The sequence below is a fragment of the Peromyscus leucopus genome, chromosome 19 (genome assembly GCF_004664715.2).
Source record: "Peromyscus leucopus breed LL Stock chromosome 19, UCI_PerLeu_2.1, whole genome shotgun sequence".
NCBI lineage: Eukaryota > Metazoa > Chordata > Mammalia > Rodentia > Cricetidae > Peromyscus > Peromyscus leucopus.
Window position 1 is genome coordinate 50308509 of NC_051079.1, and position 71439 is coordinate 50379947.

Consider the following 71439-nt stretch of genomic DNA (forward strand, 5'->3'; position numbering starts at 1 on the left):
TTAGGGAGGCAGAGGGATTTACAGGAGACAAATAGAAACAGCACAGGCTTTGGCTTGTATGTACACTGTGGAGTCCCTGGAACGCTGGGACGGCACGATGTTAGCTTAAGCCACATGTGTTCCCGGGCCGTGCCAGCAGTGGCTGATCTTAATGGCTCTCCTGCACCTGACTTTCTTAGGCTGGAGAGGATCTGGGATCCCAAAGCCCATGAACTCACTCACACGTCAGCTGCAAGAGCTTTCAATGTCCCTGTGAGTATAGAAAGGATTCAAAACCCACTTGTCTAGTAGGGAAAATAAGAACAATAGTGATGATGGGTATGGAACTTGCTTTCACTGTGGTGCCTGGAGGCATGATTTGTAAAATTGACAGAAACGTCACAAAGATAGGCACTTAGCCTGTTTACCTAGGGCTTGGCAAACTACCCCAACGCTCAGAGGCTTAAGACAGATGTTTGATGATCGCATGACAGTGTGGACCAGGAGTTCAGATGCAGCACGTCAAAAGAGAGCTATCAGCTAAATGTATGGGGCCTCAGCTGGTATGGCTGAGGGCTGAGTTTTGAGGAGATGGGTGGTTGCCAGATCTCTCTGATGGGCTAACTTCAGCCTTCAGGACCAAAGTTCTGGGAGCATGTATTTTCTGTTTCCGATGGGAAGTGGGACCTGCCCGCGCCCCAGTGTGAGGTTCCCAGTGTGAGGTTCCTGGGTACCACCATCACTTCATCCAGGCTCTGCTGGTCAGTCAGCAACCCTCCTGCCTTCAACCATAGCACATACAGTTTCTGTTTCTCAATGGGAGGCGGTTCAGAGGCAAAGCTGAAGCAGCTGACGGTTGCTGTGACGAAGTACCAGAGATGGTAAAATTATAAAGAGGAAAGGTTTACTTCTGTTCACAGTCTTGGAAGTTTTGGTCCTTGTAAAGCGGCACTTCCGGGGCGGGGAGAGGGGGGAGACCTGGCTAAGGGAACAACTTACTTTATGGTGGCTGAGGAACTAAAAACAAGTGGTAAGGACCCCAAGATTCACTCCAAGAGCATGTTCTTAGTGATGAACTTTTTGCTGCCAGGCCTCACCTCCTAATAGCATCTAATTCCTCCCCACGGCACTACCCTGAGGACCAAGCCTTCACCATCACATGGGCCTTTGGGGGACCCTTCTGGGTCCCAACTTCTGATCTTAACCCACTATGCCATCAATTTTAGTCTTGCTATTTTGTAAAAAAGGAAATGGAGAAATCAAGTAGTGTGTATTTTTGTGGGAATTCGTTCTGCCAATGGCTTTGGGGGTACAAACCCTTGGGCGTGGCTTTCTGTCTGCATACATGACCCCTTAAACTCCTAAAGAGTGGAGGGAGTCCAGTGGTGTGCTCTCTCTTGCATGGTGAAGACCAGATCAGGTGGCGTGAAGCAGCGTGTGATCAGTCCCCAGCTTTCCAAGGACTCTGCAATTGGATTTAACCTATCCTGTATTTGTGAGTGTATTTTCCCATTTCATATCTTAATACATCCGATACCCCTTAAACAGACTCTTATGGATTTCCCTTACAGTGTATATTGTAAGAAACTCAGGTGAGGATTGGGAAGATGACTGACTGAAGGTCTTTTTTCGGTATATAGCCCGCTCTCGTGAAATCTGCATGTTTGGCTTATGAAGAGCCATGGAGAGCATTTCTGTCTGTTCCGATGGAACCTAGAACAAGGCACAGCGATTCACTTTGGTGTCTTCTTCCAGTAATAATAACGGAAGAGTGTGGTCTAGCCAGTGTCCATCTGACACAGCCAGCATTTCTCTTCAGTCAGAGAGGTTGTTCAAGGTAAGAGAAAGGCAGAAATAGAGTAAAAACTCAATCAGCATGCGAATAAATGCAAAGTACCTGGCTCCTGGGCAGGTTTCTTCCCCCAGAGGACCGGAAAGTATTTACATTATGAAATAAGCTGGAGTCCAATGGGAAGCCCTTGTTATTATTAGATTTCCTCTCGAGAAGGATTTATAAACGAAAACACAACTTGCTATTTTAGTGGTTTGTTTTTCAGGGAAGAAAAACCCTTTGCATAAGCAAATGCGAAAGGAAAAACATCCATTTCGAGCGCTTTCCAGGCTGAAGCTACCTTTCATCTTCGGAGCGTTGGGGCTGGAGAGGAGAAGGCTCTTTGCTTTGCCTTTTCTTTCCCTCTGTTCTCCAGATCTGGGAAGTCTCTTTCATTTACCAGGGACGCTAAATCTTTTCCTTGCCCCAGATTGTATGCAGTTCTGAAGGCACAGCCTCCTCCGCTGTTAAGCTGTAGGCTGAGAGCGCCACCCAGAGGGCCGGGCTGGAGGGGGCGCAAGCTTTTAGGCAGTGGTGATCCGCGGCCCTACTAAGTGCTTCTGCTGTTTTGCCGTCTCACCATGTGCCCGCTAGCACACCGCCCCGGGCGTCCTTAACCCTTCTTGTCTCTCTTGCCGCCCGTGTCCTACGGCTGTGTTCTGTCTCCTCCTCCGCTCCCCAGGATCTCCAGGAGGAAGAATGTCATGGCGGTGCATTCTAGGAGACTTCCAAACACCAGACTCACACGAGTTAGAGCCATCTCGACAAAGGAGGACTTGAGCGGCTTTCCTAGCAATGAGCCCGTGTGTGTGACCTCTCAAGAGGGCTCGGCCTCCCTCCCACTCCAGACTCGCACACAGGCTGATGTTCTTGCTCATGGTCTAGAGAACTCAAGGGCTCAGGCCATTGCTGCCTTCAGTCTTTCCTAAGCTGTTCCCTGCCCAGTGAGGAAAACGGCCACACCTTCACAGGCTCCATCACATCTCCATGCCTGCTTCGTCTTCCCTGAAGCATTCTGTATACACGGACTTTCCTATTTGAAGGCACCTCCAACCAAATCATTTTCAAGCAAGAAGCCCACCCCTGCCCCTTGGAGAGAACCAGGTGAGTATTTGGGCCTGTGGTGTTTGTAACTATGTCCCAGAGCGGTACAGCTGCAGGCCTGAGCAGCTGCACACATCTGCAGAGTGGATGTCTCAGGAATGGGCTGTATAAACCCAGCTCATGGCTCTGTTCCCAACAGATTCAAAGATGCATTCTTGAAGCGGTTTTAATTTGGAAGATAAATGTTACTTTTGAAGTATCATTTATATGAGGTGGGAATAATCATTTATTTCACCTTTGTGTAACTGACAAATGGATAAATATAATCGTGTGACTATGTAGTCCCATGCGGGGGGAATCAAAGGATTATGATTAATCACCCAATAAAATATTCAGGAGGACTTCATGGAGCCAAGTCAGAAAACCTGTTTGGCCTAGCAAAGTAGCTCCCTGTCTTCTCAAAAGTGCTATCCTAGAGGAGATTGTCTGTGTTCCTTAAAGTGCATGCGAGACAGAGCTGTGTAACTGCGCACTCTCAGGGCTCCTGCGCTTTCCAGCTTTCCAGTCAAGACTGAGACTGATCGTTTTTGTAAGAATTCCCAGTAACATATTCGCAATGTCCCGGAACCTAGATGTCATCCAAAGCAGCCACGACCACTTTTGCTGTGGAGGCTTAAGACGTGTGCACCTGGCGCCACCGTGTGTTCACTAGCAGGAAAATGCAAAGGAGGACAGCGGGGACGGGGCTGGGCTCTTGGAATAGCCGGGCCTCTCAGTGGCATCTGCTTATGACGTCAATTGGGGTGCATCTTCAGCCACTTGAGGTCATGAATAATAAACTCCCAATCCTAGTTTTTTTTAATTACTTCGAAGATCGACTCTTGGCCCGATGAAAATAAGCAGTAGGTTGTATGTGAGGTGTAGTAAGCCAATCAGTGACGGATTATTTTAAAGCCCATTATAATGCGCCAGGTATAGATTTCGGAGTCAGGTGCTTGTTGAGCTCACGAATCAGCTGTGTGACCTGCAGCACACTGCGCAGCTTCTTATCCTTCCTCTCTGTCAAAAGAGGCAACAGCATTGCTACTGATGCACCTGGCAGTGCTTCTTGGCAAATGGCTTGCCATCCAGCGTCCGTGTCATGTCCCCCACCCCCACCCCAGCATGTCGGCCTCAGCATGGGTTTTAACTGGTGCCTCTATCAGGAGTCTTCAGGGTCAGCTAAGCTCACGGTGCTGCTTCCACACCCCGTGGAACTGGCTGCATTGGGGGTGGCTCCATTTGCTCACACAGATCTGACCCTCTTTACTGAGGGAAGAGGACAAACAGGAGTCTGTAGTCCAAAGTCTTTCTCACGGCCCACAGCCTTTCCCACGTACCCTGTTTCTCACTTGCCCCGTTTTTTAAGTTCATAGTGGACAGGAGGCAAGGGGGGAGGAAAGGGGTCCGGGGCTCAGGCAGAACCTTCCACGGTATGCCTCTAGTCACCAACTTCCTCCAGCTCGTCCCCCACTTTCTCCCAGGACCTCCCCACACAGCACCATCTTCTCGGGAAGGGCCATTTCATATTCAAGCTATAACATTTTGTCCCAACCCCTCAAAGCTTATGTGGGCATTTCACAATGCAAAATGTCTTCAGTTCATTTCTAAGAACCTCTCCCCCAAGTCCCAACAGTTTCAATATTGTTTGAAAGTCCAAGTTCAAAGTCTCCTGCAATTCTTAGCTATGCGTCCGTATAAATTTCAGGACCAAACAAGCGCACCCAAGTGTACCCTTCGGCACACAGGTTAGAGAGGCACAGGGAAACAACGGGGAAGGGATTGAAAAGCCCAGCAGGGCAGACAGGAATTCTGTAGCTTCATGTGCAGTACCTGGAGTCTATGGAGTTGCACGTATTGCAATGAATTTACGATGGGTTTAAGCAGTACCCTTTCCCCAGCCCATCCCCCACCCAGGCCTTGATGCTTGGATTTTTTTTCAGTGCTTAGGGATTTTCTCAACAGACATCCCAGGGCCTTCCTATCCGCCCACATCCTGGGGCCTGTAATCGGTTTTATCCTCATAGACCCACACAGCATGCTGTCCCAGGCTGCCTGCAGGGCATTGCCAGCCTTCTTCAGAAATCTGAGTAGCAGCCCCCATGACCCCAAAACTCTGCCCAAGCCGATGGAGTCAAGGAACTACCGCCTGAATTTCCTGAATCTGTGAGCTACAACAAATTCCCCTGCTCTTAACATTTTTCCGGTAGGTATTTTGGCCACAGTTAGACAAAAGTAATTAATATTTAACCCGAGCATTGAACCAGGAGCTGTTACGTAATTTCCCTGAGAAAATAGATTCTGCACAACAAATAACAAATTTACACAAAAAGGTTTGGAGCTAATCTTATTATCATTTGGAAGTTTCTTCCGATTGGAATGAGAAGTTAGGAAATTGTTCTCAGCTTTTGTTGAAATAAAACAAATACCATCCATTGTGATTTATTATTTTTATAAGTAGTAATTAATAAGTTAATGAGGCGTCAATAGTGACATTGATTAAAAAATAATCCCTGAATCTCAGAGAGGTTAATGGGGAGAATTCCTTCTTGTAGACCTACTCGTCCAATGCCTGCTCCACCACTCCAGCTCTGGACTCCACTGCTCATCCACACCTGGTCCCTTTGGTCACAGCACATGGACTGATGGTCATTCCAGCCTTCAGTGCCCGTGAACTTTGTGTCATTTTCTCACCCTATTCTCACACACTCTGTTGAGACCTTCATCAAGGTCAACACTTCTCCCTCCCTTCAGTCACCACATGGCCTGTCACCGCCATCTGTCTCTTCCCTGCTCTTTTCCTTGAAGGAATTTTCCAAACAGTAGCTTGATTCTCCCACAGCAATCCCTGCCTTATTATTCTAGGAAGGAAAGCGGGGAAAGAAGGTGGAATATTCACATCATTCCTCTAGTGTCTTCGGGCCACCTCCTGCTCTCTTCAATGTGAATAGGAGTTATTATGTAGTCAATAAAGCTTCTCTAATAAGGCAGTATCTTTTGGAATAAGTAACACAAAGGCTGTCATGGCTATCTTTCTCTTTTTCACTCCGTATCTGCTGATACTGAAATATGAATGTTGCGAATATTTTGCCCCTCGTAGGTCACAGACTTCATGAGGGCCGACAACACACACCTTGCTTAATAATTGTGTCTCAGGAGCACAAGATTAATGCAGAGTTGAGCAGAGTTGAGGCATAGTAAGTAATAACTTAAAAATGTGCAAAGGGGCTGGAGAGATAGGTCAGTATCTGTAACTCCAGCTCCAGGAGGTCTGATGCCCTCTCTGGGCCTCCATGGGCATCACATGTACATGATGAGCAGGCAAAACACCCATACACATGAAATAACAAAATAAAAAAAAATTTAATTAAAAAGAACGAATAAGAGAGAGTTAAAAGGAAGCTATAGATCGCTCAGAAAATCCTTGGGTTCTTCCAGTGATTTTATATAGTAAGGCTTTTGTCTTAATTCATGCTTTTCTGGTTACAACAAAATACCCGTGGACCACATAAATTATAAAGAATACAAATTAGCTCCACTCATGTTTTCAGATATTGGGATCCAAGATCATAAGGCCAGCATCTGGTGAGGGCTTTCTGCTGCACCATAACAGGGCAGAGGGTATCAGGTGGAGAGACAGCGCCTGTGTGTTCGTTAGCCTGGGCTTTTGTCTCCTTATAAAACCATGAAGGGCATGATAAGCACCCTACTATCATGATTGCATTTGACCTAGTCACCCTCCCTTAACTCTCCCCCATTTCATTAACATTAATTTGGGGGCACATTCTAAGAGTATGTGTCAGTCGGCTTTCTATGACTGTATCAAACGACAGTCAGATGCTACACTTTCAAAGAGGTTAGAGGGTTCAGTGCACAGTCAGGTAGCTCCTGTGCCTTTGGGCCTGTGGCATCAAACTGTGGCAGGAGTGCATGGTGGGGAAGCCCATTCAATTGACAGCCTGGAATGAAAAGGGAAGAGAATATGGGTTCCCACTCTTTTCCTTGAGACTGCCCTTCCATAATTGCCAGCCTCTCACTACACCCCACCACCGAAAGGCTCTACCTCCTCTTGACATCATTGCTCTGAAGATCAAGCCATCAGCACACAGGCCTTGGTGACACTGACGATCCAAGCCACCAGCGACAGTCCTTTTGGAATTATTCATCCTGGAACTGCAGTGAGTCAGAAGCCAGGGACAAAATATTGTGCAGCATTTCTGTCTTCTGACCTCTAGGTTGGCAAGATGTGGCAGAAGCAACAGTCGCTTCGTCCCAGCGCCTGGGCCTGACGGAACCTTTAGTTAAGGCTTTCGCCCTCTGGAGATGCCGTCCTCATATAGCTGTCACCATGACAACATACCCGATGTAAACAATGTCAAAGAGGGTGGGGTTTATTTGGGCTCACAGTTTCATGGGCAGATGTTGGAGCTGTTTATTCTGGGTCTATGGTGAGGGATGACGTGGTGACAGAAGCGTGTGAAGTAGGAGACTGTTAACTTCTTGGTTCAGGAAGCAGAGAAGGAGCGTGTCAAGACATAGTCTCCCCGTGACCCACTTTTCTCTAGCTGGACCCCATCTCTTCAGGTTTCCAAACCCTTCCGTGTAATGTCACTATCCATGGACTGATTCTTAATACATGAGGTTTTGTGGGAGATATTTCTTCACAAACCATATATCCATATATATGTATGTGTGCAGGTATATGCACATGTATATGTATATAACCAAACCACACACAAGGCTAGACAGGCAAACAGAGATGGTATCTCATTTGTGTGTGGTTAAGGCTAGAAAATAAAATGCAGAGGGCATCTCATATGTAGGTAGCAAGGCTACGTAATCGAATGCAGAGGTGTCCCACATGTAGGGGGTACTACAGACTAAAAAGGAAATAGGAACAGCAGAGAAGAGGCTTGTCTTAGTTACTGTTCTATTGCTGTAAAGAGACACCACGATCAAGGAAACTTATAGAGGGAAGCATTTAATGCGGGGCTTGCTCACAGTTTCAGAGGGTTAGTCTGTGGTGATGTTGTGTTCCCCAAAATATTGTGTACCCTAGTAAACTTCTCTGGGGTCAAAGGACAGAACAGCCACTAGATATAGAGGCCAGAAAATGGTGGCACACACACCTTTAATCCTAGCATTCCAGAGGCAGAGATCCATTCGGATCTCTGTGAGTTCAAAGCCACACTGGAAACAGCCAGGCGTGGTGACTCACGCCTTTAATCCCAGGAAGTGATGGCAGAAAGCAGAAAGGTGTATAAGTCGTGAGGACCAGGAACTAGAGCTGGTTAAGCTTTTAGGCTTTTGAGCAGCAGTTCAGCTGAGATTCATTCTGATAGGCTATCCAATCTGAGGAAACAGGATCAGCTGAGGAATTAGCAAGGTGAGGTAGCTGTGGCTTGTTCTGCTTCTCTGATCTTTCAGCGTTCACCCCAATACCTGGCTCCAGGTTTGTTTTTTGTTAATAAGACCTTTTAAGATCTGTGCTACATTAGTCCATGATCATCATGGTGGGGAGCATGACACCAGGCAGGCAGGTATAGCCCTGAAGAAATAGCTGAGAGCTACATCTTGATCTGAAGAGAGAGGGGGGGAGGAGAGAGGAAGGGAGGGGGAGAGGGAGAGGAGAGGAGAGGGAGAGGGAGAGGGAGAGGAGGGAGAGGGAGGGAGAGGGAGAGAGAGGAGAGAGAGGGAGAGAGAGAGAGAGAGAGAGAGAGAGAGAGAGAGAGAGAGAGAGTCTAGACCTGACCTGGGCTTTTGAAACCTCAATGCCCACCCCCATTGACATGCTTCCTTCAACAAAGCCACACCTCCTGATCCTTCCCAAACACTTTCACTGAGGACTAAGCATTCAAACATGAACCCATGAGGGCCATTCTCATGAATTCACAAGGCCCTAGGCCAGTTTAGCATTGCTGCCAGAAAAATTTTTTTTCAATATGTGCTGGTTGATAGGTAGATAGAGCAGTGAGGCTATTCAGAGAAGCTCTTCCGATTATTATTATTATTATTATTATTATTATTATTATTATTATTATTTAAAGAGGAAGTAAGAGTTGGTAGTCAAGCACAGGGAGTATGTTAGAGTTTGAGGAGAAAAGTGTGAATTTTCCCAAGTGAGTGGGGTAAGTCATTTGACTGGGGGGGAATGTAGCATCTTTGCTCGGTGGCTCTCCAAGGTCTGCTCAGGTTTACAGTCATTGGAGTGAGTAATGCTAGCCTGCTGGTTTGTTTCCTCTGGCCGTGTGCACTTTTGTAAGAGCAGATCTACAAGAGGTGGGAAGAACGATGGAGGGAAGAGTCTGAGAGTATGTGTGGACGAGTGACCACATGAAGGAGCATAGAATTTAGGCTACAAAAAGATGGAAAGAGTGAGAAAAGGCAGAAGACAAGGAAATAGGAAGACTCTGTCGAAGACCAGAAGAGAGCAACACTAGGAGGTAAGAGAGAAGATGCCAGAAGGTAGGAAAGTGGGTTGCTAAAATTCTCACCATAAAGAACATACAGTTATTGAGGTCACAGACACTATCGTGGAAATGGTTGTGTGCTCATTAGTATGGTGGTATTGTGTTCCCCCAAATATTGTGTACCCTAATAAACTTATCTGGGGTCAGAGACAGAACAGCCACTAGATACAAAGGCTAGATAATGGTGGCACTCACACTTTTAATCCTAGCATTTCAGAGGTAGAAATCCCTCTGGATCTCTGTGAGTTCAAGGCCACATTGGAAACGGCCAGGCATGGGACACATACCTTTAATCCCAGAAAGCGAGCCTTTAATCCCAGAGAGTGATGGTAGAAAGGAAACATATATAAGGCGTGAAGACCAGAAACAAGAAGCACTTTGCTGGTTAAGCTTTTAGATGGTTAAGCTTCAGGCTTTCGAGCAGCAGTTCAGCTGAGAGCCATTGGGATGAGGACACAGAAGCATCCAGTCTGAGGAAATAAGACCAGCTGAGAAGTTGGCCAGGTGAGGTCAGCTGTGACTTGTTCTGTCTCTCTGATCTTCCAGAATTCACCCCAATACCTGGTCCAGGTTTGATTTTATTAATAAGAACTTTTTAAGATTCATGCTACACATTAGCTCTCTGTTATTATTTCAAACACCCCAGATCATTCATTTATGTGGAAGAATTATGTTTTCTTCACAGTTTCAGTCCATGATGGCTTCGCCCCTTGCTTTTTGGCTTATGAAGCAAGACAGTACAACCTGGTTGGAGCAAAGAGGCTCGTCCCATGGTGGCCAGGGAGAAGAAGATGGAAGAGGGGTTGGGCTCCTTATATACCTTTCAAGGATATAAAAGGCCTGCAGTGGCTTATTTTACTTCCACCATGTCTCCCCTTCTAAAGGTTTCCACTAGACCTAGAGGTTGGGGAGCAAACCTTCAATGAGTGCCCCTTCAGACGACACTTGTTCCAACTGTCTTAGTGGCTGAGCTGAAAGTAAGAAAAGATCACTACAGATGAAAAACTAGGAGGCTGCCTAGGTATTGCGAGAACCAACGATGTGATTCCCAAACTACCATTGATGAGCAACGAAAACGCTGAATTAGTCATCACCTCTACCAGGTCATTGCAAGGGCTCCTCACCATCGGTTTGAAATCTATTTTATTTTATTTTATTTTTATTTAATTTAATTAATTTATTTATTTTTTGATTTTTCGAGACAGGGTTTCTCTGTGTAGCTTTGCGCCTTTCCTGGAACTCACTTGGTAGCCCAGGCTGGCCTCGAACTCACAAACATCGCCTGCCTCTGCCTCCCGAGTGCTGGATTAAAGGCGTGCGCCACCACCGCCCGGCTTGAAATCTAAGAAGCATTATTTGACAGTAACCAAGCTTACAATCTGCTTTCATTATTGACTGATATGTGACTAGAACTAGTATTCAAAAGCTGTTAACAGGTGGCATACTTAATCCACTAAGAAGTGGATGTAGGAGGAAACATAGTAAGACCCTGTCTTATTAAAAAAAAAAAAAAGAAAGAAAGAAAGAGAATCATAAAAGATGAATGATGAGCAAATACTGTCCTAGATGTAGCCGAGAGAAACTAATAAATTGCCAAATAGGCAAAAGGAATCTACAGCATTTTCACAGCGTAAAGAAGCCGACCTCCAGAGAGAGTAGAGTGCTTTTTTTTTTGTTTGTTTTTCAGGACCAGTCAAGATCAGTGCTCCACATACATTAGTTGCTCCTTAAATATTTGTCGAGTGCAGTAACAAACGCTCTACTGAACGCACTCTTTTTAGATACCAGAACTACACCCGAGTTAAAGCTCCTTCAGGGCCAGTTTTGCAACACTGCGCTTGCGCGCTCTGTCCCCGCCCCCCAACTCCGCCCTGATGCCGGGCCAGCTTCGCCATAGGAAATTTGAGCTCTCCGCTTCCCGTAGGCGCCCTTCCCGGCTTCCTCCGCGGCGTTCCCACGCCGACGCTCCCGGGGTTTGCGGGCTTCGGGCGGCTTCGCTCTTCGCGTCAGCCAGCGAGCACGGCAATGGCAGCCCAGAAGATAAACGAGGGGCTGGAGCATCTGGCGAAGGCGGAGAAGTAGTACGTGGAGTCGCCGCTGGGCTAGTGACCCGCCGGGCGGAGCGGGAGGGAGGGAAGGCCAGGATGCTGCTGGCCGCGCCCCGGGGCGGCGCCGTCCCTTGTGGGTCAATCCCCTGCAGTCGGCAGTGCGGGCCTGCTTACGCCTGGGCCTCTGCAGCAGGTGCCCGCGTCACGGCCGCGTCTGCCCCACGCCGGGTCCCCAGGGGTTGCGGCCGCTCTTGGTAGAGTAGTTCGTTGCGGGCTGAGGAGTGGGCTCCTTGTTTCCTCTCCATGACAGCCAGACGTGAGCCCGTAGATGAAGTCGTCCGGTGGAGAGCCACTGCTGGCAAAGAGACCCTGGTGCCACGCGGGGGTGTAGACTAGTTCTGGGAACTCTCACCCTTAGACGTCCTATTCCCTGGGGGACAAGGTCTCTGCTTCCTTAGTCCTGTGGGTGTGCCACCACCATCTGGTTCCGGGCGCAGAAGGCACCCAGCTGTAGGACTGGAAACTGCGAATTCTCTTTCATCCTTTTGACACCGACATGACCCTCTCCCCCGCTTCCGTGAATTGCAACATACACATTTAATGATTACCGACTATAAGAAATTTCTTAGTACACTGTTAGGTGCATCATAAACTAGGATCTTAACAACTTTCCAAATTGAAGTCCCTCAGTTTACAAAAGAGGAACCGAGGCTGCCAGAAACTTTCTGGAGTCCTGTCCAAGACTGCTCGGCTAAACAGAACAGGGCCAGTTTTACTCAGTGGAAATCCACAAGCTTTTTCTTGTATACCGCATGGCCTCCAGACAGTGGCTAGGAAGGCGGCTGTCGGTTCAGAGGGTGATCTCAAGAATCCGTTTTGCTGGTGGGAACAAACACGAAAGAACAGAAGATGTGCTCTCAGCCATAATAAAGTTGCATTATGTGAACTTCAGGGAGGAGAGATTGACCGCCTGAGTTAAACGAACAGTAGGAGCCAGGATTGGCATCCTTTCTGTAATAGCTTTAACTAGTCCTCATTGGCAGCTGTGTATGGAGCTGAGAGATTGGCTCCTAGGTGTCCCTGCTGGGAGAAGAATGGTGGGAGAGGCCTTCAGTCAAGATGGAGTCATAGATGAGGGGGCATGCTTGTGGCCGCCGTGGGGATGTACTGGATTCAGGTGTGAAGGATGTTTGAGGTTGCTCTGGGAAGAAAAGCCAGAGGGTGGCAGGGAAAATGGGGCAGGAGTGTAGGAGAGGCAGTCGGGATTCTACTCTATTTTCTGATGGCAATATCTCTCATAATCACTTTGCCTTAGGACAGTTTCTTACTGACTCTTAGGACAAAAACAGTTAAGGTTTGTAACAGGTTAGACAAAATCAAGCTGACATTAGCAGGGCCTTCCTTGCTCCTACCTGGTGGTGCTCAGCTGCCTGGGGTTGATGCTGCAGTTTTTAAAGTCTCCCCAGCACACTGAACGATGATGTCTTGTTTTGGGTGAGACTTCCGTAAGCACGTTAATGCAGGGTGTGATGGCTGCTTTCGTGAAGGGGCAAAGAGTTGGAATTCTGCTTTGCTGCTCACTTCCTCAGTTTTATAGAGTTAGGCATTACGTGTAGTTGAAGGATTTTATTTTTCTGGGAGATGAAATTCTTCACAAACTTGAACATCTGTGTACACAGTTAAGTCTTGTTACAGTGTGTATGTGTATGTTAAATGTCAAGTCTACTAAATACATTTTTTTCAGAGAAAAGACTTCAGAGTTAGACTCTGGGTAGTTGGTACCTGGGTCCTAGGTACTTCTGTGTACCTGCGAAGGATGTACTTCTCAGGGCGTGTCTCTCAGTAGTCTCTGCATTCATATGAAGCAGTGCTATATGTAAGCAGGCTTTCACTAATTGAGCTGAAAGTTAGAGTGTAAGATAGTGTTCAGCAATTCTTACGCACACCTAAGTTTGATACCCACTGGATTCGCTTAAACTGTGAGTTTGAAATTGTTTTTAAAATAAAAACAAAATGCCACTTTAAAAAAAAAAAAGGCAGGAAAGATAAACACTGAGCACTGGGTACCCTTTGCTTTGCCTCCTGGGCCTGTGTCAGTTGTCAGTTCTGGAAAACCACTTCTCTGTTGTCTTAATACTCTCCCTTCCCCCTGCTGTGTGGCGGCTGACTCTCCACCTTAGGTTTGCTCTCCTGTGTTCCCTCTGAATGTTGTTCCATAGTCTCCGATGCAGGATCTCTCGTATCAGAGGATCTGCTCTCTGCGTCTGAACTCCTTGGAGGCTGCTAATCACAGAGGCTCTCTCCGAGCTGGCTCCTGCTTTAGCTGTACTCTCCCTGGTAGCCTCTCAGCTGCAAAGGACAGCGTACTTCAGGTTCTCAAGCCTGTTAAAGCACACATTGTGGCACCCACCCAGACAGTTTCTGGCTGTGTGGATCTGGGGTGGGTAGTGTGGACGCTGCTGGTCTGGGGACCATGCATGTTCTGTTCGGATGGTATGTAGGCATTTCAGGAGGAGGAAAACTGCATTTGTGATGGGGCGGGGATGGAGGAAGAGGTGAGGGTGCAATTATTGTGAATAAGTCTAGACAGAGTTGAGAAGGCGGGGACCTGTGTCTGATGGTAGGTACCTTTTTAAATAAGAAATGTCTCTCTTTCATTCTAGCCTGAAAACTGGTTTTTTAAAATGGAAGCCAGACTATGACAGTGCCGCTTCTGAATATGGAAAAGCAGGTATTTGTGACTGGAGTCCTGATGCCGTTGTGTGTATTGTTAACATAATCTGATAACTTTGTCTTAGTGTAATAATTCAGTGCTTCATGTTAGACTTTACTAGTTAAAACAGAAAAGCAAAACGGGACAACTGCACAGGCCTCTGCGTGTGTGGTGAGTGCTGAGCAGACCGTGGTCCATGTTCTTGACAGCGGACATGGGTAGTGAGCATTGCTTCTGTGGGCACAGCTCCATTCATGGGTATCCATATGTGTTGCTTAGTCCCATCGTAGACTTCCTGCTGATGAATAAAGGGTTTTCTTTAATTTAGTTTTTTAAACTAGTCTCATTGGAGGAGACCTGCAAATCTTGTGTTTTCCCACATTAATGTTATGAGCTTCATTTTGAGAAACACATGTTCATGAAGGGTTAAGCTGTATGCTCATTTCAGTAAATTCACCTGTATATAAGTATAAAGTATCTAAAATATGCAACAGGGAATTTGGTACAAGTTTAGTGTTAATTAAAGGATGATATGAAAGCTCTGAATGCCTGCTCTCATTTTGGTATAAAGTAATAAAACCTAATTTTGAAGCTGGTGAGATGACTCAAAGTGAAGGTGCTTCCTGCCAAGCCTGATGACCTGAGTTTGGATCATCATGGCAGATGGAGGGATCTGACTCCCACACGTTGTCTCTGACCCCCTCTGCATGCCTAATACAAATTTGAAACCACCACAGATTTGAAGTTCCTCGAGCATATTTTTGTCTGTGACTATGTTAGTGAGCCTGACTTTGAAATGACCATTATTACGTAGAGGGTTTATTTTCTATTCAAAAGGAAAACAACAGTCTTTAGCCCTGTATTTAAGTATTGTGTAAGCTTTGTTTCTTGCATTATGCAAATTGCTTATATTTTATATTTAAAGATAAATTTGTTCAAAACTGAACTTTATATATGGATTTTGGAGGACATTTTATAGTCTTTCTTTAAACCAGAGATACATTTCTGAAGTTCCCTCTATGCAAAAATTTAGCAGCTTTGCTTTATATCTCCGGGACCATGTACTGCTTCCAGAAGTAAATATTCTGAATCAGGTTTCCTATTAAAGAGCCCTTTGTTTGCTTTCCGTAGGAATGTATGCAGAATATAGCCATGTGGTGGAATTTTTAAAGAACAAAATAGGGACAAGCAGGAATAGGAGTAGTTGCAGTATTTTGTTTGTTTTCAACACTTGGTTAAAGAGTTCTCTGAGAGTGTGATTTTAAGAAATAATAGTTGAGGACACTATCTACAAGGGAGGCTGAGGCAGGAGGATCTGCTCAAGTCAAAGGTCAGTCTCCGCTGCGAGGTTGTTTCCAGCCGGTGGGGTACATGTATGGAGACCCTGGCTCAGAATGACAAAACAAAGCAGACACCACTTTTCTTAAGTCAGTATGCTTTTTACTTTTTCATGACCCACCCTCGGTGAGTATCTGAAGATTGTAATGTTGTCTTTCAGGGCCATCTGACTGTCTCACCCTCGGGAGCCCCCCTGTAAAGCAGCTGCAGTGTAGGTCAGCTCTTCCAGCAGTGTAGATAACTACAGAGATCATCTCTGTGTCGATTGAGCTGTGGTTGTCAGTCACGTAGTGAGCTGGTGGGGAGAAGCTGGGAGTGAGGCCCTCTCTCGGGCGGAGCATCTGGGAGTGAGGCCCTCTCTCGGGCGGAGCATCTGGGAGTGTGCTAGAAGGAGCTCTTGGTAGTCAGTGGAAGCCTCACCAATGTGTTGCTAAAAATCAACAATTAAAACCATAATAGCTTCTAAAAGTGTACTCAGAAAGATTGTAACTTGCTTTAGATAAAAGTAATATTTCACCCTTTTATGAAACTCCCTATTTGAAATCAGTGTATTTTGTAATATCTCACATACAATCCAGATTTGGGTAATGATTCATTTGAGGGCTGTTAATGATGGAAATAGAAATCTTACTTTTTTTTTTCCTTTTTGTTTTCCTGTTTCAGCTGTTGCTTTTAAAAACGCCAAACAATTTGAGCAAGCAAAAGATGCCTGCCTACGGGAAGCTGTTGCCCATGAAAATAACAGGGCGTATCTTTTTTAGCTTTAAAAAAAAAATGGAAGAACTAGATTTTTGAAACACCTTTTTCCTTTAGCGTTTGAAGTAAAATGCTTTTCAGTTAGAAAAGGATGAACAGTGTGTCTGCTTTAAAGCCCATGGGAACACTCTGTGAGTGGCCCTGAGTGCATGTTGGTGCAAGCAGCCATGCTTGCCTGTTATTTCCTCCCGCTCCTGGCTTTGTTGACAGGAATTTGACTTGAGATGAAGGGAGGGAGGTTTCTAAGCCTGTGCTGAAAAAGAAAACATAGCTATTGAAAATGCATAGACTGCTTTGGGAAAAAAAATTAAATAGTCTTCCCTAGGTATTTGAAGATTTATAAGCATTCTAGGACAAAATGTTCTTGGTGTATCTCAAAGGCTATCATGTATAATTGTCCATTTTATCTGACATGCAAAACGTAGTCTTACTATTCTTGCACTTCACCCTGTTCATGTATAGTAGTTTAAGTCCTTTGCAGAGTTTTGTGAGTGTTTCGGGTGTAAAAATCTGCAGCAGCACTGGGCAATCACTGCTTCACTCATAGGATTTGTCTTTTAAACCAGATGGACAGTGACTTATTAACTGTCTTTGGAAAGTAGATCTCTGGGGACCATTGATTTCTTCTTTTTTCCTTAATTTTGACATCATTATATCCATTCAGTCTTTTTCATGCTGCCAAGTAAGTAATTTTTCACCTTTTTTATGTGTTTGCAGATGTTTAAAAAGTTGATGTTTTGCTCTAGCCCGAGAACTTTTTCTCAAGCTCTGTGTTTTCAAATACTTATATTAATTTAATTAAAATAATTATTTTCATTTGTTTTAGTCATTAGCCGAACTTTAAAGGCCAAGTGTCTCCTAATTATAAGAAAGGTTTTAAATTAAATACTGCATAATATTTTGCTTGTGAAGATACAAGTGACTTGGAATTCTTCCTTTATTTATTGGTTGCTAAGTGCCTATGGAAGAGGTGTGAGCTTTCTCCTTTTGTGGAGCATATGTATTTATTTTAAAACTTAGAATTAGGGTTGTCTTTTAGCCTTTCTGAGACTGACTTAATTTTGCTGAATAAAATCAACTCAGTGTTTGATGCTCCTAAGATATCATTGCTCTAAAAAGTAAATGAATAAAAGAAAAAGCATGAAACTCCAGTGTGGCAGTGAGGGCCTCAAGTGACATGCTGTGTGTGAGCTCCTTTCTGTTGGTCAGTTCTGACTACCACCATCACAGGTTTCTTGCTCTTCGTTGAGGTCTCATCAGAGAAATTGTATTCTCTTTGCAGAGCTTATGAGCAAGCTGGGATGATGTTGAAGGTTAGTATTACTGGATCAAAACAGCTGTGGAGGTAAAGTGAATTAGCAAGCTGTCAAGGTAGAGTGAATGACGAAATTGACAAGTTTCTTCACTGTAAGGCAAGAGGGGATGAGGGTTGTGTGAGTGGAAGCAAAGGCTATGATAAGATGTCTTGCCCAGGGTAGCTCTAATTGGACCTGTAGTGAGCATCCTGTGGCAGTTAGGATAGAGTATTGAAAGTACCAAGTGAAAGGAGATGTATTGGAGGGAACAGAGAAGAGCAAGGCTCTAGGCACCGGAACACCATGGAGGGTGCTGATGAAGAGGTTTCCCTGCATCTGAGTGCTAGAGGGTGTCTGGATGTAGTACAGTTTTACAGGGATGTTTGTCTGTTTCGTTAAATTACTTGTAGGTTATGGAAAGGAAAATTAGCTTTATAATTTTTTTGGTTTTTATAAATGTCAGACTGGAATCAAGAACATTCCAAACTAGCTATTGCTTGTTTACCTTATTCCTTTTGAATGGAATAATGGAATATTTTGACCAATATGCCACATTTATGCTTCTTAATGGCAGGTTAGGGGTTACTATCCTGTTTCAGTTGTAGTGAGATGGTGTGTGTGTGTGTGTGTGTGTGTGTGTGTGTGTGTGTGTGTGTGTAAAAGCCAGAGCTCAACCTTGGATGTCTTCAGCCACCCACCTTGTTTTTTGAGTAAGGGTCTCTGGCCTGGTGCTTGCTGATTAGGCTAGACTGACTGACCAGTAATCCTGTCCTGCACCTGTCTCCACCTCCCCAGAGCTGAGATTACAAGCACATCTCATATGTTGGGCTTTTTGTTCTTGATTTTTAGACCTAGATCTTTAATGGTACCTACTCTGTACTGCTGTATTTGTCAAAAAATAATGTGTGTGGGTAAAACAATTGAATTTCTAATTGTTAAAACTCCATTTGTTAAATTGAGACATTTTCTGTCCCATGCTGCATGCTTTTCCTGAAGGAGATGCAGAAACTGCCTGAGGCCGTCCAGCTGATCGAGAAAGCCAGCATGATGTACCTGGAGAATGGCACCCCTGATACAGCAGCTATGGCCTTGGAGCGAGCTGGAAAGTGGGTACACACAACTGTTGTGGGATGCCTAGCCTTGCAGAGGACTTCTTTGTCTTGCTAAAGTCCTTTAAGAAACAAGTTTCTTATTCTCATAAGTTGTATTATCTGTCTAATTCAGGCTCATAGAAAATATAGATCCAGAGAAGGCTGTACAGTTGTATCAGCAGACAGCCAGTGTGTTTGAGGTAAGTTAGGATTATATTTGTTTCTTTAATTACTCATAATGTTTTCATTCATAATATATAGGAAAAGAAAAATGCAGTGGATGCTTTTTAAGGTTTTTCTATGTCCACAGCCCAACTCTATTCCTTTTTTCTTCTAGAGGTTAGTGAATGGGCTAGCAGCTTTGGTGCTGCCATCCATGGCCATTGCTTTATGCAGTTGTTATTGAAGGGTAAGAAGAGCTCCACACTAACTCTGCCGACACTCCCTTTTCTTTGATTCCTCCAGAACGAGGAACGCCTCCGGCAGGCAGTTGAACTGCTAGGGAAGGCCTCCAGACTGCTGGTACGAGGACGGAGGTAAGGCTGTCAAAACCGTGTGCCTGTGCGTCATGTGTTTGCAGTCTACATTTGGGGCTGTACATAACCTTGGGTGTAGCTTGTTTGTCTACACCTGGACAGACAGTGAAAAATGATCATCTTCTAAAGAGTGGGCACATGGAATTAAAACCCGTTTTTCTATCATGATTCCAAAATGTATGGTGCTTTTGTTGCCTAACAGTAATTAGTGGAATGAAGGAAGAGTTCTCTAGATCGGCCATTGCACTACTTTAGTTTCTCTCTTGGAATAAGTGACCAGAGTATCCTAATTACCCATGAAAATCAACAGCTTTTGATACTTGAGTTATGTCATTCAATGGGATATTTAGTGTTTTCCATTTTAGATATAGTTCTTTAAATTTTTTTTCATATTTTGATTATTGTCCCCTCTACCAACTCCTCCCTGAACCTCTCCATCTGCTTAACCACCCAACTTTATATTCTTTCTCTCATTCTTCTTTTCAAACCAAACCAATACAAAAACAAAAATAAAAATAAACAAGCCAAAGACCAATAACACAGAAACACTAAAACAAAATTACTCCTGAGCACAGAGCCTGCTCTGGAGTGTAGTTGATACACCCATTGACACTCCTGTGGTAACAACTGATTGTGCTTTTGCCAGTGGGTATCTGTTCAGATAGCTCTTGGTTAGGGGTAGGACCCCATATCCACTTCCCCCTCTCAGTGCTGGCACCCGGTCTGGCTGGCCCTTTGTAGGTCTGATGTGTGCTGCCACAGTTCTGTGAGCTTGTGTGTGTATCAGTTCTATTGTGTCTGGATGACAACTGTTTCCTTGGAGTCTTCCATTACCTCTGGCTCTTAACAGTCTTTCTTCCTCTTCTTCCGCATAAATCTGAGAGCCTGGAGGATTTGATGAAGACTGTTCTAAAGTCTCTCACGCTGTACTTTGTTCAGTTTGGGTCTTTGTGTTAAATCCCTATCTATTGCAGGAAGCTTCTCTGATATGGGTTGAGCTGATCTATAGTTATGACAATATGTCGCTAGGGGTCATTTTATTACTATGTTCCATTAGTAGGAGAATAGTATTAGGTTGTCCTCTAGGTCCATGACTTATCTAGTCTCTTGGCCACTTTAGCCATGTCAGATATGGGTGCCATATCATGGAGTGGGCCTTAAATCCAATAAAGTGGTTGGTTACTCCCATAAATTGTGCTCCTATTGTACCAGTATATCTTGCAGGCAGGTCACTGTGTTAGGTTGCAGGATTTATACTGGAGTGGTATTGACATTACCTTTTCCCTTTGGTACCATGCAGAGTACTTTCCAGCACCATGAACACCATCAGTAGGGTTGAAGCTTCTAATTAGGCACCAGTTTGGCTTTTCTACATTCAGTGACATGCTTTCTTCAACAGTAGGGCCTTACTTACATAACGTTGTAGAAAGCAGCAACCAATAGCTTTGACAATAGCCTGTGATTTGGAGGGGTTTCCATGAGCCTTTGGCCAGTGACTCAGCAAGATGTCACCTATTGCTGACACTGGAGGTTTTACTTGAGGCATTGTCTCCCCTATTTTATGGCAACTCCAGAGTAGTAGTAGGTTTCCATATGGTTTTTCCAACGGCCTTTAGTGTTAGTGGTTCCTCCCCATATGACTTCCTTTCCCCTTCTGTCTCCTTCCCCATTCCTCACTGTTTAATCTTCCTATTCTAGTTTCCCTTCCACAGCTCTGTATTCTGCTTTTCCTTCCTTGGGAGATCCTCTCCTCCCCCAGAGTCCCTTGCTAGGTACCTAACCCCAGGGTTAACCAGATTATAACATTCATATCAAAACTTAAACTCTAACATCCACATATAAGAGAAAGCATACAATATTTGTCTTTTGAGCTCTGGGTTTTCTCACTCAGGATGATTTTTTTTTTCTGGCTCCACCCATTTACCTGTAAATTTCATAATTTTAATTTTTCTTAACTGCTGAATAATATTCAGTTGTATAAATACACCGTATTTTCGTTATCCATTCATCAGTTGCTGGACATATAGGTTATCCATTTTCTGGTTATAGAGCAGTAGTGAACATGGATGAGCAGGTATCTCTGTAGTAGGATGCTGAGTTTTTTTGGGTGTGTGTCCAAGAATGGTATAGCGGATCTTTGATGAGAATCAACCTGAGTTAGATTGATTCTCACCTTCCTGAGGAGCCTCCACACTGATTTCCACAGGGTTGTATCAGTTTGTATTCCCACCAGAAGTAAATAAATGTTCCCCTTTTCTCACATCCTCTCCAGATGTACTGCCATTTGCTTTAGCTATTTTGACCAGACAAAAGGAAATCTTAAAGTAGTTTCAATTTGCATTTCCCTGATGGCTAGGAGTTATGGGTCCACTTCAGTTGCTTATATCATCTTGACTTAACTTTAGTTAGATCGTTTGTATCAAGATAGTCATCCATTTCTTTGAGGTTTTACAGTTTGGTGTAATAGATTTTTAAAGTATGTCCTCGTGATTATCTGAATTTCCTTAGTTTCTGTTGTAACGTTGCCCTTTTCATGTCTAATTTTGTTCATTTCATCTTCAGTCTCTTTTAGTTAATTTGGCTAATGTTTTGTCAATCTTGTTGATTTTTCTCAAAGAACCAACTTTTCCTTTCATTGATCCTTTTTATTGGTATTTTTGTTGTTGTTTCTGTTTCATTGATTTCAGCCCTGAGGTTTATTGTTTCTTCCTATCTACTCGTGGGTATGATTTCTTCTTGTTTTTCTAAAGTTGTCAGGTGTGCCATTAAGTTACTAATATGAGATGTAGTCTTTTCATGTAGGTATTTATTACTATGAACTTGCCTCTTAGAACTGCCTTCATTATGGCCTATAGGTTTGGATATGTTCTGTTTTCATTTTCATTCAGTCCTTAAAAGTTTTTAATTTTCTTCTTGATTTCGGTCTTGACCCAGAGTTTCATGAGATTATGTACTGTCAGCTGTTTCTGTTGTTACTGATAATCAACTTTAATCTATGGTGGTCAGATGGGTAGGATATTGCTTCAGTTTTCTTGTATCTGTTGAGATTTGCTTTGTGTCTTAGCATAATGTCAATTTTGGGGAAAATTCCATGAGCTGCTGAGGAGAAAGTAGATTCTTTAGAGTTTGGGTGGAATGTTCTGTAGATGTCTGTTAGGTCCATTTGATTTATGCCATTATTAGCTACATGTTTCTCTTTTTAGTTTTTGTGTAGATGATCTGTCTGTTGATGAGAGCTGGGTATTGAACTCACTCACCATCACTGTGTGAGAGTTAACGTGGTTTTTAGCTCTAGTAGTATTTCATTTATGAACTTGGTGCCCATATGTTCAGTGCATAAATGTTTAGAATTGTAATATCCTCTTGGATTTCTCCTTTGATAATTATGTAATGTCTTTATCTCTTCTCTTTAGTTTTGGTTTGAAGTCTTTTTTTGTCAGATACTAAAATGGCTACACCTGTTTGATTCTTTGGTCCATTTGTTTGGAATAACCCATCCTTTAATTCCAAGGTGATATCTATTTTTGATGATGAGGTCTGTTTCTTGGATGCCACAGAAAGATGAATCCTCATTTTGTAATCCAGTCTGCTAGTCTGTGTCTTTTTATGGAGGAATTAAGACCATTAAGGTCGAGACTTATTAATGAACAGAGTTTATTGATTCCTGTTATTTTTTTTTTGTGTGGAGTGCACCCCCCCCCCTTTGACTTTGATTTACTGTTGATGTCCTGGAATTATTTATTCCTTGTGTCCTCTTGGGTGTAGTTAACCTCTTCAGGCTGAAGTTTTCCTTCTGGTCTCTTCTGTAGAGCTGGATTGGTAGATAGAAATTTCTTACATTTTATCTTACTGTGGAATGTTGTTCTTTTTCTACATGACTGATAGTTTCACTGGCATCTCTCAGAGCTTGTAGAACACCTACCTGTCCTGGCCCTTTTGGCTTTCAGAGTCATCAGAGTCCCCATTGAAGAGTCAGATGTTCTTCTAATAGGTCTGCCTTTATATGGGGCTTGGTCTTTTTCCATTTGCAGCTTTCCTTGTTTTTTTTTCCCCCTATACATTTAGTGTTTTAACTATGTGTCATGGAGAATTTCTTTTCTGATCTTGTCTGTTGGTATTCTGTATGCTCCTAATAGGCACCTCCTTATTTAGGTTAGGGAAATTTTCTATGATTTTGTTGAAAATATTTTTTGTGCTTTTTTTTTTTTACCTAAATTTCTTCTTCTATCCCTATTATTTGTGAGTTTGGTCTTTTCATAGTGTCCCCAATTTCCTGGATGTTTTGTGACTGGATATTTTTAGGTTAGCATTTCTTTGATTGAGGTACCCATTGCTTCTACCTTGTCTTCAAGACTTTCTCTCTTCTGTCTTATATTTGTTGATGAGACTGACCTCTTGTTTGACATCCTAAGTTTATCATTTCCAGTTTTATTTCAGTTTGGATTTTCTTTAGTGATTCTATTTCTTTGTTTAATTCTAACTTTGATATCTTGAAATGTTTTCATTATTTTTTGTGTATTTGTGGTCTTCATTAAGGCATTTATTCATGTCCTTCCTTAGATCCTTGAACATACTTTTAACTGCTATTTTGAAGTCCTTGTCTTACGCATCAGCTAAATTGCTTTTCGCAGGGCCTATTGCAATATGGTTGCTGGCTTCTGGGGGAGCATCACTTCTTGGCTGGTCATGTGTGGGTTTTTGTGCTGGAATTGGAGTTAAGATGTTAGAAGTGTTTCTTCTTTGTTGGGTTAGTGATCCATTCTTTGGTTGCTGTTATCTACCCTGGGTTGACAGGTGTTACAGAGGAATGGAGATGGGCTAGAAGCAAAGTCTGAGGGGCCGTGGGAAAGAGTTAGGGGGACCTCAGGTCTGCAACAAGAGGTGGAGTCCCAAGGGAATGGAGGGAAGGGGTAGGAGGGGCTCCTGCGGAGGACGAAGATTGAGTCTACAGGCTGGACTGGAGGATGCAAAGGACAGTGAGTTCCAGCCTGGTGCTGCCACTGGAGGTCCCTGGTAGAGAGTGACACAGAAGAATGGACATGGGCTAGGAGGAGAGCAGGATTTTTTTAGACATAGATCCAAGGCACAGATAGTTCGATACAGAAAAGCTAGACTCAGTCACTTCTCAGCCTTTTGGCTAAGATCAAGTGTAGAAAAGCTAGACTCGTACCAAATTTTTCCTTAGTTTTTAATTTACCTTAATTTATGCCTAGTAAATAAGTTTTATTATTGATAAAGTCTATTTACCAAGTTCTCATTTAATAATATTGAAGACTTTTTAAAGAAATTTATATTTAATTAAAATATAATTACATCATTTCCCCGTTCCCTCCTCCCTCCAACCCCTTCCATATCGTCATCTCAGTTCCCTCTCAAATTCCTGGCCTCTTTTTCTTTAATTGTCATTGTTCTACACACACACACACACACACACACACATACAAATAAATACACTCTGCTGAGTTTAGTGTTCCTACGTGTTTTAGAGCTGACCAGTTGGTATTGGGTAAGCATTTAGGGGACTCATCTTGGAGGAAGAAATTCTTCCTCCCACAGTGGACCTGAATTGCCTGTAGCTCTTTGTCTAGGGGCCTTTGAGGTTTCCCCTTACACACAAGCCTGTCAACTGTTGTTGTCATTGTTAAGGTCTTGTTTAGGCAGCCCAGTTTTGTTGTTGTTGTTTTAAACTCAAGGCCAGTATTATTAGAGTTTAAAAGAAAAAAATCCTAGGGTAGGCTAGCTTTAAATCTCAGCAGCTGCCTAGAAAGAGAACAAAAAGCCTTGCTGTTTGAGTTACTGTCGTGGCAAGAGAAGGGGCTTTAGAGAAAGAAGAAGAAAGCCCAATGTATCAGAAATGTGGGTTCTGGCCTGCATCTGGAAGAGACAGAAAGAAGGTAAAGGAAGAGTTGCACTACACAGCTGTTTATAGGGGCTGCTCTGGGGGTGGGAGTTCTGAGAAAGGGAAGTCCAGCACCCCACTGAAGGAATGATCACCCACTTGTCTGTTAGCATGGCTTACAGGAGACACATCTCTTAGTTTAAACTTGCCCACCTCTGCGGTGACAGTAAAGGCCAGAGGTGTAGTTTTTCAGGAAATTCAGGACTGAATCTGTCAGTCGGTTTCCAGGACAATTAGGTTTTCCTTCACGACTACATATTATAAAATATATTCAAACATGTTTAGAGGTGGAGAATGACTCAATATAAGATTAGCTGTTCTTATTTAGGTGCACTATTGTGTTTGTAAGATGGGAAAAGCTTCCAGTAGTGGGATTTCTATAGAAATGAAATATCCGGTTCCTATACTTACAGAATGTTCTGCAATTATATTTTCTACAGATCTGTGCTGAACTCATGTTCACAATTATGAGAGATATGAGCACACGGGAGGCCTCCTTTCCTTACTTTTTCTGTTTGTATGGCAGACTACCACAGCCCCAGCTCTTTAAAGTAGTACTCACGTAATCTCACAGATTCTGTGGCCACCTCTACTGGGGTCTCAGCAGGCTGAAATCAAGGTGTGGGAGGGGCTGCAGGCTCATCTGAGGTTTGAGTTCTCTGGCAGTCTCCCTAGCTGTTGGCAGAGCTAGGGACTCTTACAGCTGTGTGACACAGATCCCTGTTTATTTGCTGCCCATCAGCCAAAGGCACTGTCAGCATTACAAGGTCCCTTCAGTCCCTAGAATACTCCTAGAAGTGGCTCCCAACAGGATACTTGCAGCTGATTCTGGCCACACCCTTTAGGGTGTCTGATGAGATTGGCACCTGCAGGTAGCCAGTCACCTGACAAGTAGCCAGTCACAAGAATGATAGCCGGTCCTCCTCAGAGGAACCCATATGGGAGGTTCCTACAAGGGGCGAGAATCTCCAGTGTTTGTCCTGGAATTTTACTGTCTTATCTGATGCATAAATGATCTTCTAAAAGCCAATCTTCTAAAATGTCAACTTTACCTTTGGAAATTTTGAATAAAACACCAGTGATTTTTATTTATAAGGTACTAAGTTGCCAGGACATAGCCCACAGAAATTTACTAATACACATATGTAATAGAGATAGAACTGTAAAACACACTACTGTGGGTGTGGGTGTGGGTGTGGGTGTGTGTGAAAGTATTTTTGAAGGTAACATGCAGAGAAATGGGGTACACTGTGTAATATTGCTGTATTTTTAACGGGTCACAGGACCGCCCTTCCTCTGTGTCTAACCTTTGCCCTTTTCCACCATTGGCTTATATCAGCTCCCAGAGCTAAGCCCAGACCTCAAACTGTTCATGGGGATGAGAGAGATGGGCAAAGATTCCACATTCATGCAGTCATGAGTTAGGTGTCAGCAGAGCAGTCTTGGATTCAGAGAATAATAAAATGGTGCAGGGAAATGATGATCCGGTTAGGGTTTGATAGAAGGAAAATGATGGGGCATGGAGTGTTTGGGGGAAGTGTTTGGCATCCCTTCCTTTTCACTCCACCATTGGCTGGCACAGGAATGAGTGTAAGAGAGGATGGAAAGTATGGGTGTTGAGATCAACGCTGCAGAAAGGCTGGTTTAGCTTGCTAGGATCCTGAGAAGCAGTGGAGAGGGTGAGGACACAGGCAGAGTAAGGGAGTGGTCAGGGCACCTTGACGTTCCTTCACGTGGACAGAAGGAAGCCTGGGTGATGCAGACTGGTTGTCTAGTGGGTTTTTCCGAGCTACTTATTGAGGTAGTTAGGAACGCATTAATGGGTGGTTTTTACCAAACTTAAAAACGTCTGTATGCTAACCCTTCACTTCCTTTGTGTTGCCTTGATGCCTCGGAGGGAGTCAGACTTTTGAGAGAGAAGTCTGATGAGCAGAGCCAGTGGGAACACTGCTGTGGGGCAGCTAGCAAAACCCTGTCCTCCAAAGTCTGTGATAAGGGCAGTGTAGCAGAGGCCTCTGCGGAGGGCTCACACCTGCCCTGTTTGATGTTCCTTTCTTTTGTCTCTAGGTTCGATGAGGCTGCACTCTCTATTCAGAAGGAAAAAAACATTTATAAGGAAATTGAGAATTACCCAACTTGTTATAAGGTATTGAATATGTCTGGTTTGGCTCTACTTTAATTTTACACATTGGTATGAATACTTAAGCTAACATTCTGTGGATATTTGTCTGTTTCTATAAAATAGTAATTTATGGTCTTGTGCTTCTGACCATGACAGAGAAAGCCCTCCTAACCTACCTTTCTTACAATAGCAATATCAACAAAATAAAAAAAGCATTTACATCAAACTCTGGACAGTACATAAAAATGGATGGCCTGTAGAGGGCACTGAGTGCTTGGAGAAGCCACTACCTCAGGAGAGGGCATCCCTGGGAATTTCTGTTTTCTCTTGTCCCTTGCCCTTAGAGATGCCCCTAGTCATGTCACTAGGCAGGAGAGACTGTAACAAAACCTCTAAAGAGACCTCCTCCCTGAAACTGGAGGCACTAGGGAGAACTGCCCCCCCCCTCCACACACACACACACCTTGGATTAGGTTGAGCTCCAGTGGTCATGGAGTTGCAGCTGATGTGGCTGGCGCCAATGGATCCCTAGTCTCTGGCTGGAAGAATAGACAAGGGGAGCCAAGAGAGTAGGGACAGATCCCAGAGAGCAGAGTGTGGGAGGAGGGAATCCCTGTGTGTGTGTGTGTGTGTGTGTGTGTGTGTGTGTGTGTGTGTGTGTGCGCGCGCGCGCGCGCGCGCGCCTAGGGCAGACCCAGAGTAGAAGTGACTGCTGTGCAAATTGAGATGGGACTCAAACCACCAAGTCGCATCCTGCCCATGAAGTTCTGATACATGGGACAGACCCGGAGATCGCAAAACGGATTCAAACAGGTCAGAACCGCCACCCACCAGAAGGAGTCCATAGTCTGCAGCCAGAACCCAGGGTGGTAGAGTGTGGTTAAAACATCACACTCTTCCTGAGAACTATAGCACCATACGCCGTGTGACATTGACAGAAATCTAGGGAATAGTCCTGAATTACCCATCAGACAAAAGCCGGAACAAAGACAATCTATATTAGCATTTAGTGTCCTAGATGTTAGAATTACCACTTCAAGTGAGAATACCTCCAAGCAGTTATTGTAACTGTTGTATAACAAAGGGGAACACAGAAATGAATGGAAAAGAATTCTTTAAGAGAGAAAAAATAAGTGAGCCATTTGAAAAATTTGAGACATGGTACTGAAATGAATTACTAGATGAGCTTAATGTTATAGTGAAGACAACGTAATAGTTATTTGTCAGAGCAACAAAATGCTTTGACAAAAGTCACTTCAGGTATAGAATCTCTCTCTCTCTCTCTTTCTCTCTCTCTCTTTCTCTTTCACAAACACACACACATCCCTGCAGTCAGCAGGCCTTCTTATCTCAGTAATCCTTATCGAGATAATCCGTCACACATGCTAAGGTAGGAGGATTGTGAGTTTGAGGCCAGCCTGGACTGCACAGATAGGTCCTGTCTCAAGAATCAAACACCACCACCAAAAAGAAGTTAAACAGCTGGGCGGTGGTGGCACACATCTTTAATCCCAGCACTCTGTGAGTTTGAGGCCAGCCTGGGCTACAGAGTGAGTTCCAGGATAGGTGCAAAGCTACACAGAGAAACCCTGTCTCGAAAAACAAAAAAAAAAAAAAAAAAAAAAAAGTTAAAAACCAAAAGGTAAAACACTCTATGAAGAGCTCTTCTCCCGGTAAGATGTTACTGGGGTGTCCCGTCTTTGATCTTTTAAGTGGTGCCATTGTTTCTGGTATCTAGAGTTTTTTCTTTTCTCTAGTATCTTTTCCTAGTATCTAAAAATTTCAATTGTGGACTTGTAGAGTTACAGGTTTTCTCTGTTTTTTTCCTTTTTCAACATTAATTGAATATAGATATTTGAAAGACATTCTGTAAACTTGCACTGGCTACATTCTTATGCTGTGTGGTAAAAAGGTTGTCCTGGGGCCATTAGTGCCAGTGTCAGCTGCTGCTTCTTGTTAGAACAGACAGGCTCAGACCTGCTCCCCCTTTAGACTCCCCAACCCATGTGCTCTGTACACCGTTTGATTCTGACTTAGTATTCCAGGCTCTTTCCTCCCAGGTGTCCTGTGGATGTTATTGTAGAGTCATGTGTGAACTGGTGCTCTGAAAGTTAAGTTCTTGTTTTAAGTACTCCAAGAAGGTGACTATGAAAATAAGGATGAGTGTGCATCCTTGCCTTCCCTCTCGTTTCAGAAAACAATTGCTCAGGTCCTGGTTCATCTACACAGAAATGATTATGTGGCTGCAGAGAGGTGTGTCAGGGAGAGCTACAGGTAAAGTTTGTTTGTTTTCACGGACCAGTGTTGACATTCCTTTTCTTGAATTAACATCACTATTTAGACAAGTTTTGTTTTTATCCGTGAAAGGTTTCCAGATCTTCCAAGAGCTAAGACTGCCGTTGCAGGGTTCTTTTGTTTTGTTGAGTTGTGTGTGTGTGTGTGTGTGTGCTGAGCAAACCCTTACTACAGAGCTCGGCTCCAGCTCGGCTCCCACTCTGAGTCTATCACTCAGCTGTTAGAGGGCCAGTTTTACAAGTTGCCTTTTTGCTTATGTTGTTCTCTGAATGATTTTAGTTACTTTATTATCTTTGCCTTTTAAATGACAGCAAGGACGAAAGGAGAATGACTGTATGATGTTGCAAATCAGATTGAGGCATTTTCTTGTTGAATGAGTGTTGGTAACTTATTACTGTGGGAGTGTCTTGTGCACTATAGGGTTCCTTGGTCACCACCTGCTGGTTGCCAATAGCACCCCAACACCTGCAGCAATCAGAATGGCTGCAGATCTTCTCCTGCCTTTGCTGGGGACAGTTATCTCTGGTGCAGGCGTCTTAAGGAAGAGCTCATGTGTGGTTTGTGCTTCCCATAGCATACCAGGGTTTAATGGCAGTGAGGACTGCGCTGCCCTTGAACAGCTCCTGGAAGGATATGACCAGCAAGACCAAGATCAAGTGTCTGAGGTCTGCAACTCACCCCTTTTCAAGTACATGGACAATGACGTAAGTGGGCCTTTGGTTAACTTTCTGCCTCTGCAAGTGGTTTCCCCCTGCAGACTTGTGGGTTTTCTACCTCTATACCTGCATTTTTCACGTCGAACTGCTCATAAAGGAACCAGCCAATCCATTTGAACTTTACTGCATTTGGGTAATGTATGTACCCTATGCAGTCGTGACTGCTTACTTGCTTCTTAGCTGTACTGTCGTGTGCGTATTATAAACTCAGCCTCATTTCTCACTGCCTCTGCTGCCCTGGCTCTTGCTTTATCTAATTGCTGTTAGGCTTCCTACCTGCAAGAGGCCTGGCATGTGGAGCTGTTGTAATTGTGCAAGCTTATGGGCATCCCATGTCTGTGAGGGCTATGTGAAACAGGCCATTAACAATCATCTTCAAGCCTTACCTATAAAGTGGAAGACTTCAGTTTGTGTCCTAGACTGTTGTGAAGAATCCAGTGCTCTTCCTGTGAGAAATAGCCTCAACTTGAGTGAGCCACAGCTGTGAATCACTCTTTCTCAGTCCTCCTCCTGTATATTATCTAATTGCTAATTTTAGAGTCCTGTCACACTGTCACATTAATTTAAGATCTTGAATTTTCTTATAGTGGTAGAGGTAGAGAAATAGTTTTTTTTTATTCTAGGTAAATTCTTACACACACTTTTTTTTTTCTTTTTGAGACAAGGTCTCACGACTATATAGTAGTACTACCTCACCTTGAATTTACAGCCTTCCTGCCTCAGCCTCCTAAGTGCTGGAAGTACAAGTGTGCATCATTCCACCAGGCTTCTTATATGCTTTTGAAAACGTGTGTGTCATAATAATGTATATATGATATCTTCCCCAATACTGTCCACCTTGTTTTGGGACAGTCTGAATCTGCAGCTCCTTGATTTGGTTAGCTGGCTGGCCAGCAAGCCCGGGATCCTCCTGGCTCTGCCTCCCCAGTGCTAGCTAGGTTATAGGCTTTTGTCACTGCAGTTGTGTTTTGTGTGGATGCTGGGCATGGCCCGAGTCCCTTTGGTTACATGGCAGGCACTCTACCAACTTAGCCGTCTCCCCACCTCCAGGCCAGTGTTTCAAGTGAGGGTTCTGGGCGTCAAACTCAGGTCTTCAGGCTTGACAAGCAAGACCTTGACTAATAGTTCTCTTCCCAGTTCCGAGTTTGTATTTTTTTTTTAAAATTTGTCCCTAGTTTATACTCTCATTTACTGAGTAGGTTTTTTTCTTCATAACTACTAGAAGTATTATTGAGTGTGTTCATATTATCTCCAGTTCCCAAGTTAGGTACACAGTTGATACATCTACAACTGTCAGCAGGTCGCATCGTGGTCTGATGCCAGGGCATTTCTCCCCAAGTGCTAGTTCATGAGGGTGGATGGTTAGGTTCTGGTCTTTTAAACTTGTGTTTATTACTCTGTGCTGCATGTATGAAGTGTGTATGGGCACAGGTGCCACGGCACACATGTGGAGGTCAGGACAGCTTTGCCAAGTTGCTTTTCCTTCTATCCCGTGGGTTCTGGGGATTGAATTTAGGTTGTTAAGCTTGTGTGGCAAACACTTCTCCCCACTGAGCTGACCTCATACACACATTCTTCTTCTCTCTAAAAGATTTATTTTTATTTTTGTGTGTATGAGCGTTTACCTGCATGTATCACACCACATGTGTGCCTGGTGCCTGCAGAAGTCAGAAGAGTGTTGGCTCTCCCAGAGCTGGAGTTAAAGATGTTTGTGAGTCAATGTGAGAGCTTGGGAACCGAACTCAGGTCCTCTGTGAAAGCAGCAAGTCCTTCTGACTACTGAGCCATCTCCATTCCCATACCCACCCTCACCCCTGCTCCCATCCTTTTAACAGTTAACTGATGCTAAGACACTGTGGATGAGGATTCTAGTTTCCCCGCTTTAATAACATGTCTTATTGTTGACAGTATGCTAAGCTGGGCCTAAGCTTAGTGGTCCCAGGAGGGGGAATCAAGAAGAAATCTCCAGCCACACCCCAGGCCAAGCCGGATGGAGCTGCCAGCACAGCGGCTGAGGAGGAGGAAGACGAGTACTCAGGAGGCCTATGCTAGTACCCGGTCTGCAGAGATGAGAAGACGGGAAATCCTGACAAGCCATGTTCATGGGATTAAGACTCATCTGCGGGCATCTCTGCTTCACAGAGATTATGATGTTGAGTGTTAAAATATGTGAAGTTTAGTTTGCCATTTCACCAACTCAGCCATTGGATCTACTACCTGAGAGCATTGTTCTGTCCATTTTAAGAGCGAAACTGAGCAGAGAATACAGTCATATTTTAATAATTCATTTTCAAATGTATAGACAAATTCTAGACATATCATAAGCAAGGCAGGAAGTAGACGTACTCTTTTCTCTTGGGTTCTTGTAATTTATTGTTAAATAATTTTCATTGCATTTTATTTAATGTTACTTCTAAATGTGACTTTTTTTTTTTTTTTGGTGAAAATAATTATTTCAAAACTGGTCTGGTTCTTCCCACCATCTTTCCGTGTTGTCACATGGTACCCATGCATGTTCTGGAGAAGGTTCTCAAAAGCATCTGCAATGCCCAGAAGAGAGGCAGACAGCAGGTCCTCAGCAGCGGGTACTCCAGAGTTGTCATCCAGTCTGTGTCATCCACTGTGGTGATGGTGCATGGTTACACCTTACACATAACTACGCCTCACACGGCTGATGAGATCATTGATGATCACAGAGCTGGGAACATAGTTGTCGCCCTCACAGGCGGGTTAACCAGTTGTGGGGTATCAGCCCCAGGTCAGATGCACTTCTTAAAGACCTAGAAATGGCACAGTTACCTTCCCATCCTGTCAGTTTGGGTGCCTTGTACCAACAGCCTCAGCTGGCATCGTGGACCATGAAGAAGCAGGACAAAAACATGGAGGGAAAAACCTGGGATTCTCTTTCTAGGGATCTAAAACATATGTAGAAAAAAATGCTTCAGTGGAGGGAGGGCCTGTCTCAATTTGAAAAGGAAATTTATCCATCACCATATTAGATACATTTAAATTATTGAGTCTTTTCAGAGACAAGCTTGGGACAAAAGCTTTAAAATATTTAACTCAATATGTGACTACAAAATGTAAAAGGTAACATCATCATCAGCCCTCCCAGAGTATTGGTGTTTTTTTTTTTTCTTAACAATAAAAAAGATGGCTGTGTTGAAGCATACTTGGCTCTTTACCAAAAATGGGACTAATTAAGACCATTTACATATGTCCAGAATGACAAGTAATGTTCCTGTCAATGTAGTATGTATGCATTTCTTACTTCCAAAATAATTTTAATTTGGAGTTCAATAATTTAATGTGAGTTGTGCAAAAAGTAAAAAGCCAAAAGGGGAAAAAATGCTTTTGAAAGACATACGTTAGGACTGGGTTACTAATCTTTTTATACCTCAAAGACTTTCCATGGTTATTTCCTAGTAGTTTTGAAGCATTCCTCTTTTTGCCCTGTATGATTAGGCCCATCTCATAATTTGTGTGAACTGAAGCGATTGTAAACAGCAGCAGTGTGCACTAGGCAGCAGACCTGACTGGAATAATTCCTGTCACCATGCTCCATCGCTGTCTCTTTATAACCTACCTTATTTGAATATAGTATGCTTAGTTTTGCTAGATTTCCAAAATCTAGGAAAAGCATCTTTATGCTGCTCGTCCTCATGGGAGATCGTAAACAGACTAGCATCCTCTTCCAGGTGTGCTTGAGTGGGTGGGTGTCACTGTACAGGCCCTGCACAGATTACAGGTCTGATGCAAAACACTAGTAAAAGTTTTTTATTTCCTCCTTAGTTACCTGCATAGTTGTTTGGCTTACCAGGTCATTATCTTTAATTGTATTGAGATGATGAATAAAGCTGTTATTTTTATTTAAAGAGAAAATTGGTATTTCAAAGATGGCATCAATGTTGTATTTACTTTAGATCTGACCAGAAACATTAGTGCTTATTGGAGCAAATTTACACTTTTTAAAAATAGATTTGGCAGTACTCAAAAGTTACTTTAGACTATTGTATGGCCCATGTTATTCAATAAAACCTTGAAGGAGGTCAGTTTTACTCATATACACCGTAAACAAACAAACAAACAAAATCATGAGTGCATTGTGGATCATCATTGCAGTTCAGTTTTAAAACAATAGGGGTTTACACAGTTGTACACCTCCTGCCCTTAATTAAGAACAGGTGTGCAGGACTTTGAGCTCATTTTTATGTCAGTTCTTCTGCATGGAGTCTCAGAAGGAGCATTTGTTCCACATGTACACATTTTATTTTTCTACCCGCATTAAGTCTTTGTTCTTAGACACGGAAAACTTAGTGTTTACAACAAGAAGAATTGTTTTCCAGAACTCTAGCACCCTCCCTATGAAAGTGGAAGTCTGCATGAATATGCTAGAATCATCTAGTGTTTAGTTATTATATAGTAAGTGAAGTCAGTCTTCAGAACACATTTAATATATTGAATTTGTAAATATGCAGAGTATGGTATTTGTGTATGGAATCTGTGCATTATCATATTTTTCCAGCTTTTTGGTAAGTAAAATATTAATATGTTGTTAATGGAAATTAGATGATTGCTAATTGAAGGAAGATAATTATGAAAATAAAACCTAAGACTATATGAATGTTTTTAGTTTTATTTGCTTGTTCATTCTCTTCAAAGATACATTTTCTTAATTACTTACATTATTTTAGTTATCTTTTAGAAGAACAACAGTATTTTATGTCTTCAATTGGTTTTTGCTCTTTAGGAGCTTTGTGGGAGTTACTGTATATTAGTTGAGCCTTTAAAAATACTGGTCCTTTATCTCCTAGCATATTGCTATAAGGGCTGCTGCCTGGGGAGGTTGAAGGCTATTAAATATATCATCCAAAAGAAGAGTTCACCACAGGGTCAGATGAGGTGAATGGGAAGGGTTTTGCAGTTAGACTTAATTAGAATGCAAGTTTCTAATCAAGTTCCACCTACAATCAATGAGACACTTGCTATTCAGTATTGTCCCCAGCTCTGAGTGGAAATTGGTAATATAATTTGATATTTCAGTTTAGGACAAGTTGTAGTAAAAAGAACTAATCCCGAGAGATTCTTGAACTCTGCTTTTGTGTTTCTCAGGATTCATTGAAGTGTTCAAGTTGCTCTTTGGTCACTAAAGCATTTGTAGTCCCATGAAGTGGCTGAAAGATAATGGATGGTCATTGTTCTTATGTGGCTAGTACCAGTAAGAGGCACAAACTGACTGTGATTTGATGATTTAAAGACGTACTGACTTGAAAGAAAAAAAAAATGAGGCAAATATTGATTTTAAAAATGGGAAGCAGTCCTCCCAAAACACACGCACGCGTGAATTTGAGTGTGTAACTGGCAGAACTTTCAGATTGAAAGAACTTAGATGGATTCTTATATTCCAGATGTTAGAATTGGAGAGTTACATATACAGATTTAATTAAATTATAAAGTTTAAGGTTTAGGCCTTTCATATTGTATCCCCAAATATCAGTGGATCTAAGGTGTAGTCTTAAAACTCAAGTTTCAAATTAGTAAACACCTAACTAACCTGTGACATTAACACCTCCACCTCACATGTAGGAAATTTGAGATGCCAGATTTTCAAAACCTGAGCTTAAATTCTCAAGGATAGATCATCAAAATGATTACAAAGTCCATTCCCGACACTAGAAAGCAATATTAGCATTGAACTTGACCTGCTTTATCAACATGAGATGCATATTTTTGTACCTATTTAGGTTTAAGTCATTACATTTAGCCAGATACGAAGAATGCACACTCTTGTGAGTTTTAGAGTGCTGCTGGGCAGGCAACAGTCAGAGATGAGGGTGTGGCACCTCCTGTGGGAGCCGCTGCATGCTGACTGCACATCCTCATGGGAACACATGACCTTTGGTCACTTGTACTTTCGGGCCACATGTCGACAGGGAATACCAAACCCCAGGGGGTCCAGAAAGGAAGCTGATTTAATTCCCTTCAGAAGTGAGGTGGATTAGAATGAATAGACCTCAAGGCCATGGGAGGGAGAACATTAAAAATAATTCAATAAATGGTAAGCCAAATATGATGGGACCTTAACGGGAAGGAGAAGCTTCCATTTAAAACCTGGAGGGGAGCTTCTTTAAGAGAAAAGACAGGGAGAGAGAGAATGACTTGAGAGGGATGGCAGAGGGGTGGGAAGGCCCGAGGAGCCTCTTCAGAGAGCAGCCCTGAGAGTCCCTCCCCAAGAAGATCCCCCTGAGGAACCTCTGGATCAATCCTCAGAACCAAGGGAAGATTTGACTGTTATAAAACCTTTGAGAGATGGCAGGGAGCTTCCTGTCACATACGTGGTTTAGTTCTACTTAGCATATATAACATGGTGGACTGATGTGCTGTTTAGGGACTGCTCTAAGACCACAGCATAGACAACTGCTTAATTCTCGGAGAGCTATGGGAAAGATATGGCTCGATCTCCAGGCTGCGGTATTCAGCCTTTTAAAAGTGAGCGCTGTCTTTTTAGAGTTAGACCCCAGTTCTAACAGACTTCAGTTTCACAGTGCATTGGGCCATGGCGTATTAATACCTTTTCCCTTAGGTTTTTGGTTTATATTTTCTATAATCAATGCTGTGTAGTTAAATTTGGAAGAACAAGGTTCTGTACAGAACAGATGGCAATTCCTCAATACATAGTTTGAAATAGCTTTATTGCCTAGCTGGTTTCTGCATCTTTTCATACCTAATGAATTTTAGTACATAATTTAGTAGTCATTGGTAAACTCAATCCAGTAGGCACTGTGTTGATCTACTTATAGAACAATTGCCCCACCATGTGATAGTCACATTTTATCACATTTTATGAAGGCAGGCTTCATTAAAAAAAAAAATACACCATCAGGAGGGGACCATGTTATTCTGCAGTAATAATTCCCAACTCCGGTTTAATGTGATCAAGATTCTTATTCATGCCATGTGTCTACCACAGGTCATCTGGGAGTTCTGCTCTTGAGGCAGGGCAAGTGAACACTGAGTCATAGAGCCAAAGAAATGGGAACCTTAAATACATCTTGTACCAGCAGCAAGTTGTTTCAGAAGTGAGACACCTGTGGTTATTTGTGTGTGAATGCCCCCCATAGGCTCATACATTTGAATACTTGGTCTTCAGTTGGTGGCTCTTTAGGGAGGAGTAGGAGGTGTGGCATTGCTGGAGGAAGTATGTCACCTGGGGCAGGCCATCTCGAGTTAGCGCTCTCTGCTTCCTGTTTGTGGATCAGGATATGAACTCTCAGCTGTTCTTGCTCCCATGCCTTTGCTCCACCATCATGGACTCTAGCCCTCTGAAACTGTCAGCTCAAGTAAACGCTTCCTTTTATAAGTAGTCGTGGTGCCTTATCAAAGCAATAGAAAAGAAACCAAGATGCACCTGAATTGCATCCTTCATCTGATCAGGAAGGGCCAGTGGTCAACTGGCTGTGAGCATAGAAGAGAGCCAATATAGTAAGGACTACACAATCTACCAGGGTCTTGAAGCATGTGTGATCAATTAGAGTTGATCTTTCCTAACCCTCATGGAATTTTACTGCAACAGAGTGATTCTACACGTCCTCATGTTTACTCCTGACAGTCATTCTTTTATCCCCATTTTAGGTGACTAGACAGATCCAGGGGAATTGATATTCTGAATGTTTCAGTGATAATGTAGCGGTATGGTGTTAGAACATGGGCCTGCCCCTTTAAGACAGCGGTCTGTCTGAAGATTCAGATCCCGCAGTCTGAAGAGATCAGGCCACTCCTCTCTGAAGCTCACCTTTGGTGAGAGTAGGAAGCTGTTCCATGGATTCTGCAGCTCCTAACTTATGGCCTTAACCTTACCTGGCTCTTCCATGCTCTTCCATACAACATTTGCTTGTATGCTATGTTGAACTAAAATCATGTAATCATGTGATATAAAACCTATAACCCTGAAAGATTATAATAGTCAAGTACACCCTTTGAGGATTTCTCTGAAGGTCATAGTGGTATTTTTTCTTTTTCCTTTTTTTAAAGGAGTCTGTCTCCCCGCCCTCCCCCATTGTCACATTTAATGCAGTTCCTCTCCAGGTTTTAAGGGAAGCCTTCCCGTCCCTTTAAGGCCTCGTTTATGTTTGTAGATTTTCCTCTTTTCTATCTAATGCATCCCCTCTTAACTTGAGGCCTGATCCTGGTTTCAAGGCCACCTTTTCCTAATAAATCTCATTTCCTGATGTCAGCTTTTACATCTCCAAACCTGCCACTCTGATTTTCTAACAAAGCATGGGACCTGAAGGTTAAAAGTTTCCTGGGCCAGCCTGGTCTATATAGTGAGTTCCAGGCCAGCCAAGGCTATATAGTGAGACACTGCTTTAAACAATAAACAAAATTTCCTGGGAGAGTCCACGCTGAGAGAGATCACATAGCCATGTTGTGTGATATTTTGATCACATTCTGACAGTAACATTTGCTTTGAGTCAGAGGGCAGAGCTAGCCACTAACTGACCAAAATTAACCATAGAGGTCTTGAAGGACTGAGGACAGATAGGAGACAGGAAGTAGTAAAGCAGGGCTGAGAGAGAGGACCTCAAGCCTTTTGGACTGAGGAACGGAAGAGAGAGGAGGTCACTGGTAGCTTCTCCGCTGCTTCTCTGATCATTCAGGTGCTTATCCCGATATCTGACTCCCAATTTTTTATTGATCAAGAATAATTAGATAAATGCTTTACAGCCACACGGGCAGTGGAGTGTCTGGGAAGAAAGCTTTCGAATAACAGTGATTCCTAGCTAAACACACATTTCCTGGCTTTTATTTCAGTTATGCCCACCTCTCGTCCCTGCTCTGACTGCTTCCTTATTTAAGTGTCAGGCTCATGTGAGCGCCCTGAAGAGAGCCTGAAGGTCACTGGACCCTTTTATCTTCCTCTTCCCAGTGCTTACCTTCAGGAAATATCTTTAATGTTTTCCCATCACTTGTCTCTTTACTCAATGAACTGCAATGGTCAGCTGAGCCTTTGGAACTCCTGGAGCCAGGAATTTACCAAGAACTCTGGTAACACGGAAGTTTCTACAAGGTGACATCGCCAATGCCATCTTCTTGTTCGCTATCATCTATGTGAAATAAAGAGGTTCATGAGAACCACTTGGAGTTGGAGCTTTCGGTTTCATTCTTAAAGAGGAATGTGAACAGTCAGTCGTTAAGAGCAGCACAACCCATGAGTGTGGGTACCCTTCCCTCAGGGGCTGTGCCTCAGTCCTTCCCTTTCCTGGACTGCTGTCTGCATTTTTGGATGCTCTGGTTCCTTGGATGCAGGCATCTGCCTGCCTTAGACCACAGCTGGCACAATGGTAACAGTCCACCAACTTGTTCCTTTCTTTCTGGAAAGTAAACTTCCTTTCAGTGGGTGGTGGGGTCCCTGAAGTCATGTTTCAACTGTGTGTCCCCGACCCTGTAGGTCACACCCACGGTTGTATCATCCCTATAGGCTTCTGGTTATCTGAGAATTAGGTTCTCCACCCTGAAGAAGCATGGGATGTGCTCAGACTATTCTGCTTGAGCCTGAGTGGAGAGTGGGACAGAGCTTCAGGAAGTCCACAGCAGTCTCACTAGTCACTGGCAGGTGGCCTTAAGGTTACCTCCCTGTCACAGGGGTTCTCTAAACTGCCCTTAAACCATCAACCCATTCCCCTGCATTCTCTGTGTGATTGCTCTGCTCTTAGGCACATGCTAGTATCTCTGCCACCCACCCCTAGTCACCCCGAGTCATTTATTCATAAGCAGCACCTGTGTGTGTGGCTTCTTTGAGTTTTTCAGGTCTTTGCATCACATGTTACTTTGGCAGGCCACTGGTTTTCAAGAGATGGCACCCACAGATATCCTCAGAAAGGGCTTTCTTCCACCTAGTAGAAGGCAGGTTGCTCACTCGGTTCTTCCTCTGCTGTCTTACGACCTCGACTCAGAACTATGTAATGTATCTCCCTGCCTCCTCCTACTGGCTGGAGTTTGTGCCCAGGAGGCCTTGCCTTGAAGCAGGCAGCTCATGATTTTATCACCTGAGAATGACTTTGGAATGGGATAAACACCTTGATTTGTTGTTTATTTCCAGATCCCTTTGGGGGGCGGGTGTAATACATAATTTAGGCTTTTGAAGGAAAATAGACCTTTTGTGCTCTAGGATCAGAAAACTTCAAACCACAAGATGGAGCTGCTGAGCAAATATTATCAGGATCACTTTCACCTGGAAAGATTCCAAACCAACCATGATGAAACCTAAGGACAAACCAAGAGGGGCGCATGCTTTTTGGATGCTCACTTGTAACCTCTTCCTCACATGTTGCCGCTGCTGTCTGTGGGAGGACAGTCACTAAAGCCAACCAGAAGTTTTGAAGATCTTAACAATTGACATCCATGAAGACCCTATTTCGATACAGGGCTGCTTTCTGAGGTTCCATATCCTGGGGGTGTTGTCTGGACGTGGACTATGAGTCAGAAAGCCACCCTGTGCAGGAGGTTCATATGGGTGGCTTCTGGGCAGGAAACACCTGAGAGGGACTGAGGAGGCAGAGGAGAGGGGGCGCCTTTGAGCACGGGGCAGTGAAGCATATTAGCGCACTTGAAATGATTTGAATTTTCTACGCCACGGACATCACAGGTGACAACGTAAGGTTTATTATGAGCTTTGTGCACCATCCCATGAGAGAGCATCGTGGCATAGTTACTCCAGCGCTGTTGACTTTAAATATGTTTATTATTGCCCACAGGGTAAGGAAACGCTAATGTCCTGAAATCTTGCATCTCACATTGAGAGAAACATGATAACTATTGCCTCAGATTTTATAAACATATTTTTTAACCAGCAATGAGATGTTATTCGTAAGAAAAGGACTTTAAATGACCAAAAACTAAATTTGGGCCAAAGACTGAGGTATAGATTGTCTTTTTAATACACATTGAAAAATCAATTTAGTTTTTAAAATACGGAACACTTTATGAGCTTGTGTGACATCCTTGCACAGGACTGTGCTAAACTCTGCCTTGTTCTCATTTTAATACAGGAGCCGTAGAAAGAAGTGTAAGTGTGTACTCTGTCTCTAGAAAAGTGTCAACTCGCTGTCTTCTTATGAAAAGATCAAAGAGTATAAAACGTATGCCATTGTAATGAAGTAAGTCAATTTAAAGTCTTTTCTCTGGATTTTATAACTTTTTATAGTATTTACCAGCATTTTTAAATGTCCAAATGTGGTTTCTTTTCTCCTGACTGAAATAATATGCTTCATATCTAATTTGTATTCTTGCTTTCCTAGTTTTCATAAAGAAGGATATTATTCAACTTGTATGAGCTTCGGGTCCTCCAGAAACAAGACCTGTGCTGGTCTCTGGACCTGTAGCTTTCCACCCTGCATAGAGGTCCGGAAAGACCTGCTGGGTGTAAATGTGGGAGCTCAGGAGGTCTACTAGAGGCCAGGGCAGGAAGAGCCAGGCTTCCCTGGGAACCTAGGGCCTGGCAAGGATCTAGAGCAGAGCTGTATGTGGAAACATCAAGGCCACCTGAAGCTCCCAGCATACACCTGCACTGGAGCCAAACCATGGACCTTGGTCTTGTGTGCACCTGGTTTCTGTGTGTGAAGTAGGAAAGAAAAGCAGGCATGACCTACCATCCCAAATGAGACTTTAAAAAACCCAGATGCATATGTCAAACACCTGCAGTTTCAAGAGATGGGGTCAGGCAGTGGCTTCCCAGAACATGGAAAGAACAGTTCTGTGAGGACTGGGGCCTCCAGGGAAGATCAGGGCAACTGTCCCTTACACACTTGTACCTCCAGGACAAGAATGGATCTGTGGCACCTTTTGGGACCATTTGTCCATATTGGTTCACCAGGAGAGAAAAGCCAGCACGTGGCTGCAAAACTAGGCAAAGACCAACAGGATTCTGAGCGTTGTTCCCTGCCTGGGCTCCTAGCCTATGCAGGCCCAGAGGTCAGTGTAACACCCCCTCCCCATCTTGGTTTAGTGGAGAACTGGGTGTGGCAAGTTGGGTGGGGCTGCATCCCTCAGGAGCCACCGACGCTCTGCCATGGACTTTGCAGTAAGGTCAAGAACAAGGAGACTCTGAGGGTGGAGGACAAGTGCATAGGTTCCCTATACCTGCAGTTCACTCTCTGTCCCCACATTCCATGTCCTTGCCCAAGCCAGGTGGCCTGCGCATATTCCCTCTGGAAGATGCTCCTCAGCACCCAGGGCTATGGGGACCCCTGGGCACTTGGCCTTTTCTCTCCCTAGGATGCAGTGCTACTATAGTAAGATACAAGCTGAGGCTCTGGATCTGCCTCATACCCAGCCATCTGCCGTACGAGAGGAGTCAATGAACGAGTTATCTCCAGCCCCGCCTGCATCTGCTTGGCTAGTGTCTTAATCATGCAGGCTGTCTGACCCGCCTCCAGCAGGACCAGGGCCATATAGACAACACTCGGGCTTGTGGGTCCTGTGCAGAGAGACACTTAGAGCCCTTATTGCCCCCCCCCCCCCGCATGCTCAGGGGCCTAGAAAATGTTCTTCTCAGGCCAGAAAGCTTGATGGCTTGGTAGATCCCAATCATGTTTAACCTTGGCACACGAGGCTACTGCTGCTGCAAAAGCTTTTATAGGAGCGTGTGGAGGAAGGCAGGGAAAGGATGAGTGATGTCATTATCTTATCATCTCAAAAAATAAAAGAACTAATTTTTTTTTTTAAAAAAAAGCAAATCCAAAAAAGTAGTGCTAGGGGAAAAAAATAAAGGAAGGAAGAAAGAACTTTTGGAGCTGGGAGGATGGTCTGGCGGGTCATTGGGTAAGTGCATGTGTGCAGGCGCGAGGACCTAAGTTCAGATTCTAGCACTTGCATTTAGAAGAAGATATGGGCATGGCCACCTGCATATGCCTGTACCCCCAGTGTTATCAGAAGCAGAGACAGGAGGGTCACTGAGGATGCTGGCCACCAGCCTAGGTCCAGGCTCAACGCTGTCTCATCAGAATAAGAAGAGAAGAATAGACCAGGACACAGACACCTAACATTCCCTTTTGGCCTCTATATGTATAAGCATGTGCACCTGCACACACACCATCACACACACACACACACATACACATACACACACACACACCCCAAAACATAAGCATTTCCATCCTCACTAGAAGAATACAGATCTATGCAATGGTGACCCCCTTCCCTCATTTCCCTGCCATAGCTACTATTTACCAATATACAAGGATATTGAGGGAGGCAAGATGAGCAAGTCTAATTCTGAACATCTGCATCACCAGGTTTATATATAATTAAACTTTGAGTTTATCCCAGACATCAATCTCCTCTGCTTTCCAGGATGGCAAACCTATCAGCAAGGGCTTACAGGGGTGGCTGTGAAAGATGCTGGGGGTTAGAGTCCCCCTGAAGCCAGGTATGAGGTTCTCCCCATCTCTGCTTCGGCCAGTGGTACCCATGAGGAAGTGCAGTTTCAGGACCTTCTGTTCCTTCAGCCACTTCCCATATTTCAGCCAGTACACGGATAGGTGGCGTGAAGTCTGCACCTGAGGAACTCATGATCTGGTGGAGGCTGAGTTCGAACTTGTGGAAACAGCTCCTCCTCGGCACTCTCTTGCTTTGAGATATAAATGACACCACATGTCCAAGCCAGCATGACCTCAGGATCTAAACCTTAGGACTTTCTTCAACTATTCTTGCACCCTACCGTTATTTCTGTTCCTTTCAAAACTGTCAAAACAGCTCTGGGTTCTCCATTACGACAGCTGGCTTCTGTGGTCCGTCATTGCCTTGCCTTTGGGTACTTACATCTTCACAGATTCCTCTCAGTGAATATGGCAGACCCATGGACCCCATAGGAGACCTCTGAAGGAACCTGCCTGTCTGCTGGGGCAAGGTGACCAGCCTTAGTTCCTAGGGTTCGTGAGCCACCACTTGGCCAAGACACTTACGTATCTTCTTGGGGATAATGTTCTGAGGGAGAGCAGCCGCTGGCTCCGCCACAGCCCGTGCTTGCTGTGTGAACGAGTGAGGCCTGCATCTGCAATGGGGTCTTCAGGCCTGAAGCTCCAGAGAGTCCATCAGAAACTCCGAACCAGGACCACCCACCAAGCTGACCAAGCTAAGTTCTTGAACCACGAGCACGGGGAGAATCGATGGTGTCTTAAGATCCCTCCCTCTGGAGTGATTTGCTCCATCGAATCCTGTAACTAGCACATGTTTTGTGGAACAAATCTACTCCAAAGGGTGTCTGATTTTGGTCCCTAAAATAGCATCACTTTGGGACTCGGGCTTCTCACAAATTACCCAGTAAAAACAATTCGCTCGGCTCCTACTCTACCCACTCCCTACTTTGAGGCACAGGCTCAGAGGGTCAGAAGCAAGGTCATTGTCCCATCCCCTGAGTAGACTATAGGCACTTCCTTTCACAGACTCCAATTACCCATTTTGCCCCAATAACACCAGGTCTGATGAGGGAGACCTTCTCCCACCCTAGAGAATGACTGGTAAGTGGGCTAACCATGTGGTCCTCCAGCCTCTCAAGCATGTAAAGGAAAGGTGCTTCTTAATGACACAATTCTGCAGTAATTCTACCTTTCAGGAGAGAGCTCCTCACTTCCACCCTTTCGACCTTCATCTAACCTTAAACATAGAAGTGCTATCTGGAGACTTCACACTGTCTCGTGCTCAGGGGAAACAAATCACCGTCAGGAATAGGTGACAGTATTGGCCTTGGCATCCAGTCTGGGTTTCCATGGGATGTAACATTTACGACACAAGCATGGGAAGTGTGTTTGTATGACAGCCCGAGAGGGAGGACATCTTCCCATGGCATTAGGAAAGACCTGGAGGCAGATAACTCCAATCTAATTCACTAGGGCTAGGGAGAACTCCCTATATAAACAGGTGGGTGTTTCCCAAAACTCCACAGAAAGACGCTGAAGGAGTTTAGCAAGGGAAGATGCCATGCGTCTGAGCTCGCAGTCCTGAAGAAGGCCTGTCAAGGTCTGCTCCTGCGTTCTCACTTGTTTCGGAGCCATAGCACTATTCCACACCCGGATTGGTCTGACTTCTTTTGTTCATAGAAAGAGAACAAAATTTCGTTTGTTCATAGAGGTCCAACCACATAGCACACCATCTGTTTTCATTGCATCTTCCCCAGAAAGGGCTTTCTTATGTGTGTGGTCTCATCCTTCCTTATTCTGATTAGAGGAAGAGACAACCAGGCTCCACCCTCCCTGTCTGGTCACTGAGGACCAGGCTCCACCCTCCCTCTCCTACAGCTTCTCTTTGGGAAGAAAGAAAAGAAGATAGCCTTCAACGGAAACAACTCAAACTTCAGGTGATAAAGCCGAAACAGATGACGGGAGGCTGAGAGGAAGGTAATTCCACTGGTGGTGCCTGCTCTCTTTCCCTGGGGGGATAGGCAGTAATGCCACGTTTTCTTGGTCTGAAATAGGAGGCTTTCTTTTAACTACACTGTGGTGGTTAATCGTGGCTGTCAGCTTGACTGGGTTAGGAACCAATTAAGAGATAAGCTATGGGCACACCTGTGGTGTGAATTTCTATGATTAAGTTATTTGAAGTGGGAAGACCCACCTGAAAATGTGGGTGGCATCTTCCTGTGCCACCCCAGATCAAAGGAGGTCTGAGGAAAAAGCTTTGCTTTTTAACCTATTGCTTACATGTCTTACTGGTGAGTTCATCTACCTTAATGCTGCCACTGCTGCCACATGCTCTTGCTGACTGATATCAAAGCCCATTTTTCTTCAGGCTTCAGTGTGACTTAAGAATAGCAGCTTTCCAGAGATCCTTCAGGCCCTCAGCACCAGGGTGGGACTGCTAGCACATCCATGCTAATAGACTGAGAAGCTCCCAAATTCTCAGCCTGTCCCGTGTGAAGACAGCCACTGTTGGCGTCTCCAGACAGTACTATGTAAGCGAATCTAATAAATCCCCTTTCAATCTATATTCATTCTTTCAGTCTGTTTCTCTAGGGAACCCTGACTAATCTGTGAATCTGGAGAATAATGGCCATTTTGTCTTTGGTTTGTACATAACTTTGTCAAAACAACACATTCCATTCAGTATGAATACCGGCATGCCACTTTATTCAAGGAAGACATGTAATAGTGATGAAGGGTTTAGAGAACAATTTCAACCCTCATCAGCACCCAGGCAAGTGTAATACACACATTCCATGTGGAGTTTATAATACAATAATTTCTAGGAGAGGTTTTAGCGAAGTGGGTATTTATGCAAGGTGTTTTGATCAAGTACATCTCTGTATCTATGTGGTTGACTTTAATTTCGTCAATAATCTATCCTACACAAAAGAATTGCTGTTTGGGAATAGCCTGGCAAGATATGTCCACTGCTGCAACAGTGGCATGAATCTTACGGGAGTCACCCACCACTTACTTTCTGATTGGATTTAAGGACCATTCCACAAGATGGAGCTTATGCCTGGTACTTTTCGTTAACTGAGCCAAAAACCTATAACTAGTGAGGTCACAGGCCCTAAGGGAGAACTCAAAAATATTACTCTGATAAATGTGCATTTATTAAACTGACCCCTAAAGTTTTTATCTTTATACCCCTAGATTAGTGCAGCTCTCAACCTTCATCAAAGATGCTTCTCTTTGCACATAGATGAAGATGAATATTGATATCTAGTACTGGAATAGGGCCTCTCATTCTACCACTGAGCCCTATTTTGAAGCTTCTTTTTTTTTTTTTTTTTTTTTTTTTGAAGTTAGACAGTCTACTTGTTGAAAAGCATGACTCATTGCTGAATATAGTCTTCTGTTCGACGCCAGGGTTAAAGACTGTGTAGAGGACTTCTGGACAGGCCAAGGGCATACAGCCTAGCGCCCAAGGTATCATCATTCCCTATGCCCCATTCTTCCCTCTAAAACCTATATCCCACACCATGACATACAGAACTACCCCATGTGCAGGAGGGGAATACAGTTGCATAGACTCATTTTGGTATGCTATATGGAAAACAACCACTTTCCTCTTCCACGAAAAGCACAAACAGATAGATAATGAATACATAAATAGAGTACTCCTTAGGTGACTTTGCAAGATGTGCTTTATTTTAAGTCGGTCCCGAACCCAAAGTACACAGGAGTGGTTTTTGACAGATTCTAGCCCATTCAATGGTTATTCTCAGAAACTTTATTTGTAATATTGAATGAAAACTATATTTCAATCATAAATTTTCATGCTACATTGCTAATTCATGAAGAGGTTGTGTTTCCAATGATAATAATTTAAGAAAAGGCCATTTTTTTTATTTTCCCCAAGCTCAATATACATATTTCTTTCATAATAATGAACTTAAAAAAACCCGTCTTAGATGTAAAAATGTGAATTGGAATATGTAAACTCTGATATGCCTGAAAAACAGCAAGGAAAACGTCATCCTGGAAAAACCACTGCCTTAAATCACGGAAAAATGGGAGAAAGCATGTGAGGGGGTGGGGTGGGGGAGGCAGAAGAGCCCTGTGGCCTCAGTCACTGGAGTTACAAAGCCGAGGTGTCCCCATCAGGCTGGGCTGACCACTGTTGTCCTTCTGTTTCCTGTAAACAGGAACCATCTGAAGCAGAATGGTCACCACTACTTGGGGGTGGTTACCACCCGACCTCAAAGCAGGAGTCCACGTAGTTGCTTTGCTGAGTGTTTTTGTTTTTTTGTTTTTTTCCTGAGAAGTCACTGGTGTTCAATAGAAAGATTTCTTACTAGTCTTCAGTTGAAATAAGGCAGTAGGAGTATCACTAATGTTATCTTTTTGCTTAGAATGAGGCTTGACCATCCACCACCATCTTCTGGGTCATGGTCCGTCTCTCCTCTGGAAAACATGGGCAGTGCTGCTGCCTCCTATTGCTGCTGCCCTTCTGGAGTGTGCTGAGGGCTCCGGGGGTCTCTGCTCAGCAGTGCCCCCAGTGGTGGGAAGAGCTATGTGTTGCACTTTGACCATGACATCAGGAAAGGTGAGGTTCTCCAGAGAGTAAGACACAGGTGTGCCTTCCCCTTCTCTCCGAGGGAAGGGGACCCTACATGAACCTTTCCCATAACCGATAAGGATGCAAGACACTGTTGACTGAGAAAACTCTAAAGCAAAGAGCCCTGATTTCAGAGAAATGGGGGTCCGAAGAACTTCATCATTCCCTCTTGTGCAGGATGGCTTTCCATGACGGAGAAAACCAACTTCTTACAGCCACCTGCCAGAGAGAAATGGTTGCTGCCAGACCAGAAATGCTTAGCTCTTCCAAGAGTGTTGTGCTTTTTCTTAATTAAAAAGAAAATTCAAATGATAACTCCATTTGCAGTCTGGCTCTTCAGGAATCAGTTTGTTTTTTCTCTAGTCCATTTGATCATTGTTTCTGGTGATCGGTACAGGAATATCAATTTGGCATAGAGATCTTCTTCCAGCTCCAGTTCCCCTGTCTCCCGGACTAAAAATATGTCTGTGCACAACTTCAAAATTCGATCTACATTTGGAAGCTCTTCAAACATGATAGAGTGAGAGATCCCACTGAAGAATTCACGAACAAATTTCCCAATTACAAGGACAACTGACGCGTATAATCCCATGATACTGAAAGAGATAGCAAGGAGAAATAGTCCCCCAATAATTAATATGGTTAGGAACACATGTTTATACTGGGATAAAATGCAGCATATTGGGTAGGAACACAATGGCGTGTACTTTTTTGAAAGTAGCTCTTTTCCCTTTAACAATCATGTCTGGAGGTCTGTTTTAAATTGTGAAATGCTGGATGAAAAGTTTTTTTTTTTTTTTTAAATAAGGTTAATTTTGAAAAATGTAACATGCTGTACTTGCACCTTCATGAGGAGAATGGATTGTATTGTATTGGATTGTGATATTGAAGCACCAGAAGGTGAGGAAGTGGTCCAGATTGTTCAAAACTCTAGTGACTATTGGATCCATTTGCTCAGGGCCAGAAAGCAACTAAGAGAAACAGTGCTAACACTCTACCGAACTGCATGAAACTGTGCCATAATAAGGAGGCACAAAGGGCATTTTGATGTCGTTGGACCTCTTGTCCCTGTGTTTTGAAATAAAAGGGCATGGTGTTGTGACTTTTAATAGTGTAGAGACACAACTCAACTCCTAGGAGGAAAAATGCTGCTATTCCAACCTCACAACATTCAGACATTGTAACTATTAATCATTACGTTTCCTTACCCATAGCCAGCCAAGAAGCCCAGACTCGGGGGGCTGACTTTGTCATTGAAGATAATCAGCTCCAAGGCTTGGGACCCTTGATTATATATCCTGTTTCCGGTCAGGTTGAGAACCCACCACTCACTGTTGGATTTAGTGACATTGTCTCTGAACAAAATGATGGTGATATTCATGAAATTACTTTCTGGAAGAGGAGGAAAAACAAAATGAAGGCAGCATGAGAGTCTCGGGATTTGATGCAAATTAGAAGGTCCCAGATGGCCAAACCCAGTCCACACATGTAGTAGTACCTAATTCCAGAATGTGAAAGACACGGAGACATGACAGGCAAGCGCAGAGGAAGTGAGCACCCACTCGGCACCACTCCAATGAGAACTTTGTCACTGCTACACATACGTGAAAGAGCCAGACCACAGAGTGATGGAGGGTCCACCCCCTAAGTAGCTGTGCTGATCATCCAGGGAACTGACTGCACACAAAACCCTCACCATCAACCCTTGATGCAACTGGTCGATTCACTTATATTGCCAGCACTTAGCAAGAATCTCTCCAGAAGGCAGGCATTCTATCAGGCGTTGAGGGGGTCATAGAATGTCATGTAATAATGTTCTGTATATTAATGGGAAAAGACTATGTGCACAATTATGGTCATGTGGCACCTAGTATAAGGCCAGCATCCTCAAGGGCTATTTCCTTGGAGAGAACCACTTCCGACTGATGGAATCTGGAAGAGCTTAAAGAGGAAATGGCAATGAGTGCCAAGTTTTGCTGGCTCCGGTATGTGGAGGAAGTGAATAGAGACATTCACTTTAGGAAGGGCTGATAGCAAGAAGTTCTTCAAAACAATGCCACCTATTATTATTAACTTAGGACTTTGGGGTATAGTAATAACTATGGTTCTTGAGACCAGAGACAGTCACAAGGGACCATCTGGCCCTGAGTCCAGAGAGTTTTAGGTTTGGAGCTAGTTCCACTGTGGATGTGCTCATCTGGGCCATCCACGCCTAAGGTATTAGTCTATTTGCATGTAAACTGGAGACAACCATCAGCTTATGATACATATGTCTGTGCTGACATCGTTGAGTGTGGGGACTGGAGTGAGCATCATGGAGCCTTGTCTCCAGTACCTATCATGGTGCCTAGTGCAGAGTGCTTCATTTAGGATGGTGAATGGGTACACACTGGGTACCTGCATTGTATTTCACCATTATCCAAAGGATCAGTGACTTCAGGAAGTGACAGTTTCTATAAGTAAAATGCAGTCATTCAGCAACAGGATATGGCTTGATACAAAGCTGTCGTTGTGCCAGCATCATAGTCACATAAACCCTGATGCAATGTTTGCTGGTAACCAGGTTCAGTGGTGTACACTGCTATGCATAAATATTATAGAGGCACGTAGTCTGTGGTTGACAGAAGTATCATGGGGCATATAGCTGTCACTCAAAACAACGGCCTCCTTCCATCACTCTTGTGCTGGAATAACCCAATAACTAAAATACACTATTGGTATGTACTGACCCCAGGGTTCAGTCAAGCACATGCTTTTTTTAAATTGTTTTTAGTGGGAGAAACCATCATGCTTACCACTGCATGAGGCAATTCTCTGTAAGCAATCTGGTGGCTCAGAGAACAGTAAACAAAGTCATAAAACATACTATGGATCACTCGGGAATTTTGATCAATGAGAAGAAGAAAATGAAGAACATGTCTCACGGGTAGTCAAGGACTCCTCTCGGCTGGAGAAGGCAGAGGTTTTATGGTTCTTGTAAGACAGGATAAGATTAGAACTAGAAGGTAGACTGCTAAATGTTCAAAACACAGACCTCTAAAGTTGAATGAAGGTAAGATATGCACAGTTCTGAAATGGCTTCCCATTCTTACCAGATAGAAGTTGCTTTATAGGCTTTGAGTTCGAATCACTGGGTGCCTTCACATAGTATGGGTAGATCCTTTCTATCGTCCTGCACATTAAGAAACAAAAGAGATGAACTTTAGTCATTTCCACACCTAAAATGGATGCTTTTGTTGCTTTTTTAAAACCTTACAGAAAACAAAGATGAAAGTCCTCATACCACAATACAACATACAAACATCTTCATTTATGGGAACCACCGCTCACCAAAGCTGAGATTCAATCCATTATATCCAAACATACATGTAAGTCATGATACATATAGTTTGAAAGTGGCTGCTGGCCTTTCTTACATTTGTGACCTGTTACTGAAAAAAAAAAAAGACTTTTTCCCTCTGACTAGTATATTTTAACAATTATCTTTAGCAATGATTTCTTTTCTGACTTTAATTTTTTTTTTTTTTTTTTGTATTTCAAAAATACCTACAGTTAAGAGGATTTTCTGATGGAGAATGAGCCTGAGGACAGAGCATGTGACCTGGACCCTAAGTTTTGTTTGTCTCACAGCAGTTGCTTGACTCTATGTTCTCTCATTTGGAAATGATGGAGAGTGAGGCACTGATGATCTTTAAGAGCCCCTGAACATCAGGGATTCATGAAGTTAAGGAGGAGCTAAGTGTCCTAAGTCAAATGGCTGTGTCCTAGTAATCTTCATGTTCAATGCATCAGCATGAGGCCATGACAGCCTGCAGTAAAAAGCTAGGAAAACTGCCAGTGGACACATGGTATCAGTTTTGGATATATATAAAAAATCTTTCCTCTCTTCTTATTTATCTTATGTCAGTTTGAAACACAGCCTGTTTTTCCCTCTACCAGTTTTCTGTTCCCTGTTGTCTTCCTGTCTGTCTTCCCAACCCATTCAGCCAGTGTGACATTCATAGGAGGAAGGGGTCTGTCCTTGGCTGTTGATTAGTGCCCATTAGGAGCAAGGTTTGTTACTCAGAGATAACATCAGTGTCTGCTAGGCTGGGAGTCAGAGTCAGGGAAGAGCAGGTTTCAACCCTGGAAGCAATCTATACAGCCATGTCCGGCCTGATTCCTCCCTTTGAAGGTGAATGGTCTCACTGGGTACCTAGGTCAGGCGGTAGACAGGATGACAGAAAGCCTGGATCACTGAAGTGAAGTCCTTGTCCTACCCCTTTAAGGCAGTGACCTTTGCAGCAGGGGGACACAGCAAACACTGGGCCCTATTATGATGGACAGGTAGATCTAGGAGCGCCTGAGGGGTTTCTGTACCTCTGACATATGGGGATCATCACAGTGACACCTCGGTGGATGGAGAATGGGGACTAGGCACTGTGTGAGAGAGCTGTCTTGCAGCAGGCATTGGTCACGGAGAGTGGGAGAACAGTGTGCCTCCTGGTGGAAGAACAGAAGGACGGCACCATGGATGGAGAGTGTCCCTGGAGCCACCCCACAGTAACTGTCACTAACAATGGATGCATAACTACAGGCAAAGTGGAGAGAGAATCCTGGGACCAAGAACTGTCTTCCAGCTAGCAAAATGAGACCTGTCAATCAAGGTTCACTTGCATTCTCAAACAAGGTGAATTCCTTTCTAAGCCTCAACAGAGAACCTTGGTGCTAACGTCACATTCTGATGAAAGCTGTATTCACTGGGTCACACAACTCACACGGGCGTGTTTGAACTTTCTGTATCGTTGCCGGCGATCATCTTCGCTATATTATTTCGTGTTTCACTTGCAAGAGGAAAAGAAAGCTTATCGGTTGCTATTTCTGCCTTTGCACCCAGAGTCATATTTCTGTCAAGGAAGGAATAAGAAAAGAAGAAAAGAAAGCTTAACGTTAGTGATTGCTCTAAAGTCTGGAAGAGAGATTCATATACACTTGACTCACTTTTGTATCTCACTGAGTTTTCAGTGAGTCTAGATTTTTTTCCCTCCCAACCTTCCTGGTCACCCCACCTCCATTTCCACCCTCTTAAACAGTCAAATTAATAACTGAGGGAGACTTCAACACTCTAAGACAGATTAGAGGAATTAGAGCCTGCTGGCCAAGCAGCAACTGTCATGATGAGCTCATAGGAATCTCAGAGACATTCTCAGATAAAACCAATGATGTCAGTCTCCATAGAAACCAGCAGACCCGGTATTTAAAAAACAATGTTTAATCAGAAGTTGCTTTTCTTCTTGCTATAGTTTGGTGGCTCTTCAACGCAAAGGACAGAAGCCAAGTTTTTGGCCTCTGGTACAAATTTTTGGAATTACGGGATTGGAGACATTAAGGAGAAGATAAGATTATGGGAAGGACTCTAAAAGACCTTTTTGAAAGGGCATTTTCCAATTTTCCTGTGAGTTCACTTTAGAGTCTAAGATTTCCTCAGGACTTATCATGATTCCTTAATTTTGCTGTTTAGTGGTTTTATATAATATTTCACCCTGTAAGCCCAGGCTAGCTGTGTTGTTCAGGCTGCCCTCCAACTTACTGCTATTCTCCTGCCTCCTGCCTCAGCTTTCTGAGTTCTCAAATTACAGGTGTGAGCTCTTAAGATTTCTTTTTCTTTCTTTCTTTCTTTCTTTCTTTCTTTCTTTCTTTCTTTCTTTCTTTCTTTCTTTCTTTTCTTTTTTTTTTTTTTTTTTTTTTTTTGAGACAGGGTTTCTCTGTGTAGCTTTGCGCCTTTCCTGGATCTTGCTCTGTAGCCCAGGCTGGCTTCGAACTCACAAAGATCCACCTGCCTCTGCCTCCTGAGTGCTGGGATTAAAGGCATGCGCCACCACCACCAGGCATCTTACGGTTTCTTAAGAGCCAGGAAGTTCAAGCTGTGGCTTCAAATGAGCCTGCTATTGAGCTTCCCAGGGTTCTCGTCCTCAAGACTGTGACAAACTAGGTAACCTAGGAAACTAGGTAAGCATGATCTGTTGTGCTGAGGTCCCTAAATGCGCATGACTAAAGCACTGGGTGACATGTCTGAGACGCAGGAACTTTTAGTAAGACACACTTAGTTTTTCCAAACAAGGGCAAAGTCAGGGCGCATGCTCAGGCTTGGCTCTGGTGGGGTAGGGGAAGAACCTAAGCTGGTTCTCCTGCTTCTGCGACTAAGGTACCCCCAAACCTCACACCCACAGAACAGACTTCCCAAGGCTCCTCCAGTCATTCAGGGAGGCCCCTGGGGACCCAAGACTGCAAGCAAACTCTGCAGATTTCTATCACTCCTGGAGATCTTAGCCGTGCACCCTGACTCTATTTCTAAACCATCCTTTCCCTTCTTTCTCTTCTTTTCTGTCTTGCTCACGGAATTCATTGCTGGCCTCTCTTAAAAACACAAACACGAAAACAAACAAACAAACAAAACTAAGCCATTCTTCGGCTGGTCATTGGTTCTGAGGAAAGCCATGTTTCCTAAATGAAATGTGAGCTTTAGCATCAAAGGAAAGTGACCGAGTGTAACAAGATCGTATCAAATGGTGCTACTGTTTGCTCCCCCAGCCTGAGGTAAGATTAGGGTTAAGGAAGGATGCATGGAAACACAGTAACTACCTCTGAATACTCCATGAAAAAACAACAGAGAAGGAACTACTGGGGTCGGTGAGCTCCTGTATCATTTTCTGCTTACTGGGAGGGCTGATGGTCCACAAAGAATTTGAGTTTCCTTCCAGTTCGGCTACCGTTATGTCTTCTTTTTCATAATTCTCCAGAAATTGCATAGCACCCTGCATGCACACAAATACACACGTGTAAGTGGATTCTACTCACGATGCTCACACAGGAAGCAGCTGATCTTTCTTTTAACCGACTTCACAGAGACGGTCTCCCTAGAAAGGAATGCTTACATGGTGCCCAGGTTTGAGGTTTCCAGAGCACGAACATGGCAGCTCCCGTCACATGCCCAACCATTCCTACCCATCAGTAAAGGAGAACCTCATAATTCACATCATGTTTCCCTATTGCCAAGCAATCCATGCACTAAGGAAGTATGTCCTCCTCCCAGGGGGATAGGATTTAAACCACCCAAACAGACCCTGTCCTAATTGATGCTGATGTTGAGGTTAGTTCTGCAGGTATAAACTTTCAACAATGATTTTAAAGAAAAGCATCTGTTTCTATAAATTGAAACTATTATTTGTGAAATCTGTTTTATGACGAAAAACGTGTTATCATAATTATTGGAATATGAATGATACAGACATGAGCAATATCAGCTACAATTCCACTCTCAGCATACTACAATGGTCTTCTGTAGTAAGGGACACATTTCATTTGGGATGGCATTTAAAAATACAATTGTCTGATTCTTTTTCCATCTATGTTTTATTTGAGGACTTGTCATGAAAGTCATAGGATTCTTAAAGACATTTTTATTACCAGAGAAATTGCTTAGGAAATTGTCACTTCAGATTATAAAGCAAATAACATAAATATGGTCAGAAGTGCAGATCTTTTCTTTCAGGATGACTGCTGGGTGAACCAGTACCAACGAGATTTATGCAATGTATTTGGTATGATTTCCTTTACCAATCAGTTTTCTTTAAAGCACTCAAATCACTTCAGCTTCTACTGTCAAAAACAATGTGCGTTTAAGCAAGTACTCACCTGTTACTTTCCCATATTTTGAATTAACTTCTTAATTCAAGGTTCTCAGAACAGGTAGGCCAATCAAAGACCAATATCACCAGTTTAAAAACCATATGCATGTGTTTAAATGAGTAAAACTCTGTTGATCTTTCATTAAAATGTTCCAGATTAAACTTGTGTTTGCTATCACTTATATTTCTTAGTTTATCCAAGTAGCTGGTGGCTAGTTGTCAGGTGCCAAATGCAACTGATGATTTTGGAAAAATTTCTTTTCACCAGAGGGCACAGCAGAGCTATCTAGCTGCCTGATGACCAGCAAGGGAGCCTACATGGCAGTCTTCATTGAGTTCTGCACACATTTACTTACGGTGTTGGTGGCGAAAGACTTTAGGAATGCTTTATATTTTGCACCATCCATAATTTTCAGCTGGCTTTGCTGGGCACTCATTGTGAAGATAGGCTGGAAAATGAAGGTACATGGCCCAGTCAGCACTACCTGGTACTTCCTCACATTTGGGTTAAAATAAAAACATTTCATAGTTATGAACTACTGATTCCCTGAAGGCAGTTGGCCTCAGAGATCTCTTTTTGCACTGATTAGTCTTATGCTCAAAACCAATGAACTGTTTATTATTATTTTTGTTGTTGTTACTATTTGTAGGGCTGGGGATCAAACCCAGGCTCTTGCACATCCTCAGCATCAGAACTACTCTATCATTGAGTACTTACACTTCCGTTCATACGTCATGTGTCTGCTGATCAGTGAACATTTAGCTAAAACTCTGGCATCAGCTGGGCAGTGGTGGCGCACACCTTTAGTCCCAGCACTTGGGAGGCAGAGGCAGGCAGATCTCTGTGAGTTCAAGGCCAGCCTGGTCTACAAAGCGAGTCCCAGGGCAGCCAGGGCTACGTAGAGAAATCCTGTCTCGAAGCGAAAAACAACACAAGAAATAAAGCTGGCATCGGGAACCATCGCTACACTCCCTAGTCAGTGCTCAGACGCAAATATACTGCATTAGGAGAGGTTCCAAAACATGTGGGAAGCTAGATTACCTGATACCCTCCCAGGGTGATTGTGACAGACACATCCAGAGGCTGGTTGATAACCCCTGCGACAGATTTGATCAAAGACATGAAGAGCAGTGGAAACCACACGATACAGATGAGCAGGACAATGATCATGCCACCCATGCCATATTTCACCGCTTTCTTCTTCTTCTGGCCCCGGGGCTGAGGGTATCTCTATAATACAAGGATTTAGAAAGAATCAGCAGGGGCTTGAGAGAAGGGGAAGGAGGCAAGGGCACACAAGGGGGAGTGTTTCTCTCACAGCACTGGAGAACATGGTTCTTGATTCCTCTCTACATGGGTCAGAGACCTCATCCCAGCCTTGGAATCAAGGGGGGAAACTGTACCATCACGGCTCTCTCTGTGGCCAGGGGCCGAAAAAGCCCCACTGAGTGCTGGACATGGCCCGTGGGAGGAGAGGAGGAATGCGTGAGGGAGGGACAAGGGCTGGCCCAGTGCTCAGGCTGTATCCACACACTTCTGTTGTCCACACCACAGACTCAGTAGGTGTCCCCCAAGTGTGGCAGGTGAGTGGAGGAGCTGGCTTTGCCTGAGAAGGTACAGGGTCGGAGGCACATGAGTGATCTTGCTTGCTACTGCTGTGCAGGCTTTTTCTCCCTTTTAGAGTTACTTCCCAGGTTAGCTGATGCTGTGGTTGGGGGCTGGTTTGTCCCCTCTGATACTCGTGTTGAAGGTCAATCACCACAAAGAGCATAAAGAGGTGATCAGAGCCTTGAATGAACCCATCTGGAGATAATGTAGTAAAGGGTTATCTTGAGAGTTGTTCTGCTATGAACGCTAGTCCAGCTGGGTCTCTTGAGTTTTCCTTGTCTCTCTATATGATGTCATGTACCACTTGGGGATGTTGTCAGTAAGAGGTCTGTTACTAGAGGTGGGCCTGTGCATGGTGAACCAGACCCTAATTTACCCCATCTGCATTCCCTGACAGACTATAGTGAAGATCTTTCCGCCAACTCTTTGTCCCTGGCTATTTCCTCATTCCTTCCTTGGGAGCTCAATGCTTTACTGTTGGAAGACTGGAAAGTCAGAGTGCTGTTCCTGTTAGATATCTAATTAGCTTCCCAGAGTATGTTGGGAAGTGGCCACATGGGAATCAGTGTAAAGTTGGCACAGGAGTGAGCAGTTCACGCTCTTAAGTTCAGGGCAGAACTTTGCCTTTCAGGAAATTGGTTCTTGCTTCACAGAGTGCATTATGATGATCTTATCACAGAGCTTCCAACAGAGAAATCTAAGGAGGCACTTAGGTCTCAGTGTGCTAAGTATCGGATTGGCAATGCAGAGAGTTGGGAAGGCCCTGGGGGAAAGATGTGGACCAAATCTGGGGCCAGGGAAGGTCTGTGAGAAAGAAATGTCAAATTTGACATTTGAGGTTGGGAAAGACTTAGATCAGCAGAATCGAACAGGAGTTTTCAGATAGTAAAGAAAGTTGCCAAGGCCTTAAAAGCATCCAGCAAAATCCCTGCGGGAGCAGAGGCAAGGAGACATGGATTGTGGCAGGGGAGAAGCAGAAAAGAAGATGCTCCCTCTGCCCTCAGCCAACTCAGGCTTTCCACTAACTCACTCAGTGAAGACCCCCTTTCTCCTGGCAAGTCTGTTTTCCTAAAAGCTGCTCTCTGGCAAAGCACCTATTGTATGTGTGCTTACTGTGAGACAAGTTATCCACATGTACTTTCACTGGACCCATGCTTTGGGACTTTGCATGCTGTAGCAGAATTCTGGCCACAGAGATGGTGCTCAGCAAGTGTGTAGGGCAGATTGAAAACCAAGGCCTCAGATTGCCATTCCTCCATTTATGGCCCTTTGTAACAGGTTGTTCCAGCCACATTGACTTACCCACGCCCTGGAATCTAGGCTGCCATGGAAAGAGAATGTGGCAGATATAACAGAGAGAAGACTCTTAGCCTCAGTTCCCCAGGCTTCTCAGACTTCTATCCCCAACTCCCATGGGCTGTGAGGCCATCAAGATGGGAAGCCTGGGCTTCTCTGAGGATACGGGAAGGCCGTCAGCCTCCCTCCCTGTAGGCTACACTACTGTGCATCCATCCACTGTCAGATTACATATACAGGAGGGGGAATGGTGGGTACTATTTTGTGTTCTAACTCACCCAAGAATGTACAAACAAACCTTTTGTCTTTTTGAGTTGACTTGTCTTAGGTGTTTAGTTACAGTATCAGGAATCTCACATATGGAAGTAGACTTAGTGTCTTGATGGAACAAACATTTCTCTGGGGGGCCTCAGTGTGTACTTGGATATTTCCTGGCAACTACTCTTGTAAGGTAGCCAGCTCCATTATGAAGCAGCACTGATCCTTAGAAATGTCTTTATTTTCTATTGACATTTATTGGGGCTTTTTCCTACTTGTCTTTTTTTGTTAGTTTATGTCTCACAAATATCAGCCTAGTTTCACATGATTTTTCTCAAAAAAAAAATCTGTGGGATGGTCTGTATGTCAAATGTGTTGCTCTGATTGGTCAATAAATAAAACACTGATTGGCCAGTGGCCAGGCAGGAAGTATAGGCGGGACTAACAGAGAGGAGAATGGAGAGAACAGGAAGGGAGACACTGCCAGCCACCACCATGACAAGCAGCATGTGAAGATGCCGGTAAGCCATGAGCAAGGTATAGATTTATAGAAATGGATTAATTTAAGACATAAGAACAGTTAACAAGAAGCCTGAGCCATTAGGCCAAACAGTTTAAATAATATAAGCATCTGTGTGTTTATTTTATAAATGGGCTGTCGGACTGCCGGGGCTTGGCGGGACCAGAGAGAAAATTCTCCAGCTACAAAAATTCACACTTGAAAATAACTGTTATTTCTGCTTCTTCTTATGTCTTGCCGGTGAACCAAATGATTCTTGGTTCAACCTTTCTAGGGTTCTCCTATGCAAGCATGTCTAGGGCCTTTGTCACTCTGGTTGCTACCCTGTGTCCTTTGGTGTTCCCATTCCCTCTTGGTTGGATGCAGTTTGTCCCCAGAGAACCAGTGAATGAGGCATTCTCTACACAGTACTGAGATGTGGGGGGATCTCTGCAAGGCATTTGGGCTGAGCAAGGAGTCTTCAGGAGTGAACTCAACTTTTCTTGCGGAATGGTCTTGTTAACACAGGAGGCTGTTCCTTCTGCTCTACCACACTTGCATGGTTCTTTCTCTGCTTTCTCAGTGTGCACAGAGAGGCAGGAAGTCAGATGGCTGCCCTGTAGGGCCAGGAGTCGAAGTAAATCTCTTCTCTGTATAAATTTCCCAGTCTCAGATGTTTGTTACAGCAACAATAACAGCAACAAAGAAAAATAGACTAAGACTTTCTCTCATCATTCCAGTTTTGGTGCTCTTTAAAAATAAGGACAAGAGGCTGAAGAGATGGCTCAGTGGTCTGGCTGCTCTTCTAGAGGACCCAGGTTCGATTCCCAGTACCCACATGGTGACTCACAACCATTGGTAGGGAATTCCAGTACAGGGGATCTGTCAACACTGTCTCAGCTATAAACCTGCAGTTTCCTGGGAATCTTATCTCAAACCCTGTTTCCAGGAAAAGAACATGTCCCACACTCCTGCATGATCCTAGCAGTTTTAGGGGCATCCAGTTGTAGTTTACCAGAGTGTGGTCCCACCAAAGGCCTAGCAGTGCCAGCTTGCAACCTCACTACTCAAGAAAGAGAAAAGAAGAAAACAATTCACAGCAGCCTCCTGAGGTACAACTTGAGAGCCACCCAAAGAGTATTCGTGGGTACTGCCAAGGTAACTGGCTGCTCAAATGTGGGAAGAGCCCACATCTGTGCCTTCTGGTGTCTTTAACTTTCTTCTGAGTGCTTTTCTTGATCTTAGCTCTTATGCTTAAGCCTGTATTAAAATACCTCTAACAAAATCTCCAGCTCTGCTTCATGACAAAGCCTTGAAATTCTTTTTGGCCCTGAAGCCACAGATTCTGGTTTGGTCTGAGCTGAGGTCTCTAAATGTTTAGAGGAATTCTTCAGTGGCAGTGTGGAGGTGTGTCTCTGTCTCCTCTAACAGGTCTCAGCTCCTTTAGTTCCATAAACCTCAGAAGCACATGTGCCTCCTGACAGACTGTAGAGCTGGCTGGCCAAGGGGAGCTGGGAATGCACACTAGACATTATGTACAGTAAAAGTGACTCTTGGGAGGCAGAGGTAGGAGGATCTCTGTGAGTTCTAGGCTAGCCTTGTCTACAAAGCAAGTTCCAGGACAGCCAGGGCTATTATACAGAGAAACCCTGTCTCAAAAAACCAAAACCAACCAAACAAACAAAAAACAAACAAACAAACAAACAAACAAGAGAGAGACTCTTTGAAAGAGATTGTCTCTGAGGTAAGACAGGAGGACATTTTCCACTCCTTGGCTAATGTTGGTTGTGCGTTTCTGTCACCATTATACAGAATACTCTGTTTCTACACTATAAACTTTCAGAATATCCAATAAAGCTAATCTATACTTAAACTTAATAGTTACCTAGTAGAATAACATCGTCTTTCATTTCCTTTAACAGGGCGGTTAAAGAACCCATCCCTCCTCTAGAGGAAAGCAGATGGTGAGCATGCGTCCACGTTGCCTAACCAACCCTAATTTCTCTGCACTGGGTTCCGTCTGCTCCCCCGTGAGCGTTCAAGGGTGAGTGGGTCATGTGGCAACATATCACTTTTTTTTTTAGATCATTTACAACACTGTTGCCAAAGTAAGAAAACATCTGGATGCTGCTGCTGACCACGGCAGCCGTGAATGTAAAGCCTTCAACCCCAGTGGGTTGGGAATCAATGCTGTATTTATAGCCCCTGGCAGGTTTTCTCCTCTGCCTCCATCCATCCACTTGGCCACAAAACATGCAGCATCCGCATTAATCTTGTAACCGACCTGTGCTCAAGGGCGGCAGGCAGGCAGGAGGCACTTTGCTGCCCCCTTTACCTTTTCCGACTCTCGCCAGCACTTTAAGATGAAAATGTGTGCATAAATGTCCTCCACACAAATCCAGCTGGAGAGGCTCAAGGTCGTGTCTGTCCACACCCAGTCCATCACAGCCCGCAGCTCAGTCAGAAATGGGACCAGGCGGAACCTGTCGGGAACCACAGTTAGTCAGGCAGACATTTGGAGGGTAGACCCATTATCTACCTCACCTCAAGGGTTCATGCAACAATTTGTTTAAAATGCCATGAGCTAAGAAAAACTCTCAAGGAGATCCTCACAGTAAAATCCAACTGGGAACACAACTGCTTCACTCTATAAATTGAGTATACGGGTTAATATTTTTTTAATTCCTATTTTCGCTGATGGGACTTCATATGAAAAGTTGATTCCGTTTCTTTCACATGTGTTTGTACTGTAAGAATCAGAAGGCAGAAGGTTGGTTGAGTTCTATGGCTATGTTGATGGACGAGTCAGTAAAGAGTATACATCTGATAAAGATGAGAGGAAATAGGGGAACGCAGAGGGACCAGAGAATGTCACTGGAGCCAAAGAGAGGACTCATGATCAGTGGCTTGCTAGGTTAATGAGGCTAACTGCTTCTGCCGAAGCCTCATCGTTCAGTTGTTTTGGGGAATGGGCTAGCCTATGCTCCGGAAGGCTCTGAGGAATATTCCAAGCTCTTTGAATAATACAGATTTTTTTCCCAGGCTAGGGAAGTAGGCTGATTCTAGGATCCCCCACAGCAGTTTTGTTATCACTAAAACTCCTTCCTTGGGCTATTTCAGCTCTACAGATTAAATAGTAAGCCAACACCTGGAAGAAACATCAGGCCCAGGCCTAGGGTAGTGGAACATGTGGTGGATCTCAACATCTGAATGCACCCAATACCTCTTCTGAACTATCACCAGGGCTCACGACTATTGCTGTGGAGGGACCAGCTGTGCCTACAGCCACTTCGTCTCTTAAAACATGGTATAACTTTTGGGGAACACAGGGTATGTTGGCATGGAAATCGTCATGTGGAAGAACTAATGGAGCTTGCTTGATGAGGTATCAGAAACGGGCAGCATGATGCCACCTAGGCTTCTTCATGGATGAACTCACTGCACACATAGAACTCCAGAGGTGTTCTGGAAATGGCTGATCCCAGTCACATGTCCAAAAATGTATTAATACTTAAATATTATCTATTTTTACGCTGCTACCCTTTTATTGTTTGAGAATCTCATACATGCATATAACGTGTTTTTATCTAATTCATCTCTCATCTCCTCCCCTGTAATTCCTCCTCTATCTGTCTCATCATATATTCCCCCAACTCCATGTTTCCTGCTATATTTTTTAAACCCATGGAGTCCACTTAGTGCAGTCTACATGAGAATGTGTTTAGGATCATCTACCAGGAACCTGGGTAGCCTTCCAGGACCCACACCCTTGAAGGAAACTGAGTCTCAGTCTCCCAGAAGTCATCAATTGCCAACAGCAATTCAGCTAGTGGGACCACATCTTGCTTGCTCTAAGAGTCGGTCTGGACCGACTGACCTTATGCAGCTTTTGTGTACACTGTTTCAACTGTTGTTAAGTTCACAGGTGCAACTGTCTTGCTGTGTCCAGAAAACACCATTTTGTTGCAGTCACTCCACTGCCTCTGGCTCTTAGGATCTTCTTGTGCTCTCTCTTTCAATGATCCCTGAGCTTTGGGAAGAGGGGTGTCCCCAATTTTTATCCCCAAACATTATCCTGGTAACTAGGCAAGTTACTAACGTGAAAATTAACCCAGTGTGGAGGACTCTAGGGCATTTTCCTGGCAGGTATTCAGTGATTACATGTGGAAAAGTGCTTAAAGCTGGCAATTGTGTATTGCCGACACTCAGACTTTCTGGGTGCCTTCCATCCCTGCCTTCTCTCTCTCCTCCCTCCTTGTGGAAGAAACACAATGCTCCCCGCTGATGCCACTCCATCAGGCAGAGACAAGGCAGTGCCCTCACCCTTGAAACAGGAAGAGGTTGACATAATTGTAGCTCTTAGTGAGGAAGTTTCCGAGCACTCGCGTTGGGTAGCCGCAGCGGATTTGATAGGCAGACAGCCCAAAGTACACACACTTCACAAAGTACCAAAGCTGAGCCACCAGGTTCTGGCTGAATTTCCTAAAAGGCAAAATTATAGAAGGTAAAAGAATGGGATACTTTCCTTGTACAGAAGGCAACAGTTTAGAACAGAAAACAAACTTCCCCTCTGCCAGTTAAGGGCAATTCTAAAGAATTCTCTACCTAGTGGATTACTCCCAAATCAAAAGGTAGGGTAAGAAAATCTAACAATCGAAACAGAAAAATAAACCTCTTAATTCTGTGAATGGAGCATTATTATCATTTAGTTTATAATACTAAGATTACATTAAATTATTGTTAAGTGAATTAGTCAATAAACATTTTCGTATAACATATGTGATATGAGTACTGTAGTTCAAATTAAAGCAAACTCTTTAAGAAATGACATTTTAACTTTAAAGGATCCATAATTTGGAATATGTAGCAGAAAGCATTCTGAGACACTTTTATGTATCAGAAAATAAATGGGTAAATTCATCGTTTGCCTTGATCATCGAGTTCGGCTAATTGGTTTAAGGCATAGATATTATTAAATATTTATAGGAAATATTTATTATATATTATAAGCTAACAAATAAGATTCCCAATATGCTTCCAGCTATAATATTTGTTCAGAATAGCTGCCTTACTCAATTGTGTGATCTGAGGTATTTTCTCCTTCTCTGCATGGCGGGATACAGACTTTCCTGGACTGTTGGGTGGCTTCGGGATGACAGTTCCTTGTTTATTTAGATTCACTTGAGATTCAGAAAAATTCCCCTTTCTTTTTAACGTATTCATACCCTCATAGTTATTGTTATACAACAACGTGAGAGTAAACAGAAAGGGTCAGAGGCCAGATGCTCCAATGAGAGCTATAGCCACTCACTATTAGGGGCACTTTGGATTTCCTCACTAGATGTTTCATCTGAGGCAATTTCCTTATGTGGTGCAGAAATATTATTAGCCAGCCCAATCTATAGATTGTTCATATGAGTTCACTAAGGATGACTCTGAGGTTTGGTCAGAAAGATCAAACTTGCTATTAAACATGAGGACTTTCTCAGGATGCTTGGGGGTGATTTAAGTCACAGCTAAAGGAAGCATTTGTGAAGGAGACTCTGAATATAGCATTATTGGCTTGGGAACACAGATGCTCAAGCCAAAGGCCGAGAGAGCTACACCATGCTGTATACATAAATTCTGACCTCTTTCATAGTAGGTCATAACCTCAACACTGATACATGACCTGGACACTTCCACATCCATATTCTATGGACTGCTTTTTCTATAACCTGAGAGAATAGATGCTTTCTGTTTATAGTAATTCGCTTTGTTTTTCTTTCATTGATTGAGTCGTTCACACACTAAGCACTAACTTGATCACAAGACTCATTTGCAGTGGAAGTGTGCGTTTCCAAGACCATATAGAAGACAAGAAAGAACTCTGGGTGGGGCAGAGATGGGAGAAGCGGAAGAGATTTTGAGGTACTGGAGAACTCAACTTACTGAGGGCTTTTAGATCTATATCCGATTCTAGGTGTCAGGGGAAAATCAGTAGCCACCTTCAAGCCCTGCCCCTAGTAACCTTCAGGCTGCCTTATTCTTGAAATATGGTCTTGCTGTATAACCTAGGCTGGCCTCAAACTTATGATTGCTTCGGCTCCTGAATGCTCGGATTACCATGTACCCCAGCTTGCTTGGTAGAATCTACCCTTTATAGACTCACCCCAACTCTCAGTCTATTTTAACCATTAGCAATAGCTGTCCTGACAGAAACAACATCATTTCATAATGGGTCTTCCTGGTCCCCTACATGTGCTCTTCAGGCCCCATTATCATCCTTGTGGCAGACACTATCTCTTCCCCCTCATCATCTCCCAATATGTCTTTCAACCAGCTGAATAACCACCATTTCTCATCAGCTTCTCATGTGACATTGTCTCATGTCCTCTTGCCCTCTGAGTGGTGCACCTAAGACCAAACTCAGCTCCTCTCAACATCAGCTAGGTTGTAGAGACAAGCACAACTCAAATATCTTTGGTCTGCCCTGGATCTGAGACCAACCTTTCTCTTATTCTGAAGTCTTTGTTTCTGCAAATGGGGATGAAATACAGTTCAAGCACTAAGGAGGACGAATCAACTCCTACTCTGCATTTGAACTGAACCCCACTGAGATCCTTGCCTTTCACTGTCCTGCTGGATCTCTGTAGGGGAGACCTTACCTCTCAGTCACACTGGGTAAGATGAAGAACATCCAGAAGTGAATACCAAACACGAGAATGACCTGGAAGATGACCTTGCCTAGCACAGTTTTCCTGAGGTAGAGTGCACGGTCCACCACCATGGTTCCAAACTGAATGAGGACCATCACCAGGAATGGCCCGGGGACCTGGTCTTCTGACAGAGAAGAAGTGATATCTGCAGCTGCTGAGTGTTTCTGGGGAGGAAAGAATGGGCTAAGCCTGAGTGGCAGTTCCCAAGATGGAAATTGATGAGGGGGTAAGGGGAAGTCAGTAAATGAGGGGAGACCCTTGCCCCAACCTACCCCAAAGGCCCAGAAGCCAAAGACGATGATGATGAAGTCCACAGTGTCAGCCAGGAACATCAGCACATACACATCGGTTACAGCACTGTAGTCTGGGTGGATGAGGTCATAGAAAAATTGCCGAATGGGGACATATATTTGCAGAGTCCTGCAAGACAAGCCCGCTTGTTTCAGAAGGGCAGGAGGGGAACGTGACTGATACCACTCTAATTCCATTTCTGCTCCTCTTTCTGTACAGGTCCCACCTTCTTCTTTGAGCTAGGCTTAGGCAGAATCCCCGGGAGAGACCCCTGCTCAAGGAGTACAGATGAGCTTGTTGCCAAAGCGGGTGTGACCCAGAGGGTGCCATGACTCTTCCTTTACTTGAAGCGTAACAGAGTTGCATAAAGCCCTACAAGCCAGGTACTGGGTATATGGCTGCTGGGTCTGGCTATTCACTCTATATGAGCCTGTGCTGCAGAATTCTCTATATTTTACCCTTGTTTTATGTAAAATTTGGGGTGACACTATGGCTGAGGCCAGAGGAGGATAAAGTGAAGGAGCCCATGAGGATGTGAGACCTGGCAGTCCAGATCTGAGCATCTATGGCTTCTGCCTCTTCTGATTTGGAGTCGTATGCCTATCATGGTGTCTCTTTGCTGCTCTTGGTGTCTCTTTGCTGCTCTTGGCTTTTGTTTACTTTCTCTGCCATAACCACTGTGCCCACATGTCTATGGCTTGTCCTTCAAGCCCCTACCACACCTTCGCTGTGATTTGGGTTCTGCATTTAAATCAAAGCCCCATTTAAGTGCTGCAGGCTCTCCAGGTCTGAGCCTATCTATAGTGAGGGCTGGCCCTTGCTTGGTTCACATCACAATCCCAGCTCTGTTCTGTCTTTCTCCATGCTGGTGCTTGGACATTGCCTCTGTGAATCACCAGCAAGTAGAGGGACCCGTGAAGAAGGCTAGGGACTAACTGTAGGATACTAAGTAGTCTGGCCTTATGCCATCCAGCTCCACCTCTGGAGGAAAGACGGCACCATGGCTCCCATCCAATGGGAACCTCATGTTCCTCTCTGCCTCCCTGGGCTTTCAGAAGCAAAGCCTGAAAGACTTAGGCACTTCCTAACAGATGTTCCTACAGCAATGCAACCATGCATCACTTTATCCTGTCGTCACGGCCCTTCACTGAGTTCTTCACCTCTGGTTTAGAGGAAGCCATTGGCACCAGTTCCCCAGCCCAGTCAAAGTGCACAGCGCACACGTTTCTACTCACTTACTTCTTTATGGTAAATGCCTTTGCCTTGATTAAGTGCTCCTGAAGCTTCTCCATGTAAAGTTCTCTTTTGCTCTTCTGTTTAATGCTCAAAACACTGCTTCCTCTCTGGCTACTGTTTCGGGTGCTTGTGCTACCTAGAAAGAGCAGGAAAAAGAAGAGAAACCACAGCTTAAAGGCTCCCAGTGGATCTGTCAACAGAAATCCATTTGGGCATAGGGTTGGCTTTGCCTGGACTAGAGGGTGCAAGGCACATGTGGCTTTAAGAGTGACTACTGAGTGTTTAGAAAGTGAACCTCTATGCTGCCATGAGGCTGGAATTGATATGTGGGTTCATGCCTGGTGGGTCTTCTCTGCATGATTCAGGAAGAAACATGTAGGGGAATAATTTTACTTGTGTTCAGTAGTGCTTTAGGTCTTTGGCTTTTCCAGATGGGGGTGCGTGACTCAGACTTATTTTTGTATCCTATTTTCTCCAACTGTAAAACGAATATGACTTGGTCTCCCAGTATGTGCCTCAAAAGCAGGTTTTGAAGATAAATGCATGGGTCCTGAAGAAGCATCAGACACGAGCCCATGACTACCAAGGCCCAAGTACTTCCAAACAGTAACTTTCTGATCGCACTCAGTGTTCAGTAAGATATCAATAGCCAGCCTAGGAAATAACCGCACAGTTTTGTTAAAAGTCCCCAACTGAAGCTGATCCTTGTGGCACATGCTTATAATTATAGCTATCTGGGAGGTTGAAGTTGGAGGATTTGAGAGTTCAAGGCCCACCTAGGCTACAGAGTTCAAAGCCAGCCAGTGGAAGGAAGGAAGGGAGACAAAACTCAGAATACAAACTAGTAAAACAGAAAGAGGTAGGGATAGAGCCCAGTGACGGTGCACTTGCCTAGTACACAGTGAGAGAGACTCTGGGTTCAGTCCCCAGTATCTCCCTCCCAAATCTCCATTGATAAATTTTAAATCCACTTTCAAAATCTATTATGACTTATATCATACCCAGCAGAGGTTTTATAGTTGATGAATAAATTATCATATGCCTCACGTGGCTACACATTAGGCTGTGTGTGGGCTGTCTTCCTCTATTACCCGAAGCCCTTGGTCCCTGGATGGACTTACACATCTTGAACTAATGAAGGAAGCTACATAGCTGAAACAGGATCCGAACTTGGGCCTGTCTGATGCCAAAGCATGATTCTTCCATATTACAATAGCTTCTCTTGACAGCACCCACCCACTTCCCTCCCAGATGCAGAGGCACCAGAAAATGAAGACTGTCTGGGGCTTATTTCAGCCTACAGGCCATATAAGAGATACCTCTTTTGGATCTATTTGAAGAGAAGCTGGACTGTGGGGAGATCTGGGAGCTGCTGCAGGAACGTTTTCTCCGGATGGCCCCTGGCTGCTCTGGGAAGGTCACGTGCACAGACTCCACAGAGGCAGCCAGGTTGATGGACTTCAGTGAGTCTGAGGAGCCTCTTCTGCTGTGATCCATGGAGAGTTCATCATCAGACTCCTCCTTGTCTGTGCCGCTGTCAACAACATCATCCTCATCCCATAAGCCATGACACTGAGAAACAGAGAAGGTGACAGCTGAGGCTAGCATCTCAGGGGGGGCAAATGGCTGTCGTTCTTACAGTATCGATTCCAACATTCAATCCCTTGAAATTGGAAATCCAAGGGAGGTGTGTCTCAGGAAGCTTGTACAGAACTGTGTGAGTGTCCTAGGAGAGTGGAGATGGTTGTTGGTGACGAGAGTTTGTATAATTAGCTAAGACAAGGTAGGTAAAGTTAGGCAGATAGAGTAAGGATGAAATGATAGCTTCTTGATGTGTTAGAACCTTCTGGAACATATCAGAGTACTCACTAGAAATAGCCTTGGCTCGCTTACTATCCACAGGTGAACTCAACCTTAGCATCCCATATTACAAGTGTCTCCTCCACTTTGGAGGATGATTCTGTCCTTCTCCCAGCCCACATTGTGAGCTGAGCCTTGGCTTACTCAAGACTCAACAAAACTGCCAATATTCTACTCAAAGTTGGTTGACCAGGTATGAGGCAAAGATTCTGGTGCCTACTGCAGATCCTGATTTATGCTGTAAGAAAAGGGGATAAAGAGCTCTTAATGAGGGAAAGAATGTACAGATCAAGAGTCTGAGAACCCCTGGGTTTTGCTGGAGAGAGATCCTGTTTGGATCACACATGACCTGCATGTAATGTGGCCCAGCTGTGTGTGACTCACTTCAGTGAATCACTTCATCCTCCCCTATGCCCCAGATGCTCTGTCTTTACATTTATTCCTCAACCTTGGCCTGTTCCTCCTGCGAGTCATAGTTATAAAGAACAAGAACGCTGAGCATAGTGGTACATGCCTGTCACCCTATAATTCAGGAGGCTGAGGCAGGAGGATCATAACTTTGATAACAGCCTGGCCTACACAATGAGTTCTGGGACAAGTTTGGATGCTGAGCAAGGCCCTGAATAGATTAAAAATGAAAACAAAACAAAGAGAAAAGCAAAGCTCTAAGTTTTATTCTAAAAAGGATCTGATAAGGGCTGACAAAGGCATGATTTAATTAAATAATTATAAACTTAAAATATTTTGGAAAAGGAAGCAAGGTAGAAAAAAGCAAAACCATGACAGCAGGCACAGCAACTTTGAAATAAGCTGTATAGTGATTTGTACATAATTATAGTGGACTGGCTTGTTTCTGTTAATAGATTCTCTGTTTACAACTTGCAGTATGTGAGAAGAAAAACATCCACATGATTGTTAAAAAACAGCAGCAGATGGGAACAAATATAGAGACCCATAGCCAGACATTATGCTCTAGAGAGACCCTGGAACACATGGCTCAAAACAAGATGTCTCCATCAAATCCCTCCTCTCAGAGCTCAGGGAAACACTCAGAAGAGGAGGCAGGAATGGAGAATACAGAGGGGACAGAGGACACCAGGAGAACAAGACCCTCTAAAATAGCTAAGCAAAGTACATATGAGCTCACAGAGACTGAGGCAGCAATCATTGGACCTACACAGGTCTGCACCTCTGCATATATATTATAGCTTTTGGTTTAGTATTTTTACGGGACTTCTGAAAGTGTGAATGAGTGGGTCTCTGATTCTTGTGCCTTCTCTTGAGGCTCTTTTATTTTTCTGTTGGCTTATCTTGTCCAACCTCAGTATGATGGTTTTCATTTCGGCTGTTTTACTTTGTTATGTTTTGTTGTTATCTCTTAGAAGTCTGTTCTTTTCTAATGAGAGACAGAAAGGGAGTGAATGCAGATGGGCAGATGGGAGGGGAGATGGGGAAGAACTGGAAGGAGTAGAGGGAGGGGAAACTGCATTCAGATTATATTGTATGAGAAAAGAATCTATGTTTAATAAAAGGGAACATATATGTATAATACATGTATTATATACATATACATACACATATGTATATTATATACATATATAATGTATGTGTGTGTTGGGGATGTATGTATATAAAATAAAAGGGTAAGTGTGACTGGGGCTGTGTCTGGGATGCATTGCTCTGCACAGGTCTTCCTCAGGCCATGGGGCCAACAGCTTCCTCAACAATGAGATTTTATAGGCACAGTAGTCCGGGACTCACCCTGAGGTGCCTCTTCCTCACAGCTGTAGCTTCATGATAACAGACTGCCTGGTAAAAGCAGTATCACTAGA

General features: G+C 43.9%; 2 protein-coding genes and 1 pseudogene across 2 annotated transcripts in view; 2 read left to right on the top strand and 1 right to left on the bottom strand.

Annotated features, from left to right (window-relative positions):
- The first annotated feature begins 11286 nt into the window (after positions 1-11286).
- On the top strand, positions 11287-32595 carry Napg (NSF attachment protein gamma). The gene is made up of 12 exons (XM_028860009.2): positions 11287-11444; positions 14075-14142; positions 16126-16210; positions 16883-16900; positions 17501-17531; positions 18510-18619; positions 18738-18804; positions 19070-19140; positions 27107-27185; positions 29356-29435; positions 30031-30160; positions 32081-32595. The coding sequence occupies exons 1-12, from the start codon at positions 11389-11391 to the stop codon at positions 32222-32224; spliced, it is 939 nt and encodes a 312-aa protein (XP_028715842.1). The 5' UTR covers positions 11287-11388; the 3' UTR covers positions 32225-32595.
- Positions 32596-32649: 54 nt separating this feature from the next.
- Positions 32650-34796, top strand: LOC114685369 (annotated as a pseudogene).
- A 12465-nt stretch (positions 34797-47261) lies between these two features.
- The window catches only part of Piezo2 (piezo type mechanosensitive ion channel component 2), a 405018-nt gene continuing 380840 nt past the window's right edge, over positions 47262-71439 (bottom strand). Inside the window, 13 exon segments of the mRNA XM_037197168.1 lie at positions 47262-48789; positions 49402-49585; positions 51286-51365; positions 52951-53079; positions 54815-54987; positions 56217-56309; positions 56903-57091; positions 61858-62005; positions 63846-64004; positions 66170-66384; positions 66493-66640; positions 67751-67883; positions 69067-69319. Coding sequence (XP_037053063.1) covers positions 48537-48789; positions 49402-49585; positions 51286-51365; positions 52951-53079; positions 54815-54987; positions 56217-56309; positions 56903-57091; positions 61858-62005; positions 63846-64004; positions 66170-66384; positions 66493-66640; positions 67751-67883; positions 69067-69319 — 2157 coding nt within the window. The 3' untranslated portion in view covers positions 47262-48536.

Coding starts and splice junctions, on each gene's coding strand:
- Napg (XM_028860009.2), top strand. CDS start 11,389: ATGGCAGCCCAGAAGATAAACGAGGGGCTGGAGCATCTGGCGAAGGCG. Junction 11,445..14,074: donor CTGGCGAAGGCGGAGAAGTA/GTACGTGGAGTC, acceptor CTTTCATTCTAG/CCTGAAAACTGGTTTTTTAA. Junction 30,161..32,080: donor TCAAGTACATGGACAATGAC/GTAAGTGGGCCT, acceptor TATTGTTGACAG/TATGCTAAGCTGGGCCTAAG.